Source organism: Kryptolebias marmoratus, linkage group LG3 (assembly GCF_001649575.2).
Source record: "Kryptolebias marmoratus isolate JLee-2015 linkage group LG3, ASM164957v2, whole genome shotgun sequence".
Classification (NCBI taxonomy): domain Eukaryota; kingdom Metazoa; phylum Chordata; class Actinopteri; order Cyprinodontiformes; family Rivulidae; genus Kryptolebias; species Kryptolebias marmoratus.
In genome coordinates, this window is record NC_051432.1 from 25,874,379 (window position 1) to 25,946,467 (window position 72,089).

Here is a 72,089-nt window from a genome sequence, read left to right on the forward strand (position 1 = left end):
ATGGCTACAGAGAGTTGACTTGTAATGCTATAACTTGTTTGCCCTTGTGAAATCACAACTCACAGGGAACAGCGAGGCATGTTTTCTATTAAAATTAAAATGATGTTGTTTAAATAACCTCAAACTTTGATTTCTCTTCTAAGGTAGGTTACAGGCCTCAGCTGAGGAACACAAAGAAAGCAGTTTGAGACTGATAAAGTCCAGCTGATCTGCCTTCCACAGAATTACAAAACCAAGGAACAATAAACAAGTTAGTTTTAGCAATTTGAACAGAAAATTGGCAAAAGCCTTACACCTACCTGCAGCTTGCCAGTGGTCTTAAATGTTAAGAATTACAAAAACAACTAAATGCCAGTACTTGTGAGTATGCGATTATCTTTCTGAAGTTGATGTCTTCCCAAATGTTGATGTTAATAGATGTTTTTAAAGGCTGAATGTCCCCCTCGATGAATGTTATGCGTTTCTCTGGCTCGTCCTCTCTCCACTGGCGCAGTGCAGATTAGTTAGCTCCTACCAGTTGGTACAGACTGGGGCTCCAAACATTCACTTAATGAATTGGCAGTCATCTGTGTGTGTGTGTGTGTGTGTGTGTGTGTGTGTGAGTAAGCAAGCAAGTGAGAAAGAGAGAGAAGAAGCAAGACCCAGGCAGGCCAGAGAGATGCTAAATTAATAGCAGTCATCTTTACATGCTTCCCTCTGCTAGCTAAGCCTACTAATGAACAGACTTGGACGCCTGCGGTTAGTATCACATGGAAGCACACACACACACACTGATGTTCGGAAAGGTTTCAAAAAATGCCCAAGGATTTAGTAATGACGCCAAAGACACACACACAAGCACTGCTGAAACACAAAAGCAGCTTTTTGACATGCAACTGTGGTTTTGGCGTGCAGAGCAGTGTTTACTGTAGGTCTGTGCGGTTTGTTATCATTGTAGTCTCTGATTTCTAATCTCTCATTAGTTTTTCTTTTATTTCTGGAAGTTTAAAATGAGTCATATCAAGCGCACAATCCCTAAACAAGCTTGCACAACAATACACTAATGAAAGCGTGACAGGTGCCATTACAAGCCATGCTAATTATGGGGAACAACATCACGTGTTCCCCTTCTGACACAAATACAAGAGCACACAAACACACCACTGCCCATACCTGTACAATCCATACATGCAAGCAGAAATGTTAAGACAGGGTGAACGGGGATGCCTCTAGGGTGTCCTGATTTCTGAGGAGCAAAGGGACCCCCCCGCCCCCAACTGCTGCTGGCCATTACCTCAGTGTCTTCTCATCAGGCCAACTGTGTGAATCTGCGAGTGTCTGTCTGTGTGTAAACGCAGGGATGCAGAGCTTTAACAGTGGCACAAAGCAAGCCAAGTTTGTGTGTTTGCATGTGTGTGTGTGTGTGTGTGTGTGTGTGTGTGTGTGTGTGTGTGTGTGTTGTTCCACTGAGTGAGGATGAAGCCAGCTTCAGGAAATGGATTGGCATGGAAGACCTCACCAGGGATTCTGGGGTAAAGATGAAAGAGTTCCTTCACATGTATGGAAACTTTTTTTTTCCTTTTTCCTTCTTGTCACCACCTTTATGCCTCATGATGCATTTTATTATGTTTATCATTTGCGATTTACTGACACAAAAATAAAATGGTAAATGGTCAGCACTTGTGCTTTATCAAGTCTGAGGACTCCAAAGTGGACAAAACAGGTATACCCATTTATCTTAGTATACATACACACATTATAAATGAACACACAAAATACAAACACATCTTAGGACGGCAGTTTTAACATCATACTGTGAACCACAAAGATGTGTCATCAAATTATCAAAAAAGTAAACCTTTAGGTATGTGAATTGGTGATAAATGATTGTTTATGTATGTTTAGAAAGGTTTATTCATATGCAAGTTTAGTTTCTGAAGCTCTTATATTCAAAACACTATTTGTAGAAACATTTCTTCCATACTTATACACGGTCAAAAGTTAAGATTACATGAAAAAATTGAGCTGCTTGCGAACATGTAGTTTGGGAATTGATTTCTGCACAGAGCAATTTAAAACACGTTTAGAAGGTAAAAGTAAAGGGATATTTGGGAATGTATTTGCTGCAAAAAGCAAGTGTAAATTTTAAAAAATAAGCAGGGTGTAGGTGGCACTCCAGTGAAAATATTTTCTCTTATTTTTTAGCTCCTCTAAATGACATGTTTTGATATAACCGGGTAGGGCTGTTTGCATATCAGATGCTGGAACACATGCTGGGGACAATGTTCAGTCATGAGATTTTTGTGTGTGCGTGTCTGTGTGTAGAAAAGCTGATGTCTGTTTGTGTGTACTGTGTTTTCTTCATGATTGGCATGTAAAAAGGCACTGATTATCTTTTAGATAATTACTGCTGTAGAGTAGGGAATGTTCAGTTCTTTGATTGGGTGACAACACTGAAGAAGCGCTGAACTCTGATTCTTTTTTTCCCTTCATCCTCTTCCCCATTTTCATGACACCTCTTCATTTACATGTACATTTACAGTGCATTTTGGGAAGCATTTATGTCCTGAACCAGTGATAATAATACTATTCAACCTTAATAACTATCATTAGAGCTGGTAAATGTAATTTTGAAGTAATTCTAGAAACAAGCTTTTGAAAATTTCAAGTGTGTAAAATTGACTTTGAAAAGAATAATGAGAAAACTAAAACCCCGTGGCAAACAGACACACACATTAATTCTTGTGTGAGGCTAATATAAAAAGTCTGTGCTTAAAAATTATACAAAATTTGTGTCCATAAATTTCTATAAGGTTTTGACAAGAGTATAAATAATTCTGTTTTTGCCTAAAGCAGTTTTTTCCAAAACCAAATAAGAGTATGTACTTGTGAAATACAGACCACATGTACTTAAAGTACAATGTACTAATTAGAATTCCAGAGCCCAAATTTATAATAACACTGTAAACCGTACTGTCTAATACAGTGACTCTGCCACATAACTTCACCACCATATTTAACTTGTTACAATATGTTTGAATTTATCCAGATTTAATGTTATAATTATCAAATCAAAACTTTAATAATGTTAAAGTTAAGCAAATTGTCAACATTAATTGGTGAAATGCTGAACATGTTTTCAGGATGAAACCAGAAATAAGGAAATTTAGGAAAAGTTTTTGTCATGGTTTGTAGATTTGGACAGACAATAAACTAACAATAACAATAAATGTAAAAGAAGCATCAAAAAAATAACCAAAAACCCAGATTCTGACAGTTTTTAGGACCAGGCGATAACGTGTAATATGCTGAAAATAAAGTCAAATAGTGTCCTTGATGTTTTGGATTTTTATTGAACACTGATTTCTTCACTCAAATAATAATGAATAAAAGTGGGAATGGATTTTGAGGATTTAAAGAATGGATCTATTTGATAATGTTCAGCTTCTCTCTTTTTAGTTTGTACATAAATTATTTTTTTCTAGCCTTTGCTTGTGAGGTTTAGGCAAAACTCTACTCTGTAATGTTTAAATACTAATAATTGTATTAGGTTAGGGTTTGGTGAAAACATTGGTTAGGTTTAGGCAAAGTATCAATTTAAGAAGCCAAATTGTCTTAGAAAGTGACTGTAGGACTTCATTTTTGAACTTTACTTAATGACTGATTAGCAGCAAATACTCAATAAATCTGTGGTAGTATCTTATAATTTATGAGATTCCAACACTTGAAGTTTTAGAAACTGGAGTTCATTTTATCTATTTCTTTAGAATCACCCTGAACACTTTCATGTTGCAAATAATTTTGATCTATTGTCAAGATGTTTAGTATATGGCTCAGTGGTACAATAAAGCTCGAGGTGGCTGAAGGTTAAATATTTTTAAATTGTTTTGTGAAGACACTTCACAGCCATAAAACATCAATTATTCAGGTGTTCCTTTTGTTTCAACCACTGCAGTGATATGACTAAATCATTGCAATATTTTATTCTATGGCAATACTTGACAGCATGGAAATCCCAACAATTTCTGTTGTTTTTTTGTGTTTACGTGTTCAGCCTATTGAGCAATTATTCTATTAGTGATCCAATAAACCTAACAAAATCCATGAATATGAAAAGCATCAAGTTTGCTAAACATTAGCATCCTAGCATGTCAGGTAATTGTTAGCATGTTAATTACAGCTAAACAAAGCCACAAGAATTATTGCAGACAACTGAATGTGCACGTTCTTCTATATGTGCTTTTCGTAGTAATATTTTTAAATATTCTTCCTATCCTTTTAAACACCATTTTACCTTGCTAAACATTCTTATTTTTGTGTTCTGAAAACACCCATAAAAACTGTAATTAACCCCTGCTCAGATTATTTTCTGAAATTACTTTTGCACCTGGCAGTCCCCTCTCCCTTTTTATCCTTTCCCCACCAAAAAAAAAACAAGAGAAAAACCTCAAAGGTGAGCGCACATTAACACACACACACACACAAAGTCTATCTCTTGAGGCAAGGCTGGCAAAGGCAGAAACTTGTGCAGATGGCTTGTTTGGGGCCTGTGGCATAAAGTGTGAGAGATGCAACTGTTAGCAGGGAAACCAAGGGAGGTGTGTGTTTCAGTGTGCACATTTAGAAAGTGAGTTTATTCTGAAAAGAACATGTAAATGGTGTACCTGACTCACAACAGATGACAGCACATATGCATCTACACTGTTCTCAAATGGTATTTAATGGTTTAGTGCAGGACTTTCACACAACAAAATAATCAATTACAAATAAGCTTAAGATGAAATGCTGCCTGTTATGTGAAAACAAAAACAAACAAACAAACAATTTATATATACATATAGATAAATATGTGTGTGTGTGTGTGTGTGTGTGTGTTAAGACTAAGACAGTGTCTTTATGTAGTACAGCAGTCTTTATTAGTTCAAGCATTCTGTGCTGTCATCTTCATTATCCTTTTTCTTATAAGCTCTCCTGGATGAAGCAAAACTGTGGTTCAGCAGACAGCCTCAGCATGTTTTACATTTTTATACATATTAAAGACCCAAATGTTTGGTGTAGAGTTTATGTGCACCATTAAGAAGGGGCCAAGAATAGCTGCTTGAAGACCTAAATTCCTACAGGCATTAATGAGACAGCCACAGACAACGGAAAAAAAAAAAAAAAATCTCTCTTTTTATCCCATGAGTTTCATAAAGAAATGGGTAATGGATGGTTTATAGCACTATTTATTGAAATAATGGTTGCAAGTAAGTTGAGCAGAAGAAATGGACATCTGACAAGGCCTTTACTTGTTATGTCAAGTCATTAAATGGAAACCTAAACTTTATCTGACACTAGATAATATTCTCTATAAAGAGAGAAATAACAAGTCTCCTTTTTGGACTGTGTTATGCAATTGAGAAAGAATAAAGTTTCAACCAGTATTGCAAGATCTGGCACAAGAAACAAGAAAACAAGGTCCACAAAAACAAGCCACCTAATTTATACAGATTAATTATTTATTTAGCGTTTCATGCAAGATCTTTTTAGGAGAAAACACTTTTGTTCACACATCAGTCCCGTTGATCAGTTTAGTTGGACAAGGTTACCTGTATTTACAGGGCGGAGGGTGGCACGCAATATATATACAACCCCAATTCCAATGAAGCTGGGACATTGTGTAAAATAAAAGTAGAATACAATGATTTGCAAATCCTTTTCAGCCTATATTCAATTGAATACACTGCAAAGACAAGATATTTAATGTTCAAACTGATAAACTTGACAATTTGCAAATCATCATTATTGTTTCTATTTATGTTTTACACAATGTCCAAACTTCATTGGAATGGGAGTTGTGTATATATGTGAATCCTTCAACCGGACAAACTGCACATTTTCGTTTATTAACAGAGACATGACAAACAGGAGTATGGCTAAATGAGCAACTACAATTTCCACACAAGCCTAAAAACAAAATAAAAATTTGCAATCTGCAACTATCAATACTTTTAAGCGAATTTACAGAAAAACAAACCCAGTGATTTGTGTTTCAACAGTGAGATGTAGCAGAAACTTATAGACAGTCCATTAATTTGAAGTACCTACTGCAACTCTTTTAGTCTATACACAAGCAGATTTTAAATAAATAAAATTCAAGCGAAGAATGAGGATGGACACTAGGAATGACGATTGAGAAGAGAACAAAAATGAGTCATGAAAACGGTTCAAAACCTGTGAATTCTCAAACAGGATGTCTACGGAGTTAATAACAAAGTTAGAAAAAACAAACGTCACAAGAGTGAGTGACATTTGCTTCACAGTAATCGTTTAAGCTATTTTGACACATGCATTGTATTTCTGCATTATTCGTGCAATATGTTAGAAAAGTGACGTGTTAAAACACAGACATTTCCTTGAAAGCCTCCAAGAAAATCTCTGGATGATAAGCAGGTGAGACAGTGCATTAACAAAGCCGTGTTCTGAGTGAGAGTCCATACCGCTAAGAGTTCCTCCTTTCTATTTTCTGCTGACCTACATGTTGCTTTCCTCCTGCTCATCGCTACTGTGCAAAAAGTCATCAAAAAGCCTCTAGATTTTTTTTTTCATTACAAAGGACACATCAATTTTCACACCATACTTTATGCAATTTCTCCTGCCTTTTTTTATACACAGCACTGAGTACAAACTTACACAAATCATGTATTTCTCTTGCATAGGCACAAGATCTCCAGCCAGTTTATTACTAATGGGATATTTTGGACGAGTGAGTTAGACATTATCCAACAGCAGATGTCAAACAACTTGAGTATTTTTTTTTTTGGTAAGAGTTGTGCTGCATCACTCTATTGGGCTCCAGACACTTGCAGAATTAATACGAAGTTGGACAGAAGCTGTGCTGGTGATAAGTGGTGGCCAAACACCTTACTATTACTTGTTGTCTTGTTTTTATTTCCTTTTGTTTGTCTTTGATAAATCTTTCTAAAAAAACAAGTCAATTAAAGTTCAATTCTAAATAATTCCATTGGCTGGTGTTAGGCAGAAATACAAACCTAAGGGAATGTGCCAGTCCCTGTCAGATCAATAGTACTCAACAGCTGCTGAAGAAGCACAGCTCATCTGGCCACCCTTGTGATTGGCTGACAGTTTCTGTGATTTCTGATAGGTCTATTGTCCTCGGGGTATGTGCCATCTCTCTTCTGCTGACACCCATGAGACTGCTTTCTGCTGAAATTCAAACTTTTTCAGCTCGACCTTGCTCACTAAGACCAATGACTTGTATGATTCCAACAGTCCCTCATAAATGAGAACCTCAATCAAACAGTGCATCAATTTATTTATTTATTTTTTTCATTCTCATGAAAAAAACAAAACTGTTCTGTGTTCACAAAGTGCTTGCCATTTCCTAAAATGACAGCTGGTAAGAAATACAAATAAGCAATCTCAAACTATCTTCTGTTTGTACGCTTAAGTCTTTTTCCCCCCTTCAATATTTAACAGCAGTTTTTGTGCAGTGAAATGCCTAAGGTATTATTTTGTCCAAACAAAACCATGTGGAGGTATTCGAAACAGTTGTGTATTTAAAATTGATAATTGTGTAGGCAGCCTGCTTTGCATAAATCCAGCATGCACTTGTAATGTTGGATAGTATTTATACTGATAATAATGAATATTAATGATACAAATATTGAAGGAGATTGTTGAAAAACTTGTCTCAAATCTGTCTTTTTTGTGGTTATGCATAGTTGTAGCACAAGAGAACTGGCTGCAGGACATATGTACATGGAGAATAGATATAGTGACAACTGTAAAAGCTTGTTTAGTGCATTCCCCAAAATTACATCTAACATTTTTGTCTTTCAGATACCATTAGGTGTATTTTTTATCATATATTATATAACTATTTGTCTTCTTTTCTTATATTTTCAAAGGTCAGAACTGTCAAAAGATTTTCCAGGACATCCTTGAACTTTCACTTAAAATGCTGCACAGTTGACTTACCTGCAAGTCTAATTTGTCACAATAAATTCAGACTTTCATGTGCTCTGTATTATTAATGATAATCTGTGCTGCAATAATAATCAGATTATAACTGATAAACCCATGTCAGTTTAGTTTAGGCACAGTATACTAATATAATATGTAATCATTTCATCCATCAGAAAAACTCTTTTTTTGTTTTCCAATAGAAACCAGGGCATACAGAAAAATTCAAAATCTGTTCAGTCTCATCTATCCATAGAACATTCTCCCAGAAGCTTTGTGGCTTGTCAACATGTAGTTTGGCAAATTCCAGTCTGGCTTTTTTATGATTGGTTTTCAACAGTGGTGTCCTCCTTGGTCGTCTCCCATTAAGTCCACTTTGGCTCAAACAATGACGGATGGTGCAATCTGACACTGATGTTCCTTGATCTTGAAGTTCACCTTTATTCTCTTTAGAAGTTTTTCTGGGCTCTTTCGTTACCATTTGTATTATCCATCTCTTTGATTTGTCATCAATTTTCCTCCTGCGGCCACGTCCAGGGAGGTTGGCTACAGTCTTAAATTTCTGAATAATATGTGCAACTGTAGTCACAGGAACATCAAGCTGCTTGGAGATGGTCGTATGACCTTTACCTTTAACATGCTTGTCTATAATTTTCTGTCTAATCTCCTGAGACAACTCTTTCCTTCGCTTCCTCTGGTCCATGTTGAGTGTGGTACACGCCATGTCAACAAACAGCACAGTGAGTTTCTATAGCCCTATATACAGGCCCACTGACTGATTACAAGACCCTATTTGTTCCACATGGGCGGTTCTGCTTTCACTTCAAGATCAGGTCCTCTACCAGAGGCCTGGGAGCTTGATGGTTCTGCGCAGTATCTTAGTTGTTCCTAGGACTGCACTCTTCTGAACAAACACCAGAAGAGTGTTTCAGGGATCTGTTGGAGCCACTCTTCCAGTTTGGGGGTTACAGCACTGAGTGCTACATCTATCACCACTGCTTTATTCTGTATCTTTTCTATAACTTCAATGTGCGGTTGATTAGCCATCACCTGTTTATCAGTCTAGATCTAGAAGTCCCACAGTATCTCAGCCTTGCCATTCTTCACCACCTTAGGTGGAGCCTCCCACTTTGACTGTGGGACTTATGAAAATAATCACTCGGTAGACATCTAAAAACCAATTAACTTTTGGAGGGAATACGATGAAAGATGGCCGACAGCAAAGCAAAAATTGCCATATTTTTTTTTAATATTGAGCTAAAAATTGGTGGGTTTGTAGCTGAAACTAACTGATTCCCAACTGGAATTTTAAACACTAACTGATTGCAAGAGATACATGTTTTAATCTTTGCAATTAACTTTTGAAATGAACTCTGCCTGTTTGGTAAAACATATGTCATGAAACAGATTTTATTGAAATTGGTTTGTTTCCCATCTGGAAAGCTTTATTGATTCAAAACTGGAGAGTGTAAAGTTCAAAGCTTTAAAGTAGTGTGATGCTTGGTTTTGGACCTAAATTCACATGTAGCATCTCATGCAGTTTACAGCTTAGAACTCAACACTCTCCAGTTTAATTGATAAAGCTTCTAGGATGGGAATAGAAACATTTTCAGCTATGAAACAGGAGTTCCATAGCTTTATTTATTTATCTGGATTTGCTATGTCTTGGGTGACTAATAAACAACACCAGCACATTGACTGTACATCTACAAATGATTAAGTTTTGGAGTCAGTCCAATTCAAGCTGGCCTTAACCTGCAGAAAAATGGCTACAACTCAGTGAACTGTACATATATTGAACTAAAATTGGTGGCGTAATAGCTGACAGGCATTTACAACACTTCGACTGCTAACAGATGCACATGAAATTGCACATAATGTTTTATTCAGAGTTTGACAAAAATGGCTAGAATACTGTCATTTCTCAAAAGATTATAGTTTAAAACTCTGGTGAGAAAGGAGGCAAGCAATACGCATTCCATTGAAAAATGATACGCGATTGTTTTATTTTATTTATTTATCGAGTTTTTAGCATTGCTATCAATGACTATTTAGTGTCTGTGTGTATATATTGGATGTTGGAGGTATAATCAACAAGTATATATATATATATATATATACACACACATAGAGAGAGACACACAAAGCATCAAGCGCATATTTGACAATTATTATGAACACATCAGTGCATCATTTCATGCACACGACAGAATCATTCCCACACAGAGGAGGGTGATGTTGTGCAAAAACGTGCAAACACAAAAACACACTTTAACACACACACACACACTTTGACAGTGCCAGCTCGTGACATTTCTGAGCATGCCATAGGGACAAGTGGTTGAGGGTTGGCGGCGGGCTAAGTGTCTGTCTGTAGGCCTAAGATAACGGCTGTCACCTCACCGAGTCCTATCGTTCACACATGCACAGATGCACGCACAGAGACGACAGCACACAAAACACACAAAATATGCTGTCTCTTTCGGCTTTTTTCCCTCCACATTGGTCCACTATTAAACCATCCATCCACTGTGACAGTGAATGCTACTCAGCTGTCCATTCAGCAGTGCTCAATATCAATAGAGTCCCTCAGTCTCTGGTTTGCGTTCCATTGTTGCCTTTACAAAATAGGAATGGTTTTAACAGTTGGTAGAACTACATGGGCTGTGAATAGGGCTGGCTTATGGTTGTGCTTAGGCATTGTTCTGCTTTCCTGTCTTTCAGCCTGAGATCTTTAAAAGTGGTGTGATTATGGCAAAAGCGGTAATGACACATTGTTTTCAGACTGTCAACATTGGCACATGTAGCTTGTTTATTGTCTTTCCTCTGAACATTTGCAGGATACCTCATTGAGACAATGGCTTACTTTGCTGCGCTGTGATATGTGTGTGTGTCTGTGTGTGTCATATAGGAATGAGCAAAAAGAAACAAGCGGGAGGCATTCAGGAGTTGAGTAGAGGTGTAACAGTCATTCACAAGAATTTTTTTTTTTCTCCTGTGGACAGCAGACACACTGCTGCAACTTTTTGCTAATGTACTAACCTCTTTTCTTTCAAAGTTAATCACTTTTTCTCATTCAACCATGAGGAAAGACAGGCACAGGGGGAGAGGGAGTGGGGAAGGGTGTAAAAAATGAATCACTGAAAGAATAATGCCAATTTCTGGGCTCCATTGATTTCTACAAATGGCTACACATTATGACAAAGATGGCACAATAGGGACAATTTCCAATAGAATGTATGCAGAACAGTTTGTGTTAGATTTGCTGGGGAAATAAAGTGTGTATGTGTGTGTGTAATACCTGTGTGTGCTTAAATGCAGAATCTATGTCCAAAAGAAACAGTGACACACTTAATCAGCAAAATTTGTGCATCTCTCTCTTTCATTGTGTGTTTTTGTTTGAGGCTGCATTTGCATTTCCAAGCAGGTCTATTTGTCAGTGCAGATTGTAATTAAGGGGGGTAACTCAGGAGCAAGGAAACCAAGAAACAATCAGACTCTCATTTAGTGTGTGTTTGTGTGCAACTACAAACACACGTTATCATGCATGTAGTTTCTAACACATGTTGTAGGAATCCATTTTGAAGCCAAGGCTAATCTCTCTTTTTGCCTTTTGAAATGCCTTTCTTAGACCCCACCCATAATCAAGGATCCTTCGGCAAGCACGTTTTCTTTCGCTGCTACTCTCTTTATTCATCCACATCCCATCCGTCCTTATCATTCATCCCTCCTCTCCCCACTATTTCATTCTGACTTCCTTAGCTCGACGAATACAGAGCTGTCTAAGAACTCTCAGGTGGTTCAAGTCCATTACTTTGGGAGATAGAAAAACACTGCTGAGGTGTTCTGATTGAGGCCTATTAAAATTCATAAGCTGTGGAATAAGGCCAGATAAAAAAAAAAAAAAATGCAGTTGCACGAATAAAGGGTGGGGTAGAGTATATGGACGTTCTTGTGTATATGTGTGTGAATTTGTCAAGTGTTTATTAAGAAAAGGGAGAGGCAAGTAAAGAGAGTCAGAGTGATAAATGCTTTGTGATCCCACGAGCCCCTTACCTCCCTAATTTATCTCCATACTCCTCATCTCTTTTCTTGTCCTCCTTGAATTTTCCTCCTTCCCTTCAGTCAATATATTCTGTGTATTGTCACACCTACTAAGGTCTATTGTCCATATTTTTTGCTTATTTTTCACTCAGCACACATGTAGACACACAAACCTTGTGAAGTACTTTCTGTAGACAGCAATTGTCGCTCTTTAACTTCTGACAAAAAGAATAATTCCATTTGTTTTTTTCATGGTTGCTGAAGACAATCAAACACATTTGTGCCCACACACACAAACACCTTCAACTCTTTGTTTTGTTCCGGGTCTACATAGACACAGACACTGGCAAAGAGTACATTAAGAGCTGGTGGATCGATAAGGAGCAGAGGTCAATGGAAAACGCGCTCTGACTAGTAAAACTTAGATTTCTCTGGGAGACTGAAACTAGCTCAGAGCTAGCCATCTCCTTTACCTCACTTCATTCTTCTGCTTTTCGCTTGTTCTCCTCCCTTCCTACAATAGACTCATCTTGTTGCAGAGTCACTTGGGATAGATTATCACAAAGGCTGAGGAGAAGGCAGGTATGAAAGTAGAGGGAAAATGCAAGGCAAAAGCATGAAACAAAAGCATGTGATTGCAGTGGTATAGAAGTAATCTTCCAGATGCCACTTTATAACATAATACCAACCTAGTTAGTGGAAGCACACCTGTTATTTTACCGTAAAACAAGACAATATGTCTCTCTGGTTACAAACTGTAAACATACTGTGAGCAAACACTTCTTTGACAGGTGTGTTAAATCATTTGTGTTTTAAGGTGGATAGATGGCATTGAAAGATTATAGCTGAATTGCAGTTATTGGCCTACACAAATAATGTTAACCAAGTCATATTCATCTTAATTATTTAGACAAGTTTAATTCACTTTTACATTTGACTGCATCACACATAATCAAGTAGTTTATTTGGTGTTTTTATTTAGCAAAGATAGCAAAGAGAAAAAAACAAAAAACATGAGAGAATGTGACATACAAAGAGCAAAGACTACTGATGAATGCCAGGATAAAGTTAGTTTTTTTTTTAAATTAGGTAACAATTACATGCTATTCTGACTAACAATTAGTGATTAGTTTTTGGGCGCATGTAAATGGGATCAAATTAGCTACAATTCAGCAGCACAGATGGAGTACCACGCAGTGTTCATTGTAAATATCAACCATCATTCTATTTTTGCCAGGTTTAGCTCTTGAAGTAGAATACCATTTTCTTTGCTGCTGCAGAAAAACAATTTCCAATCAGGTCACACCTATTGTGTTTCCTTGATGTCTTTATCCCATATTTGTAACAGTAATCATATTTGTGATAGTGAAGCCACCATGGTTGCTTTCTAACAAAAAACTAATAATTTGAGCAAATCCTGTTTGGCACAAATCAGAAAAATGGAATGGATTTAATCTTGTAAGAATTATGCATTCTTTTATTACTATTAATATAACAAGTTATATCTGGTAAATCCATGTCAGATCCACCTGGGATTGGTTCCCTTAATTATTTTTTGTCACATTTTCTTCTGGTTGGAGCATAAAATCGATGCAGGTATACATTTTTTGTGAAAGATTTTTTTGGTTGCTTTTGATTTTTTAGTTTGAGTTATTTTACAGAGGGTGGATCAGAGTTACTTCTGTTTTCCAACATTAGCAAGTTTTTTAAAAAAAATGAAATATTTGGTTTTAAAATATATTTAGAACAGAATGGCACTACGGAACCCACCAGGAGTCATGGGTAAACAATGAAGTTGAGGTTGTAAGAATCTGTTCCCTTAGTTTAGGAAACTGTATGCACATATTTACAACCTGTTCCCTCAGTTTAACTTTTAGAGTGCTCTTTATTACAAAACTGTAAAAATATCAAGCACTTTTAAGGACTGTATACAGAAATCAAGCACTTTCCAAACCTTGAAACCACCAAAATTCAAGCTTTTTCAAGGATTTCAAGCACCTGTTAGAACCCTGACTGAAAGTCAGACTAGGGTTTAGAGACCATCTAAAAACTTCAAAATATGTAATGTTCAATAATATCAATAGAGTTGATTATTTTTACCTTAATCCTATCAGTAATTTGTGAATCCAGCACTTACATCTCCTTTCAAAGTCATTCTAGAAACATGCTGCCAGTTGGATTAGAAACATGCCAGTTTGAATAATTTTACTTTGGTGGTGGTCCCTAAATGTTCGTCTACATCAGAGTTTAAATTGTTCAGGCTAAAAGTAGTCTGTACTGTATTATCTGCTTTTATGTAGTTGGCAGAAGGTGGCGTGTGTAGTTTTACCATATTTTTTTTCATAGGTATGCATTTTTAGACAAATTATCTAAAAATGATTTGTGTAACATTAAAGTTGATCTTAAACATACTTTTTACCAGATAAAAAAGGTCCTAAAAAGTTTTTCCTTACAATAAACTGTGTTGTCACTTTTGTGACTTCTGACCACTGAAACACAGGTATACATCTTTAATGTTACCTCTTTTTGCACGCATCTGCCAATTTTCCTTTAGTTAATGTTAACTCTCCATTTGTCCCTCCACAGCAATGGGTTCACGCCATTTGGATTTGACACATACATTTGTTTAGTCCCCATTGTGCTAAGTGGATTCATGTGGAATGGAGATTGCCTGTAATATATCGAAAGAGAGCAGAGTGCGTGGGGGGAGGTAAGATGAGTGAATGGGAGGGGAAGAGGCACTGAAGAAGAGCGGAGAGATTGATGATTGATCCAAATAGACCCCACTAAAACAATAAGAGAGTGAAATAGAGAAGAGTGTGGAGAGCGAGATGGCAAAACATATGCTGCTCTGTCTATACCATCAATCTAAAGTTGTGAGCTCACCTGGAAAGCGTCAAGCTTTGGAGTGCTCGTGTCATTGTCTGTTTGCATGTGTGCTGTCTGTACAAGTGCCTGTTTGTGACTATAATGAGTTTTCTCACATCTAATATACACATTCAGAGAAGGCACACCACTCCATCATTCTTTTCTTTTCCTACGATCACAGCTGGAGTTGATGTTCATGTGTGACGTGTCCACAAGTGCTTTTTGTGTCGTTTCCACCATGCTTGTATTTTTGAAATCTTCACAATGACCCCTTTTTTACCTCACCCCCCAAAGAAACTATATAAATATGCAATCATGAATACCATTAGTAATGAAAGAGATTTACTGTAGGATTTACTGTAGCTCCACAAAGAGAGTTTTAAATATAGAACAGGGACTTTCAAGCAGAGCTGAAGTGGTTCTTCAGTTTGTTTTTGTTGTGTAAATCACCTTGAATTCTCAAAGCACCACTAGAAAAGAGTTGTACATTTTAGTAGTAATACATTATAACAGAGAAGTTTGGGAAAATCAGGACAACAACAGTTAATTTGCAAACTGAACCTATGCATGTTTTATTAAACATGATGTTTGTTTGTGCAACTATGCTCATCTAATTCAGGCAATAAAATGTATGACTTTCAAATCAAAATGTTTAGGTAAGAAAAAAAGCCTGCAATATTTTTTTATTTATTTTCCACATTACTTTCAACATCAAAGTGAGTAATCCAAGTATCATTCTTTAGCGTAGATAACGTACCTCATTGAATCTGTGCAGTCGTGTTTGAAAGAAGAATTCCTCCCATTTTATCATTTGTCTCACTGAGTCTTCACGAAGAAGCCAATGAGCCCTAATGAGTTAAACCGATAATGATGAAGAAAGAAAACAGTTTTAAATCAAGCCGTGGTTGTAAGCTAAAAACCTCCTTTTGATCAAAATCCATAATAACGCAACAGATTAAAAAATGACTCAGCTAGTAATGTTTTCATTGCAGCAAAGAGAAAATACTGTGGAAAAAAGTGAGGGGTAAACGAAGGAGAATGAGCAGAAAATCCATAATAATTAAGCGACAGCATAAAAAATGGAAGTGTGTGTCTTTTTATAGATGTCTACTAATTGCAAGGAAAGCAAAGAGCCAGTTCTGCTGAATATTAGCTTTTAATTACCCTAAACGAAAGCAAAACACACTTACATGAGTATGCTTGTACACGTTTACACACAATAAACTCTGGCATTGCCACATAAACACATACACACACTCAAACATGTTCACACATACTTTGTTCAAGGTTCCTAGGTCTCTAGACAGCCTCATAGTATTTAGTGTATGCCCATCCCAGACAAGATCATTACTTTACTTTGGAGGCTTGCATGCTCTGAATTTTCCTCAGCTCATTATTAAACATACCAATGTTTAATAGCTAATTATTGCATATTTCACACCACTTGCTGATGGAAAGTCAAGCTGGAGTGTGCTGCAATTTTATGCTTTAGGGCCTGCTCCTGATGCAAGCTGAAATTTGTCAGCTTAAATTATTTATTTTGGCCTAACAAGTCAAGCTCCACCTGCTGAGAGGAACATCGTCAACAGCAGATAGACATTCATTAATTCATGTGACAAGATGGTACAGCAGCATCTGGTGAGGAAGACAGTGATCGGCAGAAACGGGATGTCATGATTTGAATCTAGAAACTGAAAAAAACTGTGATAATCTCATATTTTCATGTCTGAGAGATTGAATAAGACAGCTAGAACATACCGATAACAATAAGAAGTAAGAATTATGGTCAACAATGTTAAAATGTTATCTTTAAATCATTACCTTAGCATATGTCAAGACGTAGAAATCCCAGAAAGCTGACCCTTGTTTTAGCTGGTCTTACCAAGGACACTAATCATTTACTTAATCTGCATACAAACTACTGTATTTTCTTATCTAGAGGATGGCAGCCAGTGAACCGCGGCATGCCCTGAGGTATGTGATGCGCACACAGGCACAAGCCTCATCTCTCTCCTGCACTATCTCCTTCATTCTTACTCTCTAGAGTTATTGTCAACCATCAGACGTCCCTCTGCCTGGATTAGAAGTCTGTTACGAGAACCCATATGGCTATAATGGCTGATAATACAATATGCAGCCTGACTCTAACTCCATAGGCGGCCAATTAACCTCTTTGTCCTCTGCCAATCATTTACAGAAGACTTGACTGAGAGGCTAATGCCACATACTGGTATACTTATCTAACTAGGTCACATGATTGCATGCTGTTATCAAATCTTAAAAAAAAAAATAAAAGCCTACCATTCCTTGAAGATATGCAGAGTTTTAAACAAAAATCATATGAAAGGAGACAGACTTAGACAGCCATTTTGGTCAAACCTTGTAAATGATGCTATGAGGGATCTCATGTGATATCAATATCTTGCAAGATGTGTTGGTGCTCAAAGTATATTCTGGGGATGACTACCACACCAAAGGTACTCAAGAACTGCAAATTTGACTTAGTTGTAGCCATTTTGGTGTGGGTTGAGACTGTGGTGGCCATTTTGAGTTGGGTTGGCTCCAAAAGTTAATCTGCGTCCAATGATTACTTTCTGAGGTCTTTGGTTCTTACACCCTCTTTCTGGTTAATGAAATATTTTGCTAACAGTCAGACAGAGACACCAATAGTCAATTTAATGATTTAAAAGTAAATTGTGTGCAGTTAGGGCTTGTTTAGTTATTGTGGTGTCTAGAAACATGATTGTACTAAGCAATTACTTTATCTGTACATCCTTTGATTCCAGCCTCCCATCTCGCCCAGTTGCTCCCAATTAGCAAACTCTAGCCTAAATCTCCTAATTATAAACATTAAGATTGAAGATCGGGTCCACAACATGCAAGAAAAAAATAAGTTAGACAGCTGTTCTCTTCTCAGAGCCTCTAAATCTGTACAAGACATTTCAGAAATAATTTAAATAGCCTCGGTTTATTTCAACAGTGCCTCAGTAACCCTGAAGTGATGTAGAACCCCTAAAGCTAATGCCATTCAAAAACTTCCAAGGCCATACTAATGAAGTGCTTTAGAAAAAGGCTGAATAAAATTATTCAACTTTGTGTGTGAGGAGCCTTGGCATGCTGCAAACTGTTAGTTTTGAGTGCCTCTCCCAGTGGCAGCTATACTTGCAGTGCTGAATAACACTATGATGGCCATCTCTCCCAGCTCCAGTGTTCGAAGGCCACATTCACAGTTCCAAACTCATCCCTGGCCCAGCACTTAATCATCACAGCGGGTGTGTCATGTTTTCAATTTAAAAATGCATGCGCTCCTCCCACACTACCATCATTACACACATAGCCACACTAAGATTTGAACAAAAGGGCTCTTGAACACACAGATCCCACAGACCTAAACACACACATGCACCGTGGCTATTACTGATGCTTGAAGTGGACACATCCTTTTCAATAATACCCTTACATTTCGTAGAGGGGTCATAATTTACAGCCTGTACATAAAGAATTGTCAGGAACCCAAATGAATCCTTAGTGCTCACTGCTTCCATTCAGCCCAGTCCATTAATCATGTCACTGATAAACACAGGCATAATCCGACTGTGTAATAAGGTGCTTGTTTGCTATGAATAGCACATGCACATAGCAGCAACCAGTGTAGCTGCACTCGTACACATGGCCATACACTTGATACACTCTTGAACAAATACACACTGAGCAACAACAGAATAGAATAAAAACTCTGGTCCTCAAAACTGTTCAAGTGTGCTCCTTGTTTACAGAACAGTTATAGTAGGAGAAAATAATACATGTAAAGTCAATGCTTGTTTTGCAAAACAACACAATATGAATACAGATTTATTATAGTCAACAAATGATTAGACACTGAAAAATAAAATAAACCAATTTCTAATTGTCTTATAAAACATTAGTTTCACTCCCAAAGCTAAATATTACCATTCTGTCAGAAGCCCAAAGGCATTTGGCTGCAAGCAGTAGTTGAGAAAGGGTTTTCTTAATACAAACTATTATTGTTTTTTTTGTTTTTCATAAACTCCAATCAAGCATTGGGGCAGCTGTTGGTCAGTGGTTGGAGCAGTCGTCCTCCAATAAGAGTTGGAGGTTTGATTCCTGGCAGCAGTCACAAGTCAAAGTGTCCCTGGGTAAGACAGTGAACCCCTCATTGCCTCTGATGTCCCCCATGAATGTATGAATGGAGTTTTAAGCACTGATTAGACTCTACAGAATGATTTATTCAGATCAGCTTTGCAGAGACGTAGTAGAGTGCTGTATGAATGAGTGTTGATGGGTAAATGACAGCAGATTGTGTAATAAAGAGCATCGAGTGGCTGGGTTGGCTAGAAAGGCAATAGAAGTAAAATCCATTTACCATTGTTGTTGCTTAATTTAAGCTTTTTTTACCCTATCAGTGTTACAAGAGTTATTTTTATGCCTAAAACTAGCCAAACAAAAGAGATAAACATGTTTAACATTAGGAGTCAAACCTGGGTCCTTCATCTGTAACCACTCCCACCTGTAGCTACAGGAACTGTCTCAACTGGCAAGTCTCTGTTCCTAAAATTCAAAATAGGAATATTTTATGTTTTTTTTTTTAGTCAGCTTTCTACAGACAGGATGTGGTGATTTTTATTTTTATTTATTTTTTTGCATCTTTAAAACTTGTAATGAGAAACAAACTTTTTGCAATTATATTTCTCTACCCAACAATTTCCTCACCCAACTATTTGTATTTCCTGTTTTTAATTTTAGAAAATTCCATGATTTGGTGAATGATTTCACAAGGAATACCAAGAAATTAGCCAAGCACAGTATTAAAATACAACTCAGTAACACAAACTAAGCAAATACAACAAAGAATAGAACAAACCACATTTAAAAAAATAAAATAAATTGTATTTTTTTATATTAAAGGGGGCCTATTATGCTTCCTTGAAAAAGTTAGGATACATTTATGGGCTATAAATAACATGCTCATTACATTTAATACAAAAAATTATTCTCAGATGTTGAGTTTTCACCTGATCGGTTCTGCTTGTTTTGAGCTCATTACAGAATGAGCGGTTTTAGGGCTACATCACTGTAATGCAAATACACCGCGGACATGCACGTTTATATTGTTATTAATTCAAACTCTGAGGATTCTGACTTTGGGACAGGGGCACTTAGCGGTTCTGAACCAACATTTGTCAAGTAGGAGAGTGGCAATCAGCTGTCTGAAACCTGGGACAGCAGCAACATAGACACATTTCTGTTGATTTACATAGTTCTAACCTTGCTGTTGTATGCTCAAATATTTTTTTTCTAGTGCATTTAGTTATAATTAGTTATCTGATGCTTAAAAAAAAACGTGCGAGTACGCAGGACTTTCAGAACAACCAGAACAACATTTGTAGGACGACAGGCTCCAAAAATACAACAAGGCAGCGTCTGCAAACAAGATAAGGCTTCACTTTTTTACACTGAAAATAAATGAAAAGGCAACACTCATTTTATAGTTTTTGGTCTTCATATAGTAAAATATTTTCTATAAAATTTAAAAATTTGGGCGCTTGCTTCAGAAGGTAGATGTCAGTTGTATTTAGACAAACAGAGTGATACATGTGCTTAAACTCTTAAATAAATTCTAGATTTTGGTTAATGTAGTTTTGAAGAAATATGTAAATATAAAAGGGAGGGAATGAGGAAAAAAGGCATATGGCTCAGTAAAAAAGGATATTATAGAGTTTTGATGCTCATAAATTAAAGTTCCAGCTATGCAAACTTATCCAGGCTCATTATTTGTCTGATTAAAATGCCAACCTCTCTTTAATTAGAAAGTTGTGACTGTCACTCTAATCTGTCTCTTCTTTGATCTGTTTATTTCCACTGAGGGTGCATTCAGTGTGTATGCACTTGTGTGCATCAGTGTATGCATGAAGTGTAGGAAAATGTGCACAGATTGCATTATCTCCGCCTCAAGCTCTCTGCAAAGGAGTGAATGTAAATAAACTGGTGGTAAACCACTAAAACTGTATTTTTTTCTGTATTTATCTATGGCTGTTTTGCAATGGCAATAGTTAACATTGCTCTGGACGATTTTTATTACAACAAAGGCAGAAGCAGTAAGTGGCACACTGTGGTTGGATGACTAAAGAAAACGTTCAATCCTTTGCATACACATGTTAGCTAATTTAGAAATGATTCATTGAAATATCTACTTTGTGCTTCAGGTCAAAATTCCACCACACAAGCTTTGTTTTTTTTTAATGTTTTTGTTGTTGTAGTTGAAGAAAAAAAGAGTGGCGGTGGTAAAGGTATGTAAAAGTAATTTAATAAAAGAACTGTGATAGGGAAATGAACTGAGATAAAGCCAATAAGTAGAGTTAAGAAAGGCAAGATGCAGCCAGCTGTAAAAGTACTGACAGGTAGTTGAAAGAATGAGGCAGAGAATAATGAGAAGGTGTGAGCAGAAAGGAAAAAGCAGAGTGGTGTAGCGTTGAGGTGTTTTGGTTATTTCTGTCTCACCCTGCAATAGGATTTTTCACCTGAACCACTGAGACCAGGCCAGATGAGCACCCATTTCACATGATGGGATTTCACATGGATGCATTCCCCATTGGAACAGATTCTTCCTACAGTCGTTTGATTTTGGCTTTGATAGAAAAAAAAGGTGATTTTTTCCCCTCAGTGGGGGAGTTAAATGGATTATTAGAGTAGTTATGTGGAGAATAGGGAAACAGGAAGGCACTGAGACACATATGCCAAGGTAATATAGGACTTTATCTGATGATTCATTCATCAGCTCCACATGGTGCTACAATGCATACTGTTGTGTTCTTGAAAGTGTTTAAGAAAAAGACGAGAGCAGTTAAATAGAGCACAGAAAAAGAGAGTGCGTGTGTCAGTGAAGCACAGGATATGAATGCATGAAACTGAATGTCAAGAGAGCACATTTCCATGCAAACTGATTTCTCAATCTAAGCATCAAAATAGAAAGTGACTTTGAGAGTGCCTGACACAGGTTACAAAAACACATTTCCTAAACAAATTTGACATTGCTGTTCTATCTTCAATATTAACAGACCGCACTATGTCTCCACATCTTTAGCACCAACACGAAACACCTACACATCAGACTTTAAGTCTCCCTCTTTCAGTAATAAACCCCTTATCTGAACCTGCAATAAAAATCACCTCATGTTTTCTAAGTGCCTCAGCCAGCCATTAAAAGACTATAGGTTGTTATTATGTTAGATTACATATTTTATGTTTACATGAAGTGCTTTAGAAACTGCTGTGGACCTAGTACCTTCACTTAAAGTAAATGATACTTTACATTCCTGTTTTAAGCAAGCCATGCATATCAGCGTTAAACAGTGTCAACATCGAGATATGTCAACCTTTATATAAACCTTGATCAAATGTTTTAATCTCATTTTAGGAATCAGATCTACGTGCCACTTACAGGGATATTTCCAACGTTTTTTGTAACAGTAATATTTTAACGGATATTAAAACCCTTAAGACAAACTGAAAGAAAAAAAAAAAAGATGCAAATGTTGAATGAATGCATATTGCCCGCCACCTTGCATACCAAAGTTTCAAACAAAGATATTGCGTAATTTTATTTATTCAATAGCTGTTTGGCGTGGAGATGCCCAACAGTTTTGATGTATTTGGCAAATATTTACGTTCAGATTTGTTAAGTAAAGTTTACAAATAGGACTTTTTTTCTTTCTTTACATTTATCAGCACATTCACTCATAGTTTCCACCGAAATGTCTTGTCCTTGTCTGATTTCAAAATATGTTTTTAACCTACATGGACCACAGCCTAATGTAGGTCAATCACATAAATTTGTCTAGTGGTTCATAAAATATGTTGCTAAGACAGGTAGACAAACAAGCACACTTGGACAAGGATGAGGCAGAAGAAAAAAAAAAAGTGTGATTAAAATGATTACTTTGAATGACCAGCCCATCGCTGTGGTGGAGTATTCTCTTTATCATTTTCTGTTGTAAGAATCAATATAAGCCCTACATTCCAGAAATCTCTGCACTTCAAAATGCTATTTTTAATTGTAGTGTATGCTAATTAGTTCTGTAAATTTGATATGGCCAAATATGTAGAGCAGAAAAATCCAAAAAGGCTAAACCAATGAGAAAACCAAAAAAAAAAAGGTCTTCACATCTCTGTGCTAGTACTGCTAAGGATATTTAAAAATCTATGTTTTGGGTTCTACCCTGAGCAGATTCTCTGGTCACATGACGTTTGCCTAACTAGTCTTCAAGGTGGCTACACAGTGGCATTATTTTTTATATATTAAAAAAATATTCTTAGAGGTTGTAGTTTAAAACTGCTCCCGAATAATAATTTCCAAGATTCAGTTTATGAATTGAGATTTAATGTATTCATTCCTAAATGTTTAAATGTGTATTTTAATATGAGTTGACTCCTGGTGTTTAAAGTTATCCTCAAAACGAAAGTAATGAAGCATCTGAATTAACTCATGATATTACACATTATTAAAAGATCTTTTGTTAAAGCAGCAGAAAGTGGAGCCTTAGGTGTTTTTGAGAGTGAAAACCATTATAAAATTGTGACTCATTCATGTGTGGTGATGCTTGACTTCAGAGGGTAAGCCGGTACTGTACATCTCATATCTCCCCACCTCATCTGAAAGGGATGCCGACTTACACACACCACTGGGGGATCAATTAAACCTCTCTACTCTCCTCCTTACACCTCCTCAAATCAGGAGGGGAAGATTTCAAACGATGGGCTGTTACCTCCCAGACTACCACAACCACCCCCAACCCCACCCAATTAAGACTGTCTTCAAACGAATGAGTTAACACCTAGGGGGTGGGGGTCTTTTTCCTGCACTCCTGTGCCATCCTTCCTGCTGTTTAATCTGGCCACTGGAGGGACAGTCCAGTTACACCGAACAGTTGGTCACTACTCTTATAAAATTAGAAATATTTTGTTTGGGGGTTTGTAAGAACAAGTAACAATCTCTCAGGTTGTTTTTTTTTGTTTTGTTTTTTTTCCCCAGCAAATATGATGGAAGTGCATCTTTTTCTTTTCTTTTAAGCTTTGCTCACAATGATCAAAAGGCCAAGTATCCCTTGAAAGAATGCATATCGCCCACTGCCTTTCTCATAGTTTTAAACTAAGATCATTAAATGATGAGAAGGGACAGAGTTTTTGCCATTTTGGACAAACCGTTAAAATGAGGTTATGACATGCAATATTGTGAGGTTTCATAAGATCCTGCTAGTCTGGTTAGTGCTCAGAGTATTTACTCAGGTCAATTATTTGTTGAATAATTGAAGCCATGTTCAATTCTATTGACTTCAAATGTTAACTGGGCGTAGCTGTACACTCAATGATTTCTTTTAAAAAAGTTTGATTAAATTATGTCAAGTAGTTGATGAGTTATTTTGCTAAAGGCCCAACAGTGTTGATGCCAACAGTTATACTCATTTTATACTCATTTTTGTGTTTCCTGAAGTCAATTAGCTGCAGCAGCCGTCTTAAATTGGGCTTATTCCAAAAGTTAAATCAGTTGTAGATATATAGTAAATGATTATTTTCTAAGAGTTTCATTAAAATCCATCCAGTGGTTCATGGGATATTGAGCTAAAGCTACAGAGAAAAGAATATGCACACTTACACAAAATAAGGGTAAAAACATTATCTTTTACCTTTGGTGGTGGGTGATAATTATGTCTATTCACCAGGGTGGCTGTGTAGTTTGGTATTATTACTTTGAGTGGTATTTTTAGAGTGAAAATATGTACTTTGATTCTTTTAAGTACCAATTGTCTGCATAGTCTGTTTTACAATGCTCACATTTAACCTCTGTAGCACCCAAGAGGTTTTACAAGATTCCTTTGTCTAACAACATGCTCATGTGGTTCAGGATGAGAAGTAATAAAAGGAAAATTACCATAGTTACAACCTGAAGATCTTCAAGCCAATGAACACATCAAGGTAATGACATGATACACACATACAATAAAAGTTATTTTTGCAGATAAAGTTGTTAATAAAGACAACTTTGGTCTGCGTTTTTATTAGACAAGTTTGGTTTCAGTTTATTTTTATTGCCCAGCCTATAAAGAATTCACAGAATTGAACTGAACTAATTTTGTGTCAAGTATATGACAGTTTTCAATGCAAATATTTGAGAAAAAAACAAAATGGTGTAAGGTTTTTGTTGACACAAGTCACTTTTGTTTATGTTTACTCGGTTGCCTGGCCATGTGAAAACTGATTTTTTTTTTCTTAGAAAAATCAAAAAATGTTGTTCATCTCCATTAGCAATAATTTCAATTTGGAATCATAGAGAAGTTTATGCTAAAAAAATATTTAGTTATTTAAAATGTTGTTGATCTAGTACCAGTAGTAGTAAACATGTCCTGTCCGGCAGTGTGACACTCAGAATTGTTGTCTGAATGCAAAGGTGAGGCAGATTTACATATATCAAGCGGAGATTTTTCATGATGCTCCACTTGATAAATGTAAAAAACTTTATTAGGAATTGTTTTGGGTTTATTTCAAATAAAATGGACACAGAGACGGAAAAGAAAACCATTCATCCAGTTTTTTAACTGCTTGTTTGGAGTCCTGAGGAGCTGATGTGTTTCTCCAGCAGTCCTTAAGTGAAGAGCAGGAAACATCCAGGACAGGTCACCAGTCCCATCATTACCTTTTAAGAAAGGATTCCTGAATGAACTAAAGAGCTAGCATTTCTTGATAGAATGCATATAGTATACTCTTAATGTTATAGTCCTGGTTACATTTTTACAGGGGGGTTAAAAGACATGTCTGAGTCAAAAGTCACACCAAGGTTCTTTACACTTGTACTGGAGGCCAAGTTCAGGGAAAGGTTGAACAGTTTGTTCCTAAAATGCTCAGGTTCAAAAGACATCTGTCTTGTCTGAGTTTAAAAGAAGAAAATCAAGGATCATCCAGGCTTTAATGTCTCTAAGAGAGGCTTGTAATCTAAGTAAGTATGATTAAGTTAAGTATTGTTCCAAGCACTGAACCATGGGGAGGTTTATGACTAACACTGGTGTATGGAAAAGATTTGTTATTAACATAAACAAACTGGAATCGAATATATAAATGTGATTTGAACTAGTTTAGAACTGTTCCTGTAATCCCATAGTTATGTCCACACCATAGTAGTAGAATATTGTGATCAACTGTATCAAATGCAGCACTGGAATCTAACAGGACAAGTATTAACACGTCCACTGTCTGAGGCCAGAAGAATATTATTAGTAACTTTCAACAGTGCCGTTTCTGATTTAAGAGCTCTAAACCCAAACTAAAACTCCTCAGATTCTCAGGGATGTATTCTTATGGTGACATTAAGATAACAACTAGTTAAACCTATGTTAAATTTCATAGTTAAGTTTCACAGCAATACTTGCAATTGCTGCTGTTATGGAGTTTTACAATGTGTTAAATGGGCTCAGTCTGTAGAACTACTGAAAGCAAAGGTGATACAGTCTGTCTGACTAATGTTTCATACTGAAAATATCACAATGAACGATGAGCCCATACAGTGTTTAATGTAAATAATCATAGCTGTTTATCTAAATAACCATTTAAAGCTAAGGTAACACAAAGTAAAAGTTTAGAATAAAATGTTTTTCATATTGTTTGAGATGCAATCAAGCAATCCCCACTTCAAAAACAAAAATCCAAACTATTCTTTTAGCCTTTTTGTAATAATAATAATAATAAAAAGTGCTATTTAGTCAAGGGTGGTAGAAATCAGCAGATGTTCTTTGGTTTTGATGCAATGACTCACTAAATGTAGCAATAATTGACATAGAGAGCAACTGTCTAATGAATAAGCAACAAAACCTGAAAGTGGTGGTGAAGGATTAGGTCCAGTTTAACCTCTCTTTTAACCCTCCATCGGTTTCTTTTTCTTTTTTTTGATGCGGTCAGGGTTAAAAAAAGACCAAAAATGTGTTTCAAACTATTTGATAAAGTTAAACAAAAATACAAGCATAAATTTCCATTACAGATAAGCATTATTGTTTAGATTTAATTTTCATGAGCTGCAGTAAACACCTCATTCACATGTAATTCAACAACACTGGTGCACTAATTTGCAGTGAACCAAACCTTTTTTCTTTTTTTTTTTTTTAAACTCAGCTCTCTCCGACCATTACCTTTGTGAGTGTTGAAGAAAACTCTCAAGCAAATTCTCAAAGGGCCATGTAAATTACTTGCGCGGTCGATGTGTGCAATGGGCCATTCACATACAAGATTTATACCTTTGGTAGTCTTAATTATGTCTGCCTTTTATTTGCTCTGTAAAGCAAGAAGCACAGAAGCCTGTAACAAGCCTGCCTTTCCTATAATAAATCTACAGGATAGGATTGGTAGGCTTAGACCTTGTTGCCAATAGCTTCATCCATCCTTTGCATTTTCTCACTTTCTGCTTTTTTTATATTCTGTTTTCAGTTTGGTTTTACATTATTTTGTTAAATTCTTATTATTACACTAGTTTACACATATGCAGCTTCTTTCCCACTACATTTTCTTGTGGCTCTCTTTGAGTTTACTTTTGCTCCACAGTGCAAGTCTCTCCATTGATTAAATAATAAAAGATGTTTATTTGGAAATATGCAGGTCTCGTGGCTGTATTTCATTGATGCTAACTTGCCTTGTGTGATTCAATTAACTCCTGCTGGAAGTGGTTTTGAACTTGGGTGAATAATGAGAACATAACCTTTAACGCTGTCTCTTTTATTAATTCATTGAATGGTTGTGACATTATTAGCTCAGGGTGGCAATATAATAGCAAGCTAATTAACTTCTTTTTCATAACAACAAATAGTCCAGGTCTTCTTTTGAGCCATCACTTCATATACCATTCTGTCATTTTGAAGAAAAAAAAGTTATAATTTTAAAAGCCTGCTTAGATAGACAAAGTCAAGTTAATCTATTGCTCTCAACAAAATATGACTTACAACATGCACGCAACTAGAAGTATTTCTGGTAAGTATGGAACATTTAGTATTACGTAATAAATCCAATTTTTGTCCTTTTTACTTTTACTGCTTTCAATTTAAACATCTGTGCCAAGTCAAATAATCTATAAAATTATATTTGCACATAATCATTAATCATGAGTTTTACACTTAATTTGTTTTATGTCCATCCATCTTTTTTTTGTCACTGATTGGTTGCAGTCCTAAGCCATTTAGCTGCTGCCAAACATACAATACAAGCTTTTTGTCAATGAAACAGAGTTTTATGTTATCAAAATGTTGGGAGAAAAATTAATTTGTGTGTGTGTGTGTGTGTGTGTGTGTGTGGATGTGGACATAATCAAATTACCGAGAGAACATCTTTGTCGTGTCAAGGTTCATTTAATTGTTGTTATTTTTATTTATGTCACCTATACTTTAATTTTGCTCTCTCACATAAATATAATATCCCTCCTTTCACAGAGCCAGAAACAACACAAGTAGCCAAGCTGTCAAACTGACAAGTATATCAATCTTTAAATTCCAATGCTACAGTGTCAAAAGTTGAATTATTTAAGTAACAATTCCTGTCAAGAACATGATACTGTTAAAACATTTGTGTTTACTGGAAGCAAAGGTACTGTCAAGATTTAATGTCAAAAAAATGCTAAATAACCCAGCATAAATAAAATCTTGACAAGTACTCAGTGATTGCCTTGACAACAACAGCGTAATGTCGTTTGCCCTGACATGCCTGTCAACCAGTGTTACAGGAGCACAGAAAATGACTGATTTAGAAAAAGGAAATGATGTCTGAAAAAGGTAATTAAAAACAAAAATGTGTATTTAACCAATTAACTAAAAAGGCCGTGCCAGCTGAACTATACGACATGAAGTTTGGGTTTTATTTGCTTCATGATTTTTGTCTCGTGGACATGAATAATTCCACATCATTCTGTTTGTCTTTGAAATATAACTCTGAGTTTAACGGCTACAAACAGTCGAGTCCATGCATGTCATTTTTTTCTTTTACCACTGTGACTTTTATCATTAATCAGTGCTTTTTTGGCTTAAACAGGTTTGACCAAAACAGCTACAACTCTAAGTCTCTGGCATGCGTGTAAACTGTTTGGTATTTGGAAATTAAATTATTTTAGTTCTTATAAAGTAACTTAGAAAAAAACCCTCTACAGCGCCGTGTCTTGGAATGAAAACAATGAACAACAATGAAAACAATACAATACTTTTGATTTGCATTATTATAATGCATAATATTGTGTAGCTACTACAAATGCAACCAGGATTTAGCATTCTTATAAGACTGGAAAAATAAATCCCTACTATATATATATATATATATATATATATATATATAGCGTCAAAATCATAATCATAAAAATGTAATGAACTAGGTTAGTTCATTGCATCTAATTTTGGTGTTTACAGTCAAGTTCTCAATAAATGTAACATGATATTTTTATTGATTAGTTTTAAGATTTGAATCATTGCTTTTTAAAAAACAAAACAAAAAAACAAACATCGTCTGAATTAAAACCTAAAAGAACAGTAAGGCACAGCAACAGATATCCATTTTTCATACCGACTTGTTTCTTACTACAGCAGAACCATATGAGAGTTCCTTGATTGATATTATCAGTGCACAGAATGAAATAAACAACTTCAAATATGTGCTTAATTAGATTGTTGTAAAGACAATGGATGATCATGGCTGACTAACCAAATTAAAACAACTGCGCTCTATTCCTCTTGACTGCAAACTACTTTGTGTTTGATGTGGACTACAACACAAACAGCTCCTTTTAATAGACTCTTTAGCTCGTATTGTGCACTTCAAATAGCAGTGAGAGAACAATGCAACACACATGAAATGGAAAAGATGGCTGTCCTGGTTCTCCTTTTAATTCTATTTGCCTTCTTTTGTTTGTGTTTGATATGTAAACAGATAAACTTCCAACTGATATGTCCAACCCCTCCGGACTGTCTCTGGGTCTAACGAAATGGGGACGTCCAATCCATATCTTCACACAGCCACAATAGATGCCAAGCCTTTTATCGCTCAACATACATTAAAGCTTTTAAATACAACGTTTTACCTTTTCTTGGGCCTCATTTGCAACAGTGAATGCCTCGGTATATGCCCATGCATGAATGATGAATTAACCCCTTGCCACAACCATAAAAGTCTGTTTAAGCAAAGCAGCTGCCATTAGTGTAAACTCAGTACTAATGTGTTATAATGCCACAAAGCCATATTGTCCCTCTCTGCAAAGTGGCTATGCATTCACTGCCTCTTTGCTAAAGATCCTCTTTTTTCTCACCTGGAAAAGAGGCTCATTACCACTTTGAATTGTTGCAACAGAAATGTTGTCATCTGTGTTTGCCTGAGTAATTACCAAAGCACAAAAGCTGCTATTTCTACAAAATGGATTCAGAGAGCTCTCCACATGAATGAGCACATGAATAAATATGAAGTTGTCTTCATGAGTGACCTCTGCCAAAAGAGAAAGGGAGGATGAAGAAGGTAGTGGTTGGGCTCCGGGGTGGTAGTGGTGAGAGGGCGGGGGTGGGAAATGGAGAAATGAAGCAGGATGGAATAAAAGCTAAGACTTTAACATGGTTCATAAAGGGTCAGGACATAATTACTTACAGAAATGCCTGCTCAACGGGTGGGCACAGAAATGCATTTAGCGGTGCTTAAAATTTTAATTTAGCTATGAAAGGGCACTTTTATTTTTTCACTACACTCCCATCTCTCTCTTTTTTCTCATTTGTTATTGCTACACATTAACAACCTTCAGTTTGATCAAAATACAAAAGCCCTGAAATTCCCATTAGGCCTTTTGAAAAAATTTGAACGGGATGTTTTTCTTCGTGCTTCTTGCAATAAGAGGAACACATGAAAAGAATGAGCTCTATGTTAGGGTTTTATCTTTATGTTAATCAAATTGCTTTGCTGTGTATTTTATTCACAGGTTTTTCTTTGATTAAACGTTGTCCCCGTCACAGAGAAAGCTGTTTACAGCAGCTGTGATTTCTCCTCTTTAACAACTCAAATCAAAAGAGGTGACATGTTTTAATGACTGCACTCTTGTTAAACATGTGGAATGTCTGTAAAGCATTAGAGGTATGAAAGAACTATTTAAGAAAGGGTCTCGGAGAGGCACCAATCTTGAAAGAAAGAGAACAAAAATAGCTAATTAATTTGTTTGTGTGTGTTGAAGAGGATGGTTGTAGCACAGTTCAGTGAACTAGGCCAAATAAAAACAGAGTGCTGCCTTTTAGTTTTGTGCAAATTAGTAAATTATCGTTAAACAATAAATGCCATTGTGTAACTAATTAGATAAATCACAAATAAAAAGTTTCTTTCATTCAGGCTTTACTTAAATCAAAATGAAATTAGAAACACTATTTACACTACTTTTGACAAATTACGGAGGACAAACATGGGAAAATGGAAGAGGTGAAAAGATCAACAGGCAGCTGAGTGCAAAAGTTTCTAATCTCCAAATAAACAACTAGCAAATCTAATTTAAACCTAAAGCATAGCTCTGTGTTTTTCATCTCACAGGTGCTAAACACACCTGAAAGTCAGTCTGTAAAAAGACAACACACCCACTGTGAGGTGACAAAGTTTAATTCAAAGTGTTACATTTGAACACACCTAATGTGTTTCCATTTGAACTATTTTTATATTTGAACACTTGAGGTTTTGTCTCTGCAGAAGGGAAGTGAAATGCAGACAAAGATATTTACAAACTAAATACAAATGTTTTCTTTTATTAGTATTATTGTTTCAGTCACAGATTTACATAGAAATGGCATTTTAGGAGATCCAAAGTGGAAATGTTTTGAAAACAGGTTCCAAAATGGAAAAAGTCTTTGCGGTCTTCTGTAAATGGCCAAAGGCAAATGTTGATGTGATAGTCCCACATCCTGCCTGACCTACGATTCCAAGATAATAACGAAAGATTACATGTCTGTGATCGCTGCATCCTGGACCTGAAAAGCATCCAACATGTCAATGTGGTCTTCTAAGTTAACCTGGCAAAAAGAAGTTCCACTTTGTAATCAATCCACAAAAGGATTTGTATTTTGCTCCTGTAGTTATATGTTTGTATGAAAACGTATGTGGAAAAAGTGCCACATTTACAAAGATATTCTTAGAAACAACTAAAAAGAAAAACAGTGTTTCTGTCAACAACAGCCACAGAAAGTGGGAACGTAATTTAGCAATTCATGCTCACCAATGATTGTAACGGCATTTATTTTGTACAAAAATTTAAAGTCCAAAGTAAACTGCACGTACCACGTGTACTGTATTTACAAGGATACTTTTAGAAACGACAAATTAAATGACTGTTTTGGAGATTTATGTGGTCAAAGCAGCAGGCATTGATGGGGTCCCTGAAACTTTTAAATTATCTTTGTTTGTTTGTTAAATTCTTATCAAAATAATGTTGATGAAAATGAAACTTGTAAAAAAGTGTCCTTCAAAAGAAGACATCAGATTCTCCTAGCTCTCCTTGTTTCTACTAAATTTCCTAAACTCTCATGTTGTTGTTTTTTTTTTCCAACAACAGTTAGGTCATCAAAATCCACTTTATGGCCTTATTACTTATTACTTTATTTTATGATCACTCATTTTTGTTAATAATACCTAGTCAGGCAAGGGATCATAGTTAAACTTCAGTTGAATCCCTTTGAATTGTGTGATTTTATGTAATGTGTTTTTCCGCATAGGTTTAGGCAACTAACTTTTGTTTTTTTGTCCCCCCCCCCCAACTTCCCTACTGCTTCCAAAACCGCTGACAAGAAGTATTTGATCAGACATTGTAAAATCTTGGCTGCAACTTGAGGTCTTCATGCTAAACTACTACAGACAAATGCAGTACAGAATAAACCACCGACCACAACAAACCACCGCTACAACCAGCCCTGCTTTCTGGTGAATCAGGGGGAAAAAAACAAAACAAAACAAAAATAAAAACAGGTTTGTGAAGCTGACACATACATTAGATACCACAGTGTCTAGTTTATATATGGGTTAGTGTTTACAGATGTAGATTTGCTTTCCTAACAATTTCTAGGATCAGTCAAAACCACAATGTCAAAAACAAGCTGAAATTTATGCTAAAAAAAAAGATAACAGTTTTCATATTTTAATGTTTGGCTCATTTATACACCAACATTCTGTTTTAATAACAATAAATTATTTCAAAATATTTTATAAATGTTTTGACTGTTGCAAAAATAGTCAATAAAACTCTACAGTTGTGTGTATATATATATATTTTTTTTTATTTTTTTTTTATATTTTTTTTTTCATTTTTATGACACATCTGTGTCTTACACATGCGGTGGGAGTTGTTATACTTTAACATTAAAAACACATTTTTGTAACACATTCTTACAGGGTTTACTTTCAGTCATTATGTTTTCCCAACCCCAACTACTTAGTTTTAACACTTAAATTCAACCACACTTTTTCTTTTATTCAGTTATTAAAAGATAAAAGAAATGATTACCTTAAAATAAAGTGAAGAGAAGAAATGAGGTTGGTTCAACTTATGGCATAAAACAACAAACTCTGAAGAATGACACATTTCATCTCCCATCCAAACAAAGGTCTAATAATTTTAAGAAAAATATTTGGTCAAACCAACCCAACCTATGACTGAACAACTTTAACTAAGCAAGAGAATTATAAAAATAACCCAGCAGCTTTTAGAGTGAAGACTGGGTAAAACATCTACTTTTAGGAGGCCCTCATTAAGTATTCTGTACTGAAAAATAAGACTTAAGGGTAAGTTGGCATACTATTATTTAAAATGATAAAATGCTGCTATGCTGTTACTATATAAGCCAGATTTAATGAGGAGAAATAATTAAATAAATAACAGGAAAGTTTTGTGATGTAACACTGACATTCAGAATCGACTGTTATTTTTTAATCATTATGTCAAATTTAGGAGTTCACATGATGCATTGTCTTGTTTGCTGAATGTTGAGCAGAGACGTGCGCTCCTGCTTGGGAGTGCCTGCAGAGAACTCATCAGAGTCAGCGAGGCCTGTGAGTGACAGTACAGACAGTTGGATGTCTTGTTTGAACAATGCTGGAGATGAAGAAAATGAGATTAAGTTTTATGTTTTTTTTTATGATGCCAACACAGGAGCTCAGACTTTATACAAACATCAAACACAGCTTTATTACTGGTATGATAATGAAGCAGCTCTCTAGACTAGGAGAAATTGTGCTTTTACCGAGTTTTGTGAAACAGCCGTGCATGATAACTAATACAAATAGTTTTTTGTTGAGGAAACTAAGAACTGGGGGCCACAAAGTTTAATTTAGGCAGTGATTTCCAGTGGGACTCCGCAGGATGTCAAAGTTGACAGAAGAAGATACACAAGTGTGTCAGCTTTCGAAAGATAGGCTTGATGTCACATCCAGGTGGTGTAAGAGGAGAATGAGGATGAGGAGAAACTCAAACGGCACCACAATTTGTGAATTCAGAAAGGCAGAGTTCCCCAGTCTTATGTTTTTGGCATGAGTTACCAGCTGTCAGGTTTTTTTTTTTTCCCACACTTCTTTGCTGGCCAAAAAACATTCATGCTAAATAAGAGGAAGCCTCAAAGCCTTTTTTTATGAAAAAAGATTTAAGTTGAAAAGGATGTGTTTGTGCACACACAGGACATTGTCAGAACATAAAGCTTTTTCTACAAATCAGCACCAACACTAGTCTAAACACATCAAAGTATGTACAGACACAACTGGACTTCAGACACCAGAGGCACACACGAAGCTCAGAGAAATCACAAAACGCCTTTAATGTGTTCTGAGTTCTACCTCATACACGCTATTCTACATCTTAACCCATATTACAAAGAGAAAAATTCATAAAACTGGAAACTGTACTATTCACTAGTACGTTGTGAATCATGACTTTGTTTTGACAAAACATTAACAGGTGAGGCGAGTTTCTACGGGCAGGTGGAGCAACACCCTTCTTAAAAAATTAAATCATTTGCCCAAAAAGTACTTCCTCCTAATAAATAAATATACTTGCTATGTATAGCTCTGATTGGTGTGTTTTTCAACTATTTTGGCTCTTTTAAACAGAAATAAAAATGTGTTTTTTTATGCAACTCAACCTGTTTGTTACTTATTTGTAGTTATGGTTAGTTCCTGGGTTCATCAGCAGATTTCTCACCGCTCTGTTAGTAATGATCTGAACTACATGGCGGTGCCAACAGAGCCTCATCGAGGCAGAAATAAGTTAGTCACATGTTAGCTCACTGATAACTCTGCTGCTAACTTATTGAATGCAGCATAACCTCTGCGTCTGTTTACAAATCTTTCTGTAAGACTAAAATTTGAAGATAAGTGATTAATCAAGCAGCTTGAACCAGACAGAACGGACATGAACATCCATCCATTTTCTCTACCTGCTTTTCCTCTGCAGGTCGCGGGGGGCTGGTGTCCATCTCCAGCAGTCACTGTGCGAGAGGCGGGGGACACGCTGGACAGAAGACCATCACATGGACACATAGAGACAAACAATCATTCACACCTCGTTACCAGTGAGTCGAACATGCATGTTTTTGGCCTGCAGGAGAAAACCGGAGTCAACCCGTGTGAGCACTGAACACAGTAAACTAAGGACAGAGGGGAGATAAACAATAAGACATTTCCTCCAACATGGCTGGCCTATTTTCCACGTCTGTAGCTCCACTTTGATTGCTTAAAGGTAGCTCTTATTTAAGTAATAATGGCTTCTGAACAGAATGGTTGGGGGTTTAAAGCAAGAGGTAAATACAAATGCACGCACCATTTTTCAGCCTTAAAATTATTTCACAAGTATTTTTTCCATATTTAACTTCATTAATCTGAAGTATTTTGTATAATCAAATTAAAAATCCAATAAAACTTGAGGCTTTAAGGCAACGACACAGAAAGAAGAACCACTCCGGGGGTTGAATACTTTTGTAGCTCACCGTGTGCCGCTCAGTGGGAGAACAGCGCCGTGTATAGATTCTGTCCATCTGCTTTATTTTACACAGTTAAAATTAAAAATACTCCCGTTTCAGTAGGCAAAGATCTCTTGCCTCTGGCTGAATGAATGTTTTGACCACAGTTTGTGAGGCACACGAGACACAACTTTGATTTTTTTTTCTTGTTAAGTGACTATAACTTTTATCTTATAACTAAATTAACACCATTACATTTAGGGCTAAATAGTTACTTCCAAATACTGTAAAAATGTACTTAGCCTAATTACTGAGCCCATAGCTATTAATGAGGCTTTTGAGTGTCTCTAGTCTATGAAATTATATCAAATATATTGGTGCAGTAGAGATCTAAGCCAAATTCTGCCTCACCAATATTTATGCTCAGGAGCTGCTACTGTTAACAGATAAAGTTTAATTTCTTCATGTGTTTATAAGAGTTCGTCTTCTGTATTTGTTAAAGAGAATGCAGCAGAATCACATTACTTGACATTAATTTGATTCATTATCCCAGACACAGAAACACTACTGGGTGGACCCTAATGGTACATTACTATCTGTAGTCCTGTACACCGAAGACAAGCCAGTTGTCAAACATGGTTTTAATGAAATTATACTTTGTCCTCTTAAAGCTTCAACATTTATGAATTGCAAATTATTTACACACTATTCCATTTTGTAAACCTCATTAAAAAGAAAAAAGGAATACACTGTTTGCTGCAGAAAAGGAACAAAGTCCGACTTGCAGAATTTGATTTGTACTGTCTGGGCTAACGTAGTTACATTAGGTACAAATTGGTGAAAAAATACATGACATGCACTGTTACATGTTAAAAGAACTCAACAGTTTCTAACTGTCATTCATGTCAACAATGAATGACTGTTTTAATGCAACTGTCAATACCAAAAAATAGCACTCAAAGTATTTTAAACATTTGGCATTTAATCATTTGCATATCGAACCATAACTATGTCTCTTTAATCATTAAAGCAACAAACTAAATGTGACTACAGGTTAAGATTCAAAACCCAGTTTATCATAAAACAAATTGTTTTCTACCAGTTCAATTCTCTTCATACCAACGATCAGCGTGACAGATTTCTGTCTCACCAATCAGCACTTTGATTGTCTTCAGTTCTCATCTACAAAACCTCACTATGAAGTCAGGAATAAAGTCTCAAAGTCCCAAAGTACTTCATTATTCTGGCTCCCATCAAACACAGAGTTTTTACTGTTTGCTGTTTTGGGACAGCTGTGGCGCAGTAGTAGGGCAGCCATCTTGGGACCAGAAAGTCACAGGTTTGATTCCCTGCCATGCCCATATGTTGCGGTGTCCTTGAGCAAGACACCCAAACCCTAACTGCTCCCCGGGCAGCTTAAATAGATGCCTGCTGCTCCACTTGTGTGTGTCTAACAAGTGTGATGGGTCAAATGCAGAGATTAAATTTCATCATTGTATGGACACATACGATGACTTCATCACGATGGGTTGAATCGGCTCGGGGTTATCTGGCACAGTCCTGGCACGTTCACCCTTAAAGGTCACTGGGTTTTGCTCATCCTAAACAAATCTGTGATTTGTGTCAGGCTGATAATCACAATAGTGGCCATCTCTGCAGATATTTCTTTTTTACTGAACAAACAAGGCATGGCTCTGAATTCACACTGGCTATCTCTGCTAACACAGCCAAATGCGTCTGTGGCATCCTACGCCAGCCACGGTGTCGCAACATATCAACCATTAAAGTCTATCTGAACAACTGAACTCAAAACTGGAACTTCATCATCTAAACTCACCTAAAATATCAAACATTTGGGTGTTTAAGAAGGAGATCAAAAGGGACACAATAAACATCTATTTTTCTTATTTGTATTATGAAAAACCAAACTTTAAACATCTTTTCATTTAGCCCATACCCTGGTACAGCGACAGTACTGTGAAACTTGCAGGAATACAGCTGGCCTCACTGTGTTTAGTTGTTTGGCCTGTCAGCTGCTTCTCCACTGAGTGTCTCTTTGTCTGGATGGACTGCAACTCATTTCAGAAGGCCGTTAGCAGCGATTGTCAATACTCAATCTTTTGAAGATGTACTGTGTAACACTGCTTATTCCCTTAAATGTGTTACTACAGCGAACATAAATCATTTCAGTCTAGGTTTCATATCAGGAGCAAGTGATACACTTATCAGGAAATCTACAACATCTCAATTTATTAACATATTGCTGTAAACAACATTTGACCACCCCAAAAAGCACAAAAGAACAAGCTTACATCAAGTCTACTTTTCTCTTTTTTTTCCCTGTCAGTCGTTTCATAAATCAATTCAGAGTTTCTTTTAGAGCACTGAAGTTCAAGGTGGATTTTAATCTTCCTCAGTTCAAATGTTATGAGGTGTGTGTGATATTCTTGATGCCTGGGTAGTGTATTAACTTATAATCTCACCACTTATCTATCAGAATGATGATTGTTGAAGCTCCAGGTGTAGTTTTATGGAAGACATGGGATCTTCTGGCTCACCAATGGGATTTCCTCTCAACATCATCCTTAAAAAAATGAAAATCTCGTTATATTGTAAAATATTTTTATCACATAAAGTGGCCACAATTAGTTTTTTCACACTGTGTAAATGAATTGATTCAGCTAACAATACTAATGAAGCTCCTGTTATTTCACAGTTCATTAAACATGCATTCAAATAATTTACTCTTTTACCACTTGTAAAGATTTAACCACAGCGGAATAAATTCACATGCTGATAACATATTCCGCTACAACAACAAAGAACATCTACAATTTAAGTATAAAAACATACTTTTATGTTCAGAAAGGTAAAAAAAAATCATCTTGACATTCAACGATTATCTCTCACTGTAAAGTAAATAACACGGTGCTCCATTAGCATTAGCATATTAGCCCGCAGGTAATCGCTAGCTTAAAATGCTACTTCTATATACAAACTCAGCGGAGAGTCACAGCTTAAATAAAACTGCATCCATCCACAAAACGATTCTTCAAATGTTATAAAGCGAGAAAAAGAAAAATAAGAAACTCTTAGATAAAGTTTTGACAGTGTTTGTAAGTTAGTGGAACTTCTTCACGGCCATCACTCCGGAAAGCCTGACAACCGTATACTGCCGCCTAGTGGCGCTTTTAAGTACTGCAGCAATATGAGCGCTATGTCTAAGACCATCTAACCAAAAACTTCATGTTATACTCCATGTCATACAACAAATGCTACTTTTCCAAGCTGCAGTTACAACAAACTGAGTTGGAATCCATCCGTCTTATTGTAATTGCAACTGCATATTCTTCTCAGATGTCCATGTGACTCAAGGAACGTAAAATCTTTGAAGTGAAGCATCCCATTTGCCGTCTATAATTTATCTAAGAAAAAAGATGGCTCTATCTCCTTCAGGACACCTAAAGGTAGGCGGATTTTTGCCCTCATCTGTTCCTAGAGCTCTCACGGTGAGAGCATAAAAAATGTAACAAAATGTATTTGCATTAGCCCAGATGCATGCGCACAAAATACACTTACACTTGTTCAGAATACACAGCTGTAGAACTGCACACACACAACCCCCCACAAACACGTGCTCAGGGTTCTCCTGGGCTGCAGTGTCTGGCGGGTGTCCAGTGCTGAAGTGGTTCTGCTCTAGAGAACGGCAGGCCCTGTCTACAGCCCATCAATCAAACCCTCCCGGCTACCCCTCCCTTCTGTTTTTCTCCACCATCTCCTTTTTCCAATGCTTTGCTTCACCCTCTTCCTGCTTTCATCCTTCTCTATTTCTCTGATAAATCCCCCACTCTGTACACCATTTCTCATGCACCACCTCACCTTTGTTAATCTCTCTCCTAGTTTCTCCTCAGTCTCTCTTTGAATCTTAAACTCCCATCTCAACGATCTATACCCCCCCTTCTGCATATTTAAATGCATCCGTACTTGTAGATATTCAGGCAGCTTTTACCCCAGCACCTTTAGCTCCTCTTCCCGTCTCACCCCACTAACTCACACATCCCATCTCTTGTTCTTTCTGTCTTTCTCCAACACCGTGTCTCTGCCTCCCTCCATCTCTTGCTCTTGCTCTCCTGATTGATGTGAGCAGACGGCCTCTATCAGTGTTTTATACATAATCCAAATAAGATATGCTTGTGCCTGCATTTCTGAAAGTCCTCGCCAGTGCCTGACACGATGTGCTGACAGAGGATATGCGAAGACACACACACATTTTTGTATATGTATATGCACAAAAGCAACCATTCACCTCCCCCCCAACACACAAACACACACCCACACACACACACTCACACACACACAAGACAATTGCCAAAGGATTATTTCTCAAAGTTATGGCAGACAAGACAAAACACTATATGTGGTTATGTGAGGGAAAATGTGAATGTGTGCATGTGGCAGCGTGTGCATTTATTAGAGACTGAGACAGAATGTGCATTTAAATGGCTGTGTTAAGTAATGCTGACCCATCTCTTTCTTTCCGTCATGTCCCATACATACCAATGCAGCAAAGCAGAAAGCAGGAACCAGGTTTCCTAAAAAAAGGAGTTATATCCCAATGGGACCTTCAAGGCAAAAGGAAATATAAAACAAATAAAATGCAAACCTTGTTGGGAGGTCATTGTGAATTGAATCATCCAGTTTGTTCCTGCTCGATATATGCATCTATAATAGATTAAAACAAAGCTTTAGTTGCTACGAATCATTAAAAATAAAAGTTCTATTTTAGGAAACATACTAGACTTTAAAACATGTACATTTAGCTGACATTCAGAATCATTTTAATTACCTTTCTCTCGAATATAAAAGGAGGCTTTCGCTGCATTTCACTTTGCATGCTGCTGGACTCTCCAGGCTATAAATAAACAATAAAGGCCCTATCTCACTGAGCTGCGACTGTTGGGAGACCAGAGGAGAGCCACTGTGCAGGTGTCAAAATACAGCTCCAGCACTCTGGAGATGAGCTGGAGATGTCAGCAGTAAAATTCAGATGGGTTGGAGTTGCATATGATGACTTTGTGACAATTTTGAGAGAAAAGTTGTTGCACGTGTTCAAAGCTCAAGTAATTGGGCTGTGCACATATGCGACTCACATAAGGAAGTTGAAAACCTCAAAAAAAGTCACAAGAAATTCTGGAGACTCCCTCCTGAATGCCATTTGCCAACTCCCCGCAGCCCAGTGAGATACCACCTTAAGATGTCAAGTGGAAAGGCTTTTAACTATTCTTAGGAGTTTCCAGCTGGGATGAGGTCACGTCGCTGTGAAGAGCAGAACATTGGATGCTTTTTTGGTCATAAAACCCTCAAGTACGCAATTATTGTACTGAATTAAATACCACTTCATACTGATATTTATACTACTTCATACAATCACTTCTACAATCACACAATTTTAAATATGTCATTTACTCATTTTTATAAAGGATGTAGGAGTTGCCTGATGTCCCGTAGTAATCGGTTCATATTACATTTGTTTAACAGGCGATTTGATCCATTCTGACATGTATGTGGTGCAGACACTACTACTCTGTACAGCCATTTATTATATTAACTCTAATTATTCCTGTACTGGAACCAAACCATATTATTAAAATTCCAACTAGCCTTTTTAATGAACATTGCAGAGTTCGGAACATATTTATGGAACAAGAAGCCTTCTTAAATAATGAAGTGGATTCAGATTCAACAATATTTTTCTTTATTTGTGTTACAAATTTAGATCAGCTCAGCTGAGCAATTTTAGAAGAGATTTAAAACTGTTTCTACAGTAACAGCGTTCATTGACTTGGAGTCCTTTAAATGTCACCCTGGCTTGGAGATAAAAAGCAAATATTTTGCCATATAAAGCCCAAAGTTGTCTGTTTTGGTCTAACAGCCGAATGAATTTTGGGATGGATTTTAGGTGGGTGATTACAAAAACTCAAGGGATTAGCATGGGTATGTCCATGTCAAAAAAAGTACTTTGTTTGAAATCCCATATTTTTTAAATTGACGATTTTTGAGCTGCATCTCTGGAAAAAGTCATGAAACACTGTTCTGTCAGATATTTGGTGCTGTACATGCAGGACTGGTCAGATGTTTCAACACCTACTTATGAACTGAAAGAGGAGTTCAAACTCTTGATTACTGCTGTAAAACATTTTTGTTTGTTTCTTCCCAAAACGGTGCATACTTTAATCTTTCTATGATGGATGAAGTGTGACAGATCATGCAAATGAAAACAAAAAGCTCCGCTGCTTTGGTTTCTTGGGCACAAAATGGCAGAAGGCATACAGAAAATAAGATGCTATATCATCCTTTCTGAAAACCTCTATGTCTCCTGTCTGAATGGCTACATCATAAACCATTTTTTTAAAATCTCTATTTAGGAAAACATTTTTAAAAATACCTGTTTTCTTACCAACAACTTTGTTTGAATGTAAACAGGAGGTATAAACACTGTGAAAAATCATATTTTTTAAAACTATCTGAAGTAGTATAGAACTTGAGTTGAACCAAAATGAATGCTATTGTTAAAGACACCATCGTCTGAATGACAAATAAATCAAGACATTTAACAGAAGGCTGAAGTCAGAAATGAACAGTCTCATTAATTTACAATGACCTTGATTTTTGTTTAAATTTTGAAAATTGTGTTTTATGTTAAAATGTAGATTTTCTTTAGGATCTAGTTTAGTTTTATCATCACACATTTCTATAAAAATAATTAGAACATTTGAATTTCTTTTTTCTGTTTCTGGTATTCAAAAACTCTATTTTTCTGTCTTGTTAATGATGGTGAGTTCATTTTTTTTTTGTTTCTTTTAATTTTCATTAAATCATCATGGCTAAATAGCACTATTTGAGGAACTTTAATTAATTTTTTTAATGCTTCAGTTTTATTGATTGTTCATTGTCAGCACTATGATCGCAGTAGTAATTACCAGAAAATGAAACACAAAAGTTTCATGTTTAAATTAATTCCCTTGAAATCACATTCTGGGAAATCCTTACACAAATTGGAGGTGCAGTGTGACTAAGGTTTGGAATAGGTTTCTAGGCAGTACAGTAAACTCCAACCAGTGCTGATGGGAGAATAAATGACACACAAGAGGAAATAATAAATCATCTTTCAGTGATGAAAGACATTCCATTTGCTAATACTTATTACCTGAACATTAGTGTCAGGGAAAGTGATGGGGAGCTGGAGAGAGAAAAAAAAAGTCTAGATAGAGTGGATTATATTGAGGCATGCAGCTTATACTAATGAATGACTGAGCATTAATGTATAAACTCAGTCCTAAAGGATTCACATTGAGTAAATGAGCAGTGTGGTATGCTTGCCATCCAAGTACTGTCAGGATCACATCAGTACCATGCACACGTGGTCCTCGGTGTGTACACAGCTTTAAAAAGTCCAGGTGTGTACATCAGTTGTCCTACTTTATGCTTTATTAGTCCGATCACAATTTTGCCCTTACATATTGTAATTTCAGATGTTCACTGCAGAAACTGAGCGCCGGGCTGAAGTAGACAAAGATGGAGCACCAGAACTGCTGCTGCTGTGCCAGTGTGGTCATCATGCTAGCTTTAAATGGTGACTGGCTTACTAATTACAATGATATTACTTGAGTCCAATCTGAACTACAAGAAAGTGTAAAAATGACACTCATTATTCCCCCCCCAGTTTGTAATTTTATGTTTGACTGTTCTTAAACAAAACTCATAACTTATTGGCCTCTTGGAATCTTCACTGGTTACCTGGCAACTGCTTGGAGTCATGCAAATAAAAAGAAACAAGCTTTATGTGTTAATTAGTGCATTTTAGAGCCACTGGTGGACACATACTGTTACCTTTGAACAGAGCCCCGTTAGCTGCTTGGTTGGGGCTACCAGCAGAAACATTTTAATGACAAAGAAATGTATTTATTTATTTCTCTCTCTCCTTCAAGCAAAAAAGTTATTTATCTGAAAAAGCCATTTTTTATGTGTGAATAACTTAAAGCAGATTTTAAAAGTTTCTACCTGTGCCAGCTATTAAAAAAGTTCAACCCAGTTTAATACAGTTTATTTATACAATGTCAGATCACAATTAAAATCCTCTCAGGAGACTATATATATATATATATATATATATATATATATATATATATATATATATATATAACAAACAGGATTAATTTAAAGTATTTATTTATACCATGGACCAACAACAACCCAATTCATTTAAATTAATACAGTTCAAAACTATTTGATTAAAAAAATATAAAATGCTATCTAGTTTGAAAAAGTTGTTTACGCTGGAAGCCAACAGATTGCATCAAATCTTCACTTTAATTCAATTTAGTTTCAGCATGAACTGGTCTGTTATTTTTAAGTTTAATTTCTAACAAATTTGATTTCTAATTTCAGAAAAAAAAACTAAAACGCCTTTTTTTTTCTCCACCAAAGGAACATCAGGGATTGGTTTCCGAATAAGTTTGCCAAGAACATGTTTACATGCCGAAGGAGAAGACATGGAGTTATGAGGTTGCTTTTATGCCAAGACTTTCACTTGTGACTGGAAATTTCTCAAATTGACAACCCTAGGACTACTTCACACATTTTTTGAGACTACTAAAACACAAATGCAATGTTCTTAATAAAAAGAAAAATGACAAAAAAACAAAACAAAAAACTTCCACCCACCTTTTTCATGTGAACAGTTACAGTTCAAACATGGGTCCTAGGAGCTTGAAGGTTCTTCTTTTTCTTTTTTTTTAAGTATCTCAGCTTTTTCTAGATTGTGTTTTTCCAAACAAAGAAGTCTAAGGTTGTTTGTTGAATTTGCTGAAACCGCCCTCCCTGATTGAGGAGCAGCCCCTAGTTCTCCAATGACCACCAGCACTAGTGATGGGAAGGTCATTTTTATGTTTTTACTGAAGTGAGTTTAAATGAGTCACTCACCAAAAAGAATCTGATTTTTGAGTCATTTGATTCATTTGAGTCGCTGAGTCACATGTGCACACAAAAGCTCCACTCCCAGTAGTCCCCATTGATTCATACTGCTAATAACGCCGATCAAAAAACAGGGGAAATTATTCATTTCATTGTGGAAAAATGAGTGAATTATTTCACTTTGACATTGGCATAATGTTGAGAACTGCAGACATTCAACTCAGCTAAGGGAGTGGCTTTCCCAGAGAGCGCAAACGTGTACTGATGAGGACACGGGTGGGAGAAAATGGCTTGTCCTTACATCTCACTCACTCGCTCGCTCGCTCACTCGCTCACTCACTCACTCGCTCACTCACTCACTCGCTCACTCACTCACTCACTCACTCACTCACTCACTCACTCACTCACTCACTGTCCCGATTCGCTCATTTGAGTCAGGAGTTGCACTTCGTACTTGCGATTCCTGACTCAAACAAGTGAATCAGGAGTTTCATTCATTTGATTCGTCCAGCAATCCCAGATCATTACACCTGAGTGATTTGTTTGTTCATTGCTCACAGCAGGATGGTGGCGGTGGGGGCAGTTGAGTTGAAAGAAGAAACCAGAGCCGCTGCTTTTCCCACAGGGTTGATGCAGCGATTAGCTTGATATATTTATTAAATCTAGTAAGCATAGCAGCTGCAAAATAGCAGCATGTTGCCTGCCCGGTCTCTTCTTTGCAGTTAGCCATAGATAGCTATAGCAGGGAGGAATCAGTAAATTAATATGAGTTAATGGAGAAGAAGAATTATGACTCAGGACTCGCACATCACTAACTGGCACTACAGAAGGCTTAACTTTGTCTGTTTTTCTAAAGCTCCCCACATTCCTTTTTCTTGATGTTAGAGTTTGGAATTACTACATTTATCACTACTACCTTGGCTTCCACAAAATCTAGATTGTTAGCCTTCACCTGTGAATGTAGAAGTCCCACACGATGGTAGCCCTATAATTCTCCTCTACTTTGGTAGTGCGCCCCATTTTGCCTGTACAGCTTGCACTCCATACTCATCATGGATGTATATTATTCCAGCCACTTGGTTTTGGCATTCTATGTGTGCTTTATCTTCTTGTATCTAACATCTAGCAGGCTCACGATTAGCTTTGGTAATTATGAGCTAGTTTTTAACTGTGAATTCAGAAGCAATACGATGAGTGGCTGAAGGGCCCAGATATAACACAAAAGCATGTGGAGTAGGCTGGTGAAAAACTAAACACTTTAATGCATAAAAAAAAAGGATGAAGTAATAAGAATTCTGCCACACAATCTGCATTTCCTAAACATTAGACAAATTATGGCTCAATGTTTTTCAACAGATATTTATAATGTAACTGTACTTCAAATTGGCCTTAATAAAATAACCTAATTATACACCATGTGCGCCTGAATAAATGTTATGCTACAGTTGTGTGATCAGGTGGATGATGCCTGTTCTGTCACTTGGCTCAAACCTTCAGTTTTCAGGGTGTCAGCGCAGCTTTGTATGGAGATAGAATTTAAAGTGATCGCAATTCAAAAAGCCTCAATACTTAGGAATGGATGTCAAAGATGATCCCCAAACTGTGATGTTTTTTTTTTTTCACAGCTGACATACTGGATAATGATTTCCCCTGTTCTTGTTCTCCTTCTTTTTTCCTTTTTCTTTTTTTTATCCAGGTGGATTTGGATGTCCTGCAGGGTCTGACCATTTCACTGCCTCTAAAAATAATGAGCAAAATTGGGAAGAAAAAAAGAAATAGATTGTGGTACATTAGACACTTAAACACATGGTAAGTTCACTCTAAATTGCTCTGGAGGAAGAAAAAAAAACGATTAAAGCACCACTGTGTGTGTATATTTATATATATATATACACCTAACAGTAATGTGCTAAGGAATCATTTATAGTTATTTTTAATAGTCGTTCATTCTTTCACACAAACACAAAAAGTCATAATTTTTATAATTTTTTTTCTTTAAGTATTTGCAGAATTTGGCACAAAAGCACCTCAAGTGGATTTTTTACAAATCATATTTTCTTGATAAATCTCAATCAGTTCTTTGAACACTAAAAAAAACAGACAACTTGTATTACAAGACAACTCATGTTTTAATATTGATGGGAGAGGCGTCACAAGGAGTGTTTAAATGGGTTGCTGTTTTGTGCACATCTATGGGAAAAACATTGGGTAGATATAAATGGATGGCTGGTCACGTGACTTTAAAAAGTAGTGCACAACCTTGTTTACAAAGACACAGTTATACACATTTACTGAATACACACTGTTTCAGACGGCACACTCTCAAAGGAGATATCATAAATCACTGTGGCCTACTCTCAAAATTCAAGCAGTCCTAAACTTTGCCATTGTTAGTCCCATGTCTGCAGCAGGTCAGTGTTTTTCCTAAGCGCAGCACAGATACAGCAGACTTTTGTTTCTTTCTTTCAGACTCAAATTGATTTTACATTGGGGCTTGGCTTGACACAAAGAACCCTCTTTTCTGCACCATCAATCATTCATCAGTCAAAAAAAATTAATAAAAATAGTAATAATAATAAAAAAACAGAAAGAACAAAACCAAGTTTTAAATCACAGGTAGAATTAACCAAAAAAGGGGAACCTAAAAGTTAAAAGAAGATTTTTATTGCACTTGACAGGTGGTACAACGGGTATGTGCCAACTCAGAAGACCTTTGAGCTCAAGAATTATGTCTTTGCGCATCAGATCTATTTATGGGTTCTACTTTGGCTTTTAGGTTTGTTCCTGTCTGTGGAAGTTCCTCCTCCTTAAAGGGCAGGTAGTTATAGATGGCAGAGCAGCCCTTCCTTTGGTTGTTCCTTCTTGATTTATGCTATTCCTTATTTTACCTTTGTGTCCTTGGCATTGCTTTTTCAGTTGTTGATGTCTGTGCTATGTGTCTTCCCGCTGGCTTTAAATTTGTATTTGTTGTATCTGTTGTTTACTTCATTTTTTTTGCTTCCAGGTTCTTTGTTTGGGAGTGGAACATCAATTTTTCATAGACATTATCTTTCTTCCAAACAGCATGGCCATTGTAGTTTGTTCTTGAGGACTAAAGATTAATTATTTGTTCTTTTTAAATTCATTCAGCGTGCTGACATTTGTTTTCCAATTGATATTGAAAATGATTTGAGAAGAGCGTTGATGGAATTTTTCAAGCACCTTTAGATGTGGTTGTATGTTGTTCAGGTTTTTAGTGTCTATTGAGATATGGAAATTGTAAAATACACTTGTTTGCAGAGTTTCAAAAGATGTCCCAGTGCTTTCAACAGAATATTGGAAGTTGTCATAAAGGTTTACATTAGAGAAGAGTGAATGATGCACATTGTTGTTACTGAGCCCCATGACCACACAAATCTGAATTTTCAAGTTGCGAGACTAAATAATCTAAGTAGTATAAGTGAACTGCATGGAAACTCTAGATCTTAGTTTAAAACAGTGGAGACCTAATAATTTATTTCAGTGCCCATTGTTACAGTTTTAGTTACAACAGATATCAGTAATATTAACACTCCTGACCATGTAACAAGACAACATTTGACTGTAATTGCCCTCCTTAGTCCTCTTTTTATCCATTTTTTTTTCCTAATAAACATGAATTAATTAAAGGGAGAGCCATAGATATATCTGAATAAAAGCAATCCATCTACTGTCTGCACCTACCTTTCCTGTTCAGAATATTGAGGAGCTGGTGCCTAACTCCAGCAGTCAATGAGTGAGAGGTGAGGCACACCCTGAAAAGGTCGCCTCTCAGTCACAGAACCACATAAAGACAAAGAAGACAGCCATCCACACTCACATGAACATGAGTTTTGAAGCAAGGTCCTTATTCTTGAGAGGCAACATGTCTAACCACTCCATTAAATTAGATCAGATGGTTTATTAAGGTAATAAAACCAAAACAAAGACTGGTTGAAATGTAACTTTGTTGTGTAAAATAAGTGATTAATTTGGAGTAAACATACAGACAATGTTGCTGTTTAATTAACACCATAGGGACAAACTTGACATTTTATTTACTTACTGTAGGTTTAAATGTGAGTGTTTGACCCATCTTACAGCTGGAGACAAGAATTTCTTAATTGTAGCAGTTGGTGTTGTAGTCATGCAGCCTAAACTGTGCAGAGCTCATGTCATTCCCTGTGTCTGGTCAACAAGTGGGCAAGGTTTTTGAACAATCAAGGCCAATTTCACTAGCCCTCGACTTGAACACATATTGACCGAAGAACTTTCAATAGTGTCTGACCCAGGGCAAGTGTGAGAGGCCACTAACTACATCATTAGACCCAGATTATCTGTAACAGAACCTATTAGTAGCCATTAGGAAGAGGAAATGACCCTGACCCTATCATTGTAGTTTTACTTTTTTCTTTTTTTAACTTTGAGAAGAGCCTCAGAGAAACAGATAAATATCACCTTGAAAACACCAACTAGGCCTGAAATACAGGGGATTTTTAAGATAAGGACTAACACTTGCTCACACAGAGATGCACAAACAAACACAAAACACACAAACACGCACAGCTCCTTGGGGAACAAGTAATATGCAATAAATCTAGTTTCTAAATAGATAGTGTTGCAACATGTGTGGCTTTTTAGATTAGTGCGGATATGATTATGCAGGCTCGACACCACAGATAGGAGATAGATCTTTCTGCTGGGAATACAACCCAGACTAGTCTGTATGTGCACTGCAGCTTATTAAGAAGGGACGACATCCTCGGAATGACCAGAGTCCTTAAAAAGTCCTTGGCGAAAGATACATGTCAAAAGACACACTGTCACACAATGCGGTGTGTCTAGGTGGACCCAAATGTCTACACTCCAGAGACAGGCAGGTAAAAATAAATACGCTTTTATGTGCCTTTATTTAGAGCACTTCAGCAGTAGTAGAAATATAATCTAAAATGACTTAACGGAGTGAGACGCTTTACTTGGCTCAATGACAACGAAGACAAGAAAACTTGGGAGCAAATGAGTAACAAATGTCAGGTAATTTCAGGTGCGTAAGGGCAGCATAAGGCAAGAACAACAGCAAAAAGATGATATTGAAAATTAAACAATAATACTCTCACACACATACATAGACCAATAACCTATCCATGCTAAATACTTACTAGCAAATGTTGAGCATTTAGAAAAGTAATGCGCAAATCTGAAAGTATACAAATACACTAAAATCCTCAGCATTAACAAAGAAAATCTTAATATAACAACTGAAAGCAACTTCTTAGATAAAAGTCAAAGCTCACAAGTAATCAGCAACATTATTCGATTTTGTGGCCTCATTTCTTCCGTGAAAAAAAATCAATATAAATGAAAGAAGACAAGCAGATAGTAGAATATAGGTGCTAGTTTCAGAGGGTATGCAAACTAGTTAAACCGACCTACAATGTATGAGTCATCTAAACAGATTCACATAGAGTTGTGGATTTTAAACATAGGATTTTTGTTTACATATTAGCATCTAAATGTTGCACAGAATCAAATTCCAAGTCAGATCAGATGGCTCAGTCCCACTTTGTTTTCCTGCAATCACTATTCCTTGGAGAATTTGGGTGAATCACAGAGAAGAGCTGCATGCTGCAGTGAAGGAAACAGTTTAGAGTTATTTTTCCCATAATGCTGGTTAAAAAAATAACTACACTGAGAATTTCTGTCCATTGGTTTGAGAAATGGAAAAAGTTGCTGATGGTGCCAGGGGACATATCGAGTTTTTATAAAAGTAGGTTTTCATAAAAAATAGGTCTAATAACTGGCAGGACATACATGTTGATGGCTTGATTTTTGGTTTTTTTTGTTGTGGTGACTCTTCAGAACCTACGTCATACTTTGGAGGTACTTAAATAGTCATGAGTCCATACTTATATTTAACCTCATACAGGTTCTATTATAGATTTCCTCATTCACACCCACACACTCATACAAGGGCTTTTTATTATACATTTAGGCTTTATATGTACAGCACTTTTTGTATTTTCACTCATACACCAACAAGAATATTAGAAGCAGTGGGGAGAAAAGTGTTTTTGGCACAATGAAGAGCAGGGAATCAAACCCCTGATCTTCTGAGTGGAAAACAACCACCCCACCACGTAAAGATTTTCTTGTAGTCTCTAGTTTGTCCTATGGGATCCTAAGATTTGTAGCTTTCTGCTAAGGTGCCTTCTGTTAAGTCAATTGTGGTCATATTTCTTTTTTGGAACAATCTTATCTCATTTTATGAGTTATTTAGTTTAATTGTCCAAACTCCACACAGAAAGACCCCATGTCCAACACAGGGCTTGAACCCAGGCTCTTCTTGCTGTGAGGCAACAGTTCTAACCACTAAGCTGTCGCATGCTTTTGTCTTTTAGGAACAGTAGTTCAGCAATATTGTACATTTCATTCCCTTGTGCATTTCTAAAACAATATTTGATGTCATCCACCTACAGGAGGGGTGTGATAATTGTTTCACTTTGGACGGTGGTCAAAGCCACTTCTTGTAATCACCTGAGAGGGTTCAGGTCTACAGTCTCGAGCACAGCTGTGATCTTTGGTTTATGATGGACTTTATGGTAACTTGTTCAGTTGGTTTTAATTACTTTTGTATTTACATTTACCTCTTGGTCAAATTGTTCAAGACTAATATATATATTAATCTTGTGACACTTAGCTGTTCAACATAATAAAAGCAAAATATCCTAGCAGCCTTGAAAATCTCACATTGTTTCCTCTAAAAATTTAAGACAAAACCTAGGAGGGCCTAAAAGTTCAGTCAGTGACAATAAGTTAGCAGTCATTTCTCAAGTCTTTTCATTATAGCAGTTGTAATCTAGTCGATCAAATAATATTATCCAAGCTACCAGAAAATATACATCATTATTTGAATCTAACCTTATTTTAAATAATCAACTAAAACATAATATTCAGTTTTGTTTCCTCAGCTCAAGAAAACCTTAAAAAATCAGCTCAGTTCAATCAGGTCACTTCCTTTCTCTGTTGACCTAGAAAGAGTTTTCGATGGAGCTACTGCCCTGACAACTGTATTCTACTGTACACAGTTATCAATTAGGAGTCCCTCTTTCAACTCCACTGGGATCAGAGCTTTGTGGAAATACTTATTAATGACACAAAAATGCACAAACACACAATCTATGAGTTTTTAAAAGGTCCTGGTTAAATGTCTTCATTTTAAAATTCAACATCTCACATTCAAAGCTTTAAATGACCTCTCTCCTAAATACTTTAAACTTATAGACCTGACATATACTCCTCTGTTCATTAACATCTGAAGATAAATCCCTCCTTTATTTCAGAAGCATTTTGTCATATTTTGGGCTTACATATAATATATTTTAAATCCTTGACTTTTATACAATATAATTTTTTGACACATTGACATGCCTTTAATTCATGGTTGAACCTCTTTATTCCATCTTTTTTTTATTGCTGACATAAAATTGGAATGATTTTTGATTGCTTTCAAGTACTTAATGACAGCTGTCAGCTTACTGACATAATGTAAATCTGTTTAAAGAAACACACAATTCTAAATAATATCTAAAACTGAACTACACTGTGAGAAGCAGCTTACACTCACAGAAACAAACCCTGTGAACATACCAATATACAAATACTCCAGGGGCAACCCAACCTCATTAGATATAGACAAACATTCAATTAGTCAGTATAATAAGGACTATAAAACATGTCTGTGGTGGAAACGCTTACATTCCTCCCTCCAAGTCAGCAGCACTAAAACAACTGGCTGAGGATTTATAAGGCAACTGGTGAATGATAATGCCTCTTTCTATGTGTCTCTGTGTCACCCAAAGTGAGTTTGTCTTGTCCAAGCATTTGAAATTAGTGTTCATTTCCAGAACAAATGGCCCTCTGTGGTTGGAGCCACATGACAGTAAAGAATGATTTCACTTTCCTTTACAAATGTTTGCCTTGTAGAGTCAGCAAGCCAGTAGAGAGAGAAAAAAAAGTTGTAGCGAAGCAAAACTGAACTTTAACTGAAGTGTGCAAACTGAAGAATACTAAAGAACGATTTCATAAATGTATTTAACAAAAAAAAATGTTAATAATTGTAATAAATTGAAGCAAAAGTCATTGTTTTTAATATGCATTATATTACAGTTTGGATCTTGGCAATACTTAAACAAACACTGGGGATGTTTCTAAAATATTGAATAAACAGACAAAATTATTTACATGAGCAGCCTAATGCTCATGTTTGTACCCTAATTCCTCAGATGATACTATGATCTAATTTTATTGATAATTAACTGAAAATAAGACAGACTGCAGAAATCTACAGCGAGCAATGCAACATGGTAAATATGTAGGCTAACGCTAATAATGCTAACACTACTCCATGTGCCAAAAACCTCACACTTTTTTACACTGATATTGAACTGATACTAGACTAACAGACTTTTAATATAATTTGCCATTCACACATAATTTGCTGAAACAAAAACAAGAAAAAACTAAAACAAAACACAGAAGGATGCTAAAAGACCAACCTTATCACATATGAACCATGCTAATACAGATTTTTGAAGAATACTGAGGCAACATCAAGAAAATTAAAAACTATATATTTTGCCAAATTGGTAAAATATCATGAGGAATGTGGAGAATGTCATAGAGAGCATTAGTTTAAACAAGAAACAGCGATTAAAGATGGGTCCTGTTGATTAGTTAAACACTGGAAAATAATGTATTTTAACAAAAATGAAACAGAAATACATATTCAGGCATCTTGAACGATTGTAAGGAATCATATTAATGAAATGATAGAAAAAATACAATGAAGTTTTGCATTAAAAGATCAAAAAGACATTGAATATTTGAAGTAAAACTTCCAGTCACATATTAATTCACTCTATGTGTGTTGATGCAAGGGTGGGTAATCATAAAATAATCATAAAATAGAGTATGAAGGCCTTGACATATGACTGATGGAAATTAAATTTGTGTTAGAGCCTGTGAATGCCTGAAAACAAATGTCTTTGCATAGTTTGTTTGCACGATTTTGTAATTGAGTCTTGATTTTAGGTGTCTTTATTTTACAGAATTTTCTTGTAAATAAACTTGACCTCAACTTTAAAACTACACTGAGTAATTCATTTTCCACTCAAAATCTTTTCTCATGTTTTTCTGCCTTTCTATTTGCAATTTTTCATAAAAAAAATTATTGAAGGATCAGCAATTGTATAACGCTAGAAAGCAAATATGAAAATATTTTCTCCCTCTTACCCTATATCATTCTGTCAGAGAGAAATACTCTGAATCTCTCACAGACAAGAACACACACAGAAAGATAAACACAAATTTACAACAAACCTTCTTCAATGAAGTGGCTCTCATTGTCTGTGATGCCTGCTTGCAACCCATCCATGCAGGCTGGAAAAAAAGACATAAGAGCGCAATTGGTAAAAAAAGAGAGAGAGAGATGGAAAAAAAGAAGAAGAAAAAACAACAACAAGGAGAGTGGTGGGGAAATGAAGAAGGACCAAAACAAATCTGCCCATAGATTGATAAGATGAAGGGTAAATAAAGGTGTTTGTTCTTCTGAAAGTCAGACTGGCAAAATATAAAGAAATGTTTTTTTGTTTTCATTACTTTGGATTGGATAAAGCTTTGCTGGCAAAATTTTTAGGATGGTTATAAAACCCCCTCAGTCTACATTGACAGATTTCTGTGCAGTACCAATCCAAAGTTGTGTGTGCAACAAGGGATCAGAAAAAAACTGCTCCTTCTTGTCTTGCAGAGCCAGGTTCTTTTGCAGAGTTGACAAAGAGTTGTGGTACAGCAAACTGCACCAACTGCTTCACAGATGAATAAAAAAATGTTTAGTGTTCTTGTAGAATTACATTTTCTATAAAAGAACATAAGATGACTGTCAGTCATTGAACCATTAAAATCAGGACATTGAGTTCCTGATGGTCTTGAAGGTTTGTAACTTTAAATGCAACTATGAATTCAGAACCCCCATTTTATGCAAAACATATCAGGTTGAATCAATTTAAATACATTTTGTGGGCATGATAAGTCAATTGATCTGGTTTTGACTAAAACTGATTCATATTAAGCTTCCAAAATTTTCAATTCCAACAACTGTCCAAGATTAAGCTGTTACACTCACAGTAGGAGTATATTTTTTTGTAAAAAATGTTTTAGGTCATGAAATAGGCTTGTTGGGATTTTTTTCTTTGAACTACTTAATCTAGTGATTTTACAATTACCATTTTGCTGATATAATCAAAAATCTAAAACATAAACTGATTACTAATGCCAACAACAACATTCAAAATGCAACAAACCTAAATTTTATACACACTTAGCTTTATTTGAACTCAAAATTCCCAGAAATCATTTTATTTCTGTCATTTTACTACCAATGCAAATTTACATTTTTAAGTCATTTAAGTGCAACCTATACACTTGTGACCAGCTATTCTGATTTTGTCCAGAAACATAGTAACACTTTTTCTATGGTATGACACTACATTTATTGCAATTATTTTGTTTGAGGCTGGATATTGTGTAGTCGCTTGATCTGGGATGAGATCTAAAAACTATATGTAAGACCTATATGTGCTGCTTATTTAAAACATTTCTTTTTTGGCCCTGCATTGGTTTCTGTCAAGGGAAGTGAAAAAAAGAAAAACAATACAATGAACTTTCATTTTCAGTAAACTTCTTTCTTTATTTCTTTGACAAGATATGTTTTAATCAAAATATCCATGTGTATTATTATAATGTAACTTCAATTAATAAAATCTTTAAAATTTAAACAGTATATATTTGACATTTTATTTCAGTTAAATGATACCACTGTGGATTTTCTTGCCAGTGTAATATGCCCTAGTTTAATCTGAAGCTGATTTTCTACCTCTGACTTCAGGGAAATTCCTGCTGCAGGTCTGCATTTCCCTTCTGCCATTTTATTAGAGTAACCCCAGTCAGAGTTTCAAATGTTTCTGCAACATCATGCCCTCATAAATTGCTACAATGGAGCAATTATGCCAGTGTTCAGAGGACATTCAGTACTTTCTCACAATCTCATAATCATGTAATAAAATGAATTGTGTTTAACAGTTTTAAAAGGCAATAGATGTTTCCATTTAGCATGAAAAATGCAAAACAACACTGATGATAATGTTTCAGAATACTTTAATTCAGGTCTTGACGTGCAGTGGTTGAAATAAATATGAATCTGTTTTCACTTCAGATAACTACAAATGACAAAACTAAATGAACTAGCATACTTTTCAATTTTATTTAGCTTTCTTTCTTTTCTTCTTGTTTAGAAATGAATTTACTTTGCAAAACAAATTTGTAACAACTATTAGTTTGGCAGCTGATGTTGGTTACAAAGTTTGTAATCTTTACCACTTTGCTGGGCTTTTGTTTTTAAAGAATACGATGTGGTGCGCTGAGTGTATTTGGTTAGACCATATTCCTTGACTTGCAGCTGCCATCCCATAAATGAGAACTGACTTGTAAAGACAAAAGCTTTCAAGACAGAAGTATCAAAGTAAAACCTGTTCAAAAATCTGATTCTCAAAGGTTAAAAACAAACAAATAAAGCTATTACTGAGCATTCAAGAAGAGTCTGGTTGATGTTTTATGACATGACATAATTTATTCTGGTATCTGCAATCATGTCTTTTACAGCAAAGCCTCAATCTACCTTTTAATATTATAGCTTTTTTTCTGTTTGCAGAAATATTAATATTATTATCAAAATAGAAGCTAACTTTGTTTAGTCATATTGTAAAGGCTTGGAATAAGTGATTTTTTTCCCCCCAAATTGGTAAAAAATAGAAAAAGATAACATGACAGTTTGAATCAGCATTTTATGCAGTCGAGCACTTTTTAATTTTCTCCACTAAAAAGTAGATAAAACCTTCCATGGTCGGCTTTCAAACAAATGAAGTTAAATATGCTTACTTGCATGTGACTGCTTTGTGAAGGAAAGTTAAAAACAAAAAAAAAAAGAAATCAGGATTACCTAGGTTTGATATGGTTTTGGAAGAGTGAAAGAATGCAGTATTCAGTAGGAATGCAGGTTTCTTTTATCATTTGGTGGACTCTCAAATGGGTCAACACTGAGAGGGGAAAAAAATGTTTTTATATTTTTCATATCTTGACAGATTTGGGAGAAAAAAAAAGTAGGAGGAACACCAGCAGAGAGAGATGAAGACACACGGGGTGAGAAAAGACAAGTTACCAGGAGACTTAAACAGAAACACCAGGAGAGAAAACAACACAAACATGCACACACAAACACACACAGGGGAGGGAGGGTGGTGGAGAGGACATTTTGGGTGAAGCAAATGAGCACATCCGTGCATGAACCAAAGTGAGCATTTCTCAACTTTAATAATGTTATTTATCATAGCAGTCTCACTGGCAAATGATTCCTTATCTTCTTGTTGTGATTCTTCTTCTTGCAGTGCAGTTGGTATTTTAGTTATTACTTTCTCTGTAAATTGTGTACTTTATACAAAAAGAGCTTCAACATATAAAAATACCTCTTGCCAATTGTTTTCTTTTTCAGATTGGTATTCTGTTTTTAATTAAAAATACCAGGTTAACTGATGGCTACATGGCAACAACAAAATTAGTCATTGGAAAAATAATTGCTCTTACCATTGAATAGAGTGAGTAAATGGCACAATCAACCCCTAACAACAAATGATAACTTCACTAAAAGCAAGCACTCAAAGCTGAGCTTGAAAGTCACTAAAAAATTAACTTTAACATCAAAACCTATTGATTATTGCAAATGTACTATCGTTTTATGTGTGTAGTTTGCATGTTCTCCCTGTGCAAATTTTCTCCCATTGTCCAAAGACGTGTTTTGGCAATTCTAAACTGGCCCAAGGTTTTTGTATGTGTGGCTGATTGTCTTTATGTGGCGACTTCTTCGCAGTATACTCAGCCACTTGCTTGTTGATCCCTGGAGTTATCATCATCTCCCCACGATCCTCGACAGGGTCAAGTAGGTATAGAAAATAAATGGATGGATTGATTTTTTCCAAAAAGGGCCTTTCATATTACGACTATGGACCTTTGATCAGTAATGCAGTTATCTAGTAAAAGTACAGTATCAAGGGCAGACCATTAAAAAACAATTTAATATTCTGACATCATCACATAGCATTTAAATTGTATTTTGTCCCAGTAATCCTGAAATATTTTACTGCTCCTGGTCTTATAAAGATTCTGTCCAGCATTGTTTGCTCTTCATCTATCTATGAGTCCTGAATGTGATAAGCCACTGTTGTTGTGAAATTCTGACCTCATATACCCTTGTGAATCCTTGACACGGTAAAGATCTCACTAGTCATTTCCACAGATAAACCCTATTATCAAATCGTCCAGTCAGATAAGATACAGATCTCGGACAGATGTCGTTGTTGGTAATTACAGCAGAATTGATTGGAGAAGCAGTGAGGTGAGTCAGGGAAGAATGACATCCCTGAACTTTTTGTCCTTCATTTGTTTCACATACCCTTTCAATATTAGAATAAATCTATCAACGAGCAGCATAGAAAAGATTGAAACAGCTTATTACTTTTTTCATAATAGTCTGTATTTGCATTTTATGTTCTCAAGTCGTGTAATGTATTATTTCGTTTGGACTACTCTGAATCTGCTGCACTCCAACAGCACACTACAGTCTTGGATTGAAGCAAAAATAAAAACTGACATTAGTTTTTTTTTTGCTTTTGACTGCAGATCACAATACAGTTAAACTATTCAAATAAATAAATGAATATACTGTTTGAAAAAATAAATAATTCCAGTGGTTTTAGTACAGTTCTTTAACATTTATTTGGATATTTTTGCTCACAAGTAAAGTCCTTTTCCAGTTTGACCTAATTATATATCTGTAATTTTTTTCTTTAGTCATTTACCTTCAAAGGGAATTATTTGTTTAACCCATTTATCTTTGACTTACTCACCACCACTACTGATAAATGCCCTCTTACTTTTTTAACTGTGCCACTTATTGCTTTTCCATGCTGTAGTCACAGTAGATACATCACAAAGAAAAATGTATGTTTCAACAGAGGTCATTGCTCCAGATATGCATGAATTTTAAACTTATCTTGTTGTATTAATAATTAGTGGGTAGCTTGCTAGCTGGTGTGTTCTTTGATGTGGTGGTAGATTTTCAAAGTGAGAGAAGAAATTATTTTTGAGTTAAACTCAGGATTATAATATTTATACTACATTGATGCTTATCTACATAGAGCAGAACAAAAATGTTTGTTAAAAACTTGTGATACATTTTAAAATGCTCACATGTAAATAGAGTTAGGGAAAAACAGGAAGTAACAAGCTTCATGACGATGGCAAGTGAACCTGTTCCCTATTCTGTATACTTAAATAAAAGAAGTATAAACTGTTAATATTTATAAGCATTTGTTCCATTAACGGAGCTTACAGGAGTGTGATTCCGATGAAAAACAGCATTTTTCTTAAACCCAAAAAGGAACGTTTTCAAAGCTTTCCAAGCTGACAGGTTTGCTCGCTGTTGCCACAATCCTCATTCGCATCATGGGGTCATTGAATGGTTTTAGTTAAAAGGTGATCCTTGTCAAGAGTTTACCTGGCATCTTAAAATTTCTTTCCATCCATTAGTGGTGTTACTGAGGGCATCACATGGATTTGTAAGTACTTTTTTTTTGCCAAGATAGTAAGTGTTGGCCATAACCTAGCTGCTATAATCAAAAATGTAAACTCTGTTAAGACGGATTTTGATGACCTGAGGTGTAGACAGAATATAAAACATCTAACAAATGTTCAACATATCTAGGTAAATCTTTAAAACTGCTGGTAAAGCTCCAAGTGACAACTTCTTCATAAAGCTTAAATGGAACATTCGGTGTGCAAAGCTAATATTTAAATCAAGTATTTATGAATTTAAAAATATTATGTTGGTATAAAAAAAAAAACTTTAGTTGCGTCGCTATTTGTTGCATTTTAATATTGTATAAAACAGAAGAATCGTTACTTTATGACTTCTATACCTTATTTCACTCATTAGTTTTGTTTGTACAGTGAAACAAAAAGAACATTCTCATGCTTCAAACAGGCTACAAAATATTATGTCTCACTTGTGCTTTCGTTTGTCAGCTTTACTGGAACTGAGCATTGTTGTCCACCCTCAAGGTTTCCTTCAGCTTCAATAATGGAATAGTTAGCTGATTTTAGATTAAAGATTCATTTGTATACTAAACCTTAAAGAAAGTCTGTTCATCTGTTGACCTCATTTCCATTTGCATGAGAGTCAGCTACTGAAAGACTCCAAGCTATGCATGCCCTGCAAGCTGACCCTGTGTTTACAACATTGTTTATGTAGCTCAACAATTCAAACTGGTCACAAACAACAAACACCAACAACCGCACTGCGCCTCAGTAGCAATTAACATTAGAGTGCTGAGAGACTATGTCACAATAAAGTAGAAATTACATCATTAAAATTCAAATTTAATTACGCACACATTAGTGTGCATGGAGTTGTGCTTATTTGTGTGTGCGTATGTGTTTGTGTCAGTACTGGCTTTTTTGTCTTCCCTTGAAAGATCTAATCAGAAAAAAAAAAACAGGGATCTCTCACTGTTCTGTCCTCTTTGATTCCTCACTGATTACAGCCAGTGCACACAGAGACACAAAAACACACAACTACATGGGAGAGACCGATCTACGGACTTCACATATTTTTTAAAAGCCTGGGCTCTTTCATACACATTGCAATTCCTATGACAATTTTTCAAACTTTGGATATACATAAAAAGTTACCACTCCGTCTAAAGCACACCACAATGAGATACAAATGGCTTTTTTGTGTGATTTTGATAGCCAGGTGCACTTATAAAACAAGTGGTACTCTTGAATCTCTTTTATTACCATTATGATTGACTTTTAAATGTCACTAACATTAAAAAGTGAAAAAAAAGCTTACAGATGCAGCACTAACTTACTGAAGCTAACAAAACAAAAAAGTGCAAGTTGAGTTAAGTCATAACATGCAGCCCAATGTCAGGAAGCTAATGTCAGAATGCTAACTATGCAATGCACAGCTAGCATTCTGACAGGGTGACCTATAAGATTGGAGGCAGGAGTACATAGACTACATTCTTTGTATAATAGGTAACCTGACTGTGGATTGTAAGGTTGTGGCAAAGAAGAGCGTGGTCAGACAGCATTGGATGGTGGTGTGAAGGATGACTGTTGTAGTGAAGAACAGGAAAAGAATAAAGACAGAGAAGAAGACCAAATGGTGGAAGTTTAGGAAGTGAGTTTCCAGAGTGATTTGTGACAAAAGGGTGGCAGCAAAGGTTTACAAGACAGTGGTGAGACAAGCGATGAGATGGTTTGGACATGTGCAGAGGAGGGACAGTGGGTATATTGATGATGCAGAAGACGGAATTAGATGGAGGAGAACCACTCGCTGTGGGAACCCATGAAAAGGGAACAGCTGAAAGAAAAGAAGATGCATGTGACCAGAGAGATACTCTTGTGGGCCAGGCAAACAAAAACTCCATGGACACTCAGTTGGCAGGGAAGTGAGTTTAATCTGCATGTGAATCAAACTCGCACATTGAATCATGTCATGCAGCTTAAAGCTTGGAAGTCCACACTCTCCAGTTATGAGTTGAGAAAGCTGCTCGGATGGGAAGCAAACCGTCTTCAATTACAGAAAAGAAGTTCAGTTGTTTTGTTACTGAATTGGTTTGGAAATTCCACATGTTTACTGTGTACCTAAATGGCTGTGGCAAACTGCAAATGAGACTTCTTATGTTATTTATTTCAACAATGGGTTTCTTCCTGCCACTCTTTTCATTTGGGCCAGATTTGTGGAGTGCATGTCCAATAGTTGTCCTTTTGACAGATTCTCCACATGAGCTGCAGATCTCTGCAGCTCCTCCAGATCTACCATGGGCTTCTTCATTGCTTCTCAGATTTTGTCCTTGCCTGGCCTGTAGGTGTTGGTGGATGGTCATGTCTTGTAGGTTTGCAGTTACATGATAGTCTTTTCATTTTGAATAATAGATTGAAAGGTGCTCAGTGAGTTGTTCAGAACTTGTGACATTGCTTTATATCTTAACCATGTTTTAAACTTCTCAACAACTTTATCTCTGAACTTGCTGGCATGTTCCTTAATCTTCATTATGCTATTTGATCAGCAATGTTTTGTAACAAACATCTTTATGCCTTCACAGAACAACAGTATTCATACTGAGATTAAATTACACACGTGGACTTTATTCACTAGGGAGGTGACTTCTGAAGGCAATTTGTTGAACTGGATTTTAGTTAGGGGAGTGAATATAAATGCACACTTTACTTTTCAAACTTTTATTTACAAATCATTTTGAAAACCATGTTTTTTTACACTTCACAAATATGTGGTATTTTGTGTTGGGCTTTCACGTCAAATAACAGTATATTATATTTGCAGTTTGTGTTTGTAACAAAATGTGGAAAAGTTAAAGGTTTTTTTTAACGCACTGTATTTTTGTTTAGCTTCTGTGGTGAACACTGTCTTTATTTCTTCAGCACATTAATGTTATTGACTTTTCTAATAAGGTGACCAGAATAAAATCATATAAATTCATAAATCAAAGTAGGAAACACATTAAATCTTTGATAGATATAAATATGTTTCTAGTTCTAAATAAAAAGCCAGAAGGTCACTATAGACAGTACATTCATCATCTTGTGTTTATGAATGCCTGCTACTACTCTGAATGCAATACATAGCACATTTAATTTGTTGGCTACTCTGAATGTCTGTCAGTTCATTGCAGTGTTTATCCTCAAGGTTCTAGCAATGATTTGGGGGGGAAAAAAGTTTTCATTAAGGGTCACTTGTGCTTTATATTTATCAGGTAATCATCAAAAGATTTCTTAGATTTTCATTAAAAATTGTTCAAGAAATACAATAAATGATCTAATTCAAATGAAATCTGTCCACTGAGTATATTTTACAAAATATTTATTGACAGGTTTCATCTTATCAGGACAGTGTTACTCTTGTTTTAGTTTTTTTAACACAACTACTCTATGGTATTGCAGGGTGGTAGCTGAACATCTAGGTAAAAGACTTGAACAATTTCTAATATGTATCTCTTCACTTTAGTGTAGTTTCGTATGTGAGGATATTTGAAGATACAAACAATGCAAAACAAATGTTTCAAATGAAGTCTCGGCACATCTTAGAAGGAAAGCTTTAGTCCTGCATGAAACCACCATATGTACAATCTAGAATGGTTTAAAACGTCACTGGAACATTTTTACAGAAATAAATAATGCCACAAATAATGCATGGAATCTTAGAATATGACTAACTGCTAGAAGGAGTTTGAACCACTATTCAAAACTTCTAACTCAAACATTTGTTGTTTTTTTTGGAAAAGAAAGACAAATACACATTGATCAGTCTGAGTCAGCAGTTTTCTTATCTCTTATTTCATTTCACCTCTGCACCTTTCCAGTGTATTTGTAACTCTTAACCAATCTCTAGCCAATCTATAGCCTGTACTTTTTTCCTTGCTCCTCCTTACCATCATTTCCTTATCTTATTTTTTGTTGTTTCTACCCCTTTGCCTCTTCTTTCACTCACCTCTAAATTCTTCTTGTTTTATCTATTTCAGTTGTCTCCCTTCTTACTCTCTACTGCTCCTCACCATCCCTCACACCTTGTCCTTGTTTGTCTGGCCACTCCCAACTTTTCTTATATATCACCCCCTTTGTTTCATCAAATCCCTCCCTCCTGCTTTGCCGGTCCAGACTCCTCTTCTTCTCTTTTTTTCTCCTGCAGACGGAAAGCCAATTGGAGCTGTCTAAACAAATGAGAGGTGTCTGAGATCATTTAAACAGCCATAAATAACATCAAGACAGGAAGCAGACGATGAGTGGACCCCTCTTCTGAATGCACAGACACACTCAAGATTGTACGCACTGGCACACATGCATAGAAATACACACAAATACACACTCTTTAAGTGGACTCCTTTGCTAATTTGTCTGATAGCATGTTATGGGAAGATAAGAGGGAAGGCAGGAGTCTGGCCTGCCTGGGATGCATTAGCATGCCTTGTCCTGTTTTCATCAGTCAGGCTATGGGAGCACAGTGTATTGTTTGCTAATTTGCCTTTTGCAGCAATTGCTTGAAAAACTGGTGGAGCTGCAGCAGGAGGTAATGGGCCCTGTATGATTGGGGCCCAGAAACAGAACTCAGAGTCTTGATAGAGAGATCATTTTAGGTGGCGGGTCTTTGAAGGAATGAATGGTGCTTTTTGTGTAGTGTTGATCCCATGCTGCTTGGATCTAGCTGTCATTGTTCACTAGTCTAAAACCTACATGTATGAAGGCCACACATATCGCACATTGAGAAGTGAGACGAGTTGGATCTTAATTGATTAGGCTTGTACATGTCTTAAAAAGAAGACAACGAATGGTGATTTTTTTTTTTTTTCCTTCTTCTTTCTGTCAGTCCCTGCCAAGCCTCCACTGTCCTGGCTTCTGACAGCTCTGCCAAGTAGGACATTAAATAATAAGCTTCCTCCTTCTTCTCTTCGACTGCGTGTCTCTCTCTTACTCACACATTCTCCCCCATGTCTATCTCGCCATGTGTGTGTGTGTGTTTGTCTGACTTACTGTCTTTCTCTGTTATAAATATTTAGGTAGGAATGAAACACTGGCAGCTTTGTGTGGAGTAAAACCTACGCCTGCACCCCTGCCACACACACACACACACACACACACACACACACACACACACACACACATTTTTTTCTACCAGTACCCTCTTAAATACTACAGAGTTGGCACTTATTATAAGCCTCTACACATCAGGCCAAATCCATTTTTGTAGTGCCAATTTCATTCTTGGGATGTTAAGCATCTACACCTCAAGGTCAAAACATTCCAATGAAAACCCATCTCGCTCCATTGCAGAATTGGATGAAAATGAATGTTATTTCTCTGTTGAAATAGCCATCATGTTTCACTGGTTCCCACACAGCATGCTGGCATATGCTAATATGCAGAGTACATATTCATACAGCATGACACTTGTGCTGCATAGAGCTGTTTTTTTCATTTAATATAAAGTTTTAGTCAAATGTTTTATGAGAAATTATATTTGCACAGGTAAATGTGAGGGTCATGCTGTTTTGGCATAATATATGTATATGCTTTAGGTGTGTGTGCAATTTTTCTTTTGGCAGTGATTTATTTTGTATGAAGATGCCACACATGAGCAGTGCCAGAAGGTGCAGTGGGAGTGAGAATGTGGGTGTTTTGTTTTATATATACCAGCTTTGAACTCCCGATTATGCTTATGATGTTGTGTGTGACAGACTCCCTCTAGAAATGTTAGAGAGCACTGAAGAGCCCTGGAGATATAGAATGTGTATTGACAGGGGTTTGGTGGAGGTGGGGAATGGATGGATAGGTCACAGGGATTTCAGTTAATCTTTTCACAGGTTTGTGTAGTCAGTGTCTTTACTTTCTTTTGGTTAAATATTTGGTGTCAAAATCACTCTATGGCCAAATTATAACTTTCCAAATATTAAGTAGATATTCAAGATAAGTGTATTTATGTACAACTAAAATAAAATAAAATCTTTCCTTTTGAAAACGAACAAACAAATAAAGAACAAATTAACAACAACAACAAAAGCAATATCCTTGGTGTCAGTGTGAGTGTGAAAGGTTGTTTGTTTTGTCTGTCTGTGGCAACCTGTCCAGAGTGTATCCCACATGTGGTAAAAACAAACTAATTTACTCATTTATAGCAAACACACATCTTCATAGCTTCCGCCAAAGTTTTGTGGTTTGATGAACTGTCAGTGAGAGCTAATTTTATCTTTGCTGAAAAACAACACAAACAAATTGCAGTGGGAAATGCTCATATTGAAACCATTTGATTTTGCTGATAATGTAACATTTAGATTAGACATATACATTATCAACCAAATTGTTTTATAAGGTTTTAAGATAAGAGGATGTATGGTGAAGGTTGATGATAGCATCCTGAGAAATGGCAGGAAAAGATTTGCATTCAGACAACTCTTGGCTGTCATCCACTCTTAGACCAGTATCCTATAGTAGTACTTGAGAAAATTATGAACACATTTTGTGTTTTAATTCAGTACTTGGAAAAAACTGTGGACAAGTACAGGGTTTTTATCTGAAGACCTGCCTTTAGGAAGCATCATATGACTAAACACTACTTAACATTTTTAACATTCACTTCTTTATTTAAAGTTTTTCTGACAAATTGATCCTGACAAAAACACATCTATCTAGCTTTAAAGTTTAGGTATCAGTCATACCATGACATCTTTTAAATTAATTTATACTATTCATTTTGATGACTTTCATTTCAGAACAATCTCAACACAATAAGGCAATATTTCTGTTATTACACAGTTTTTTCCCCTATGGTTTAATGATTAGGGTTTTGATTATAAATCAAATGAACAGAGAGATGAAAGGTGGCACAGAACCAGGAATGAGGAACACCAGATTCTCACAGCAGCTAGAAAATTGATGGGTAGACAAAGGGAAAAGGATTAGAACATCCTAGTACCCTTTGATGCCTCAAGTCTTTAGCTACCTCTCCTGTTTGGCCCAGTTCTCTTCTGTCTCCCCACGGTCATCCAAAAGGGGGGCAACGTGGAGAGAGAAGAGATGAGGGGATGCGTTATAGTTGCAATCATTTCTCCAGCTTCTAAGAAGCTTTCGGCCCTGAGGTTCTTAGTTCTTCATTCATTTTCAATCTAATGGTGCCTTCCTTTTCTTTCTCTCTACCCCCATTTCCTCTTCATCTGTCTCCCTTAGCCCCCTTTTTACTCATCTCTCATTCTAGCCGTCTTCCTTCCTTTCAGCCATGCTTAAGCATTCCACTTTCAGTTTCCCTTTTTTCCACATCCTCCCATTGCCACTCCTTTCATTTCTGCATAGCTCTTGTCTTTCGGTTCCTCTCTTTTTCTTCAATCTCACCCCCTTTCTTCTTTCGAGCCTGTCCTTTTAATTCTTTCTCTCTGCTCGTCATGGGGACAGTAAATCCCTTGGTGGTTGGAGCACAGAGCTACAGAGCTCTTTGATCGTTTGCAGGGTACCAACACTCTGACTGCCATTCTGGACAGAGTTCTGTCTGGTGTCTACTCAGGATGGGTGCTAAGGGAGAAGTGCTTGGTTCTCGCACATATTTGTGTTCTTGCTTCCAAATCACATAGACACACACATTTAGGTAAGTGTTATGCTGTGTAATTAAATTTCCTAAGGACCACAAGAGTGAGTTCATAACACAACATAATACCTTTAAATGCCTTTCAGGAGTTTTTTTTTTAGTCATACTAAACTTCTCTTTTCTTTTTCCACTGCCATTGACTTGGACTGCTTATAGATGACTTTATCCAAAACATGCTGTTTAATCTGGTGAAATTAGAAATCATCATCAAACAAGAAATATGGACTTAATGAATACTGATTTAGCATGTGTCGTTCCCTTGCAATGACTTGAAATGCAATGAAACGATTCAGTCGTTTATAATGCATGAGTGCACGGCTTGTAATCAAACGAAATTGTGTTGTTCACTTGCCGGGGAAAATGAAATAATGATGATGTTCTTTAAAATGAATGCTTTGTGGGATTTAAATTCAGTAAAAGTGAGTTAGGTGAAATAAACTCGTTGCGTGTAATATATGATTTAGTTTCAATGTAGAGAGGGAATACATTTACATGCTGTAATATTTAGTAACTCAAAGGTTTATTGGAGAAATGAAATATGGAGACTAAAATCATTCATACAACCTTTCCCTCTATGATGCCCTGGCTTTGTGTTTGCCTGTTACTTCTCTTTTTTTTCAAAGTTTTTATAAGCATCATTTCTTGGAAGGCATCAAAATGATTTTTGGAGATCCAAAAATGAAAGGACTCAAAAGTGATTTTTCTTCCTAAGGTAAACAGCAGTTCTCCAATATTTATACTACAGTCCTCATCGTTTTGCAGAAATTGAATAGAAGAAAAGTTATGTACAAAGCACAAAACAATTTTTCAAGTCTAAACTATCTTTTAAATAGTGCTGTTAAAGAATTTAGAGATAAAATACAATTTAAGGAGAACACATTTTATCCGATATCATTATCATGCTGGTTTATGGCTGGGATATTTATTTGAAGATATTAAAATCCATTTGTATTTAACACTTTGTCTCAGTTGTCAGATATGGAGAGACAATATGAGCGTTTAATAAAGGCTCAAATCCCCCCAAATCCCTCTGCTTTAATGTGACATTTGGTTCAATACGCTCATTATGACAGCATTTAACATGTGACAAAGCCCCACACACATAGCCCTACACACATATACACACAAACAACCCCATTTTAGTGGTGCTTTCTGTTAAAAACAAGAGCACTGCAACAAAATGCATCTGAAGAAAGCCCCACACAAATACACACTCATGCACACGCCACCCATCGCTCAGTTAAGCCTGTGGAATTGATGTGCCCCTAAGCTTGTTTTTTTCATGCATTATGCCCCAAGGAGGGAGCTTCTGAATGGCGGAGGTTGCTAGAGTATAAGCTTGGGATCAGACTGTGAGGTAAACACACACTCACACTAACACATACCGAGGGTGAAAAAGAGTAAATTTAAGAGCACAAATGCACAATTTTAGAGGGGAAACATATTTTGAGGACAACTCATTCGGCTGCGCACACAGTCATTGCATTTTTCTTTTTTTTCCCTTCCTCTGTCCTGTGTAAACACTCACCTGTAAGCTCAAGGATGAAACCTGCACAGTGTATCTCTGCCTCATGCTGGCTTAGCCACAGAGCTAAAGAACAGTGAGGGGAAAGAGGGGATGAAGACATATGACAGAAAAGCTCTGTAAACAATCCACACACAAAAAACGTGTAGTTACAAGCGCATGCACGTAAAGACACAGACACATATACAGGGGCTCTGCTCCAGTCTGTTTCTCTCTTTCTTCTCAGCTGCAGTAAGGTGTGGTACTTTATGTCAGTTTCTGGGTCCTGTGCCGTGTTTTGGTCTCTCTGCTGTCTTGTGTTCAGCACTGCAGGGGGCTGCTTGATGTCAGTTTACTCTGAAGGCTTGGTGAAGAGCTGACTAGGCCTCTCTATAGGAGGTGTTGTTTTGCCTTTTAGGATGGTGCTAAACCTTTCAGACCTACAAAGCCTTCCCTGTGCTGAATACTGCACTCAAAGTTGCAGCTAAGTGCTGACTTCGGGGTGTGGCACATCTGCCTTTTTGTCAGTAGGTTTTCAGTGCATGAGACTATTCTGATTATACATTCTGTATGATAACCACACAAACACATGAACATTGCAAAACTAAAGGAAAGCAAAGTGTGTAGTCCAAAGTTTGTTTTGCAAAACCCCTCTAGTTTAAATGAAATTACTTCTGTACCAATTTATTGAACATGGTATTTTTATGAGCTCTGTGTTTTTATTGTTTGTTTGTTTGCCTTTTATGAAGTTTTATAAGATTGGAACATGCATTGATATGATGCTGTAACAGCCCATGTTTTTTTATGGAAAAAATTACAGGATTTTTATGACAAAGATTTCCCTGCAGAGATTTGTTCAGATATCATTTATAGAGTCAACAACTAATGCTGGGCAATAAGGCTCTGCTTGCAGCTTTCTCTCAAATTCACCCCAAATATGTTAGATGAGGCAAAGGTGTTGAGTCTTTGCAGGCCAGAGAACTTTTTACACTCAAAAGTGTAACAACCATCGTAGATTATAGTTTTTTGGAACTTTTTGCTGTTCTAGAAATGTTGGCTCTTCAATATAGTTGACATGTTTATGCCACAGCTTTACTGAAGCTTGAATCATGTTCTTCACATTGAACTAAACAAGAGTTACCAGTTGAGGTGTACTTAAAAAAACTAAAAAAAATAAAAATTAAGGGCACATCCCATTCATTTACATGGTGGCAGTGGAACATGAAACTTGCACTGGGACCATCCTGTGGGATGCTGTACTCACTCCTGCTTCAACTTGTGAGTTTCCCATAGGAAGTCCAGTATTTCCTACATGCTGATGGTATTTATAGCATTGAGCTTTCCTGGCCAAGCTTTTAGTACTAAAACACACTTTGAGTTTGGAGGTATGTGGGCAGGTCCAGACCACTGCCATTAGGGAGTTTGGAATTTGTGGTTTATAGTGATGGTGGTTGAGTGTCAAAGTAACATTATCATCAATACTAAGGTTCAAGGTTTCTAGCTAATCATTGCATTGAGACAAAACTGTCAATGTTATTTATCTCACCTGTCAGAGGTTTATTGCTGAAGGAAATCTACACTGTCTTCAGTTAAGACAGTAAACATCAGCATAAATCTTAGGGCTACTCCAATTAGTCTGAGCCTTTGGACAATTAAGTACACCCGATTTGCTTGCAAGCTACGGAATGCAAAAATCTAATATGAATTCAGGCATAAAGACTCCAGCAAGCACGTGGAACCAATGGGGTGGGGGGTTGAATTTAAGTTTCTCTCTCCATTTGACACAGATATAGCCACACAAACAACATGAAGTGGGGCTCTTCACTGACCATTACTCATTGCAATGAGTGCTGAACAGAAAGTGCTTAGTAGAAAACAACAGGATACTTTCACTCTAACTCAAACAGCATCGATCAGCCATACAGAATGTGTGTACATGCACTCGTTTTCAGTTGTGTGAGAGAGGGTGTATTTAGAGAAAAAGAAAGGAAGAAAGTGTGTGAGGAAGATTTCTCTCCTGTCACTTCAGTAATGCGGGCCTAGGCTCTCTCGGCATCTCTCTGACCTTCATGCTCAGTTTCAGCACACTTACATCACCCATTTCAAACACAGGCCTTCATCATTTTTGAATGTATGTGTGTGAATGTCTGTGTGTGTGCGTGCAATAAAATCAAGAGATGAGGACTGAGTGTGAGAAACACACAGGTCTCTTACTTATCTGTCTAACCCCATGTTTAGACATATACGCTTTTTATTTGATTTCTGAAGCCTTCTTGACCATAAGGGCTTTTTTTAAGCAATCTATTCACTTTCTTACCTTGATTTTGTCAAGTATTGTATGATTTCCTACTTGTACAACAAATAGATGCAGACTTGTGAACATAATTGGTTTGTTTATAATGTTTAATTATTTACGTCTCTACATTTCTCTACATTTAGCAGCACTATGGCTTAGTGGTTCACACTGTTGCCTCACATCAAGACTGTCCTGAGTTTGTTTCGGGTTGGCCCTGGGCTCTTTCTTTGTGGAGTTTACATGTTCTCCTCATGTTTGCGTGGGTTTTCTCTGGCTACTCCAGTTTCCTCCCACAGACCAAAAACTTGCATGTTGGGCTGCCTTCAGATCTAGGCCTGCCTTAAAAAAATACAAAAAAATCTGTGATCTCAGTGGGATTGGCCTGGTTAATTAAAGGTCCATAAAATTAAATAAATAAAATTGTTAAAATGAGTTTTGTAAGTGTTGGAATTTTAAGCAATTGAAAGATTTTCCATCAGTTTGAAAGTATTTACATAATGCAATTATAATATTATTCCATGTTTTCCAGATAAAGTAATGCCAAAGGTATGATTGATACACATACCCAATGTACACACTCCTTGCAAAAAAATAAAAAATAAAATATCTAGAATGATAAGGGATTTTGAAGTTGATCCATGCCAAAAAGGTTTTAAATTTGAAAGAAACTTGAAAAAGATATGCACGTATACATGTGTGTGCATATTTATGTGTGTTTTGGTGTTTAGATTGCTACAGAAATTTGATTAGACCAACTAGCTTGTGTGTGTTTTTTTAGGACTTGGAGAAGACATTGGACTCTAGTACCTTGGGGAGTGCAGTAGGAATAAACGGTTCAGATGGCATTGCTATGAGTCATCCTGATCTTACAAAACAAAAATGATAGCTGTGTCTGTATCCTTGGCACAAGGGCAATCATTTCTTTCTGTGAATATGGACAATTCCTTGTCTCTAAATATGTTCATGATAATCATAGAGCTCTGAGGGCTTAGGTGAGGTAAGGGTGGTGTTTGGTTTAGAACCTCATCTCTTTTGTTTTGCAAATGATACAAGATTGGATTGGAGCACACGGGCAGTTTGCAGCTGAGTGAAGTGGCTGGGATGAAAGTCATGAGGTTGGATGTGCTCTTCCAAAAAATCAAATGGAAATAGCTTGCT

At 36.3% G+C, this 72,089-nt stretch overlaps 1 long non-coding RNA gene across 1 annotated transcript; it reads right to left on the reverse strand.

The window, feature by feature from the left end:
- Nucleotides 1-27,001: 27,001 nt before the first annotated feature.
- Nucleotides 27,002-38,837, reverse strand: LOC112450537. The gene is made up of 4 exons (XR_003039185.2): nt 38,694-38,837; nt 38,324-38,424; nt 35,319-35,392; nt 27,002-33,985 (listed from the first exon to the last, which is right to left on the reverse strand). It is a non-coding gene; the product is annotated as an uncharacterized LOC112450537 (long non-coding RNA).
- Between the last annotated feature and the right edge of the window lie 33,252 nt (nt 38,838-72,089).